We start from the raw sequence: 63,196 nt of genomic DNA, 5'->3' as shown, positions 1-63,196 counted from the left end.
TCTGGGAGGCTGAGGCAGGATGATCCCTTGAGCTCAGGAGTTTGAGACCAGTCTGAACAAGAGTGAGATCCCATCTCTGCTAAAAATAGAAAAATTAGCCAGGCATTATGGAGAGTAGCTACTTGGAGGCTGAGACAAGAGGATCACTTGAACCCAGGACTCTGAGGTTGCTGTTAGGCTGACACTGTGGCACTCTAGCCTGTGGCAGCAGAGTGAGACTTTGTCTCAAAAAGAAAAACAAAAAAAATAGAAAGAACTTTCCATACCTGTTTGGATTCTTGGGGGATGAGAATAATGGGGCATAAGGAGGGGAGAGCCCCTAAGGGGGTGCCCAAGAGACAGGTACCCCTGGTCACCTTCTTGTTCCAAAGCCCTTTCTGAACATTCCTGAGAAATAAGATCAGCCTTCGTGTGGCGCTTCCTGGAGTGTACAATGTCCTGTCTCTGAATCTAGCTGTGTTTCCCCTTCTTTTCCCCTCCCTGGGACACAGCGACAGGTGCTGTTACTCTTATCTGCTGGCAATTAATATTTAACATCTCTCCAATGTCACTGGGTTCGACCCAGTATCCCACAACAGAGGGGTGGGGCACCCTCCCAACAGTGCCAAGTCAGCCTGACAGTGGCTCCCCGCTCCCCCCACACTGCAAACAGATCTATTTCCTGTCACTTGGAGGCATGCTTGGCCAAAGGTTAACTGTCTTCGCCTTGTTTATTAGTGAAAAACAACAGCTGAACTGTTCTCACCAGGTAAGTAGGAACAAGGAGCTATAGAAGGTTTTATTAAGCACCATTAAACATCATTTCCAACTCAAGGACCATGAAGCTCTCTATGCTCCTTGGGGTGGCAAACATTCCAAAAATGATTCTTGAGGGGTAGGATCTGAGCGTCTAAGGAGAAAGGTGGCTCAGAGTCTGTGACACCCCTCAGGCTGGGCCTGTCCCTTTTGTGACCCTGTCCTCTGAGGTCACCTGCCACCTTGGCAGTCCTGGCCTGCAGATAGAGCCGGAACCAGCAAGAGGGCAGGGTATCCCGGCCCCCTAGGAGCTGACAGGGACCCTGGCATTCCCAAGAGGCCCCATTATCAGGAATCTCCAATACCCCTCTGAGCCAGAGAAAGGTGAGTCTCCAAGGTGTCACCTGTCTACCAGGCACAGCAGAGCCACCACCAGGAATGAACGGAGAGGGACAGCAGCCTCAGAGCCACAATAGTAAGAAAGATTCGACTATGGATTCGACTGTGTCGCTCAGCAGTTACTTGATCACTCACCCTCCCTTCCCTCACAGATCATATTATGGAAATTTTGCAAAAGAGGAAAATATGGCTCTGAGAGGTTCTTGCCCTAGTCAGTGTCCTGGGGAGATTCCTAAAATGCAGCTTCCCCACGCCATCCCAGACCTCCTAAATCCACAGTTCCTGGGGGCATCTGGATCTTTATTAAACTCCTTTGGTGATTCCTTTCAGGCAAGTTGAGGGAACACTACCTGTCCCGAACCCTTATCGCCCTGTCCCTGTCGCCACAGGACGGAAAAAGGTGTGACACGGATAGAAGTACAAGCTTGCAGGAGGCAGGCTAACCGTAAGTGCAGGGTCGCCCTGAGCAACCTCCGCAGTAGCTTTTATTGAGAGGATAAATGTCAGGTGAGGGGAGTATTAGACAATGACTGCGTGCCTAAGGATTGCCACAGGCTCTGGCTCTCTCCCAGCGACTTCAAAGGATGTTTGAAGTCATAAGCTTTAACATCTGCAGGTGAGTTACCCGAGGGTCCACCCCCAAGCTGCAAAACATCTTGTCCAGAAGCCATCCTGCTCTCAGCATCTCCTACAACTACCCTTACACCAATTTTCCCTACCCACAGCCTCAAATAAGCTCCCTAGAGTTATGCAATGGGGATGCCCCTTGGATGCCCCTTGGAAGCTGTGATGCCTCTTGGATGCTGTGATGCCTGCAAACCTCTGACCTGTCAAGCCCCTAACTCTAGGAACAAGGGTTTGCCTAAGTTTCTGCCCAGAGAATAGAGGGGCTTCTCAAAGGGGCAGATTCTCAGTGTCCCCCAAAAGTCTGAGTGTCATCCCGCACAAGGAGACTATATGGCCTTACACCGCTATCAAAGCTTGTGACCAGTACATATGAGAAGATAAGTAGCTGGAATTAACTGGAGGGCAAGAGTGTTGGGGGAAGGGCATGGCACCTGCAGAACAGCACTGTCTCTGCCACCAGGGAGAAGGGGTGGGTAACAGGAAAGACCACTGAGCCAGACAGTTCTCCATGTGAGCCACCAGGTGGCACCACCAGCCAAGGGTAGTTTGGTTGCTGTCTGAAAAAAAATGGTGCAGATATTCGGAATAGTCAGTAGGTGACACACGGTTCAAAGTCATGTCAGTTTGTCCTTATTAATAGTAATAAGACCAAGGAAGAAAATGAAAGAGAAAAGAAGGAATGAGGAGACAGAAGGAAATATGAGCCAGGCGTTATGCTAGGCATTTTACATATTTAACCTCATTTGAGTCTCACAACCATTCTACAAGATAGGTGTTTGCTAGGGTCTGAATGGTGATGTTTCAAAGTTGAAACTTAATGCAATCATATTTAGAGGTAGGGCCTTCAGGAGGTGATTAGGTTATGAGGGCTGTACCCTCAAGAATGGAATTAATGTCCTTATAAAAGAGATTGGAGGCTGGAGGTGCCTGTAGCTCAGTCAGCAGGGTGCCAGCCACATACATCTAGGGCGGCGGGTTTGAACCTGGCCTGGGCCTGCTAAGCAACAATGACAACTGCAACCAAAAAATAGCTGGGCACTATTTTGGGTACCTGTAGTCCCAGCTACTTGGGAGCCTGAGGCAAGAGAATCACTTAAGCCCAGGAGTTTGAAGTTGCTGTGAGCTGTGATGCCACAGCACTCACCAAGGGTGACAACTTGAGACTTTGCCTCAAAAAAAAAAAGAGAGAGAGAGATTGGAGCCTCAGTGCCTGTAGCTCAAGGAGTAGGTCACCGGCCACATACACTGAGACTAGCACGTTCGAGCCCAGCCTGGGCCTGCTAAAGAACAACGGCAACTGCAACCAAAAAAATAGCCAGGCATTGTGGTGGGTGCCTGTAGTCCCAGCTAACATAGTGAGACTCTGTCTCGAAAAATAAAAGAGAGATTGGAGAGCACTCTAACCCCTTCCAACCCTTCTGCAGTGTGAGGACTCAGCAAGAGGCATCATCTGTGAGGCAAGGAGTGAGGCTTCGCCACACACTGAGTCTGCTAGGGCCTTGATCTTGGACTTCTCAGCCTCTAGAACTATGAGAAATAAATTTCTATTATTTATAAATTACCTTAGCCCAAATGGAGTAATACCGTATTCATTCATTATTCATATTTAAACAAACACAAATTGAGACCCCAGTTGTATGCCAGGCACTGTTCTTGGGGCTAGGGATACAGTGAACTAGATAAGCAGGTAATTTCCCTTCTGTCTTGAAATGTAGCCCTAATTTACAGATAAAGAAACTAAGGCCCAGAAAGGAGGCCAAGTTTCCCCCTGTTAGTGAGTAGAGGTACCAGAGGTTTGGATTAAACCAAGATTTGTTTAAATTAGATGATTTGTCTCTAAATCATCTAATCTCTGCTCGGCTTCAGGACCTAAGGGTATTTACAAAGGTCCAAGTGCTGTTGGAGACCATCAGTCAGCAAAGGAATATGTGGGAATCTCACCACCAGAAAGCTGGGGTAAGAGAAAGCCGTCAGCATTCCTAGAGTTGTGGAGTTATTAGTAGAGCTTCCATTTAGCAAATGCTGAGCTGGCTACCAGGCACTGAGCTGGAGGCTTCAGATTTCTTAACTAAGTCTTTTCAATCAGACTGTAAGGCAGGAATTATTGTCTTTCGCTGCACAAATAATAAAACTAGAATGATTATGTGACTTGCCTGAGGTCATGCAGCTCACAGTAGTGGGGCCAGATTGGAAGGCTTGGTCAGTCTGACCCCAGGATGCACCCTGCCTGCCCAGTGCTCCTTTGTTCATCCTGACAGACCGCCTTTCAGGAGGGGGCTGGTAGATCTGTTTAAATGGCTGTGTTCTGCTGAATTGGAGGTTCAAGTCCTTCTTTGCTATAAGTACTGATTCACAGTCACCCCTTGAAGCAATATGGATATGTGTCTTGAAAAGCCCTTCTTGGGCTGGGTCAATGAAAGATGGAAGAGAAAAGCCAAATGCCCTCCCCCCCCAAAGATGCTGTCAACACTGTGGGCAGAGAGGAAGAGAAGCAGAAGGGCTTAGGACGGGGTTTCAAACAGGGCAGGAGATGAAGACTTTGGCTGAAGAGCTCACTAGCATGTGAGTGCAATCTCTCTCTCTCTCTTTCTCTCCAGTGAGTAGCCCCCAAGGTTCTAGGAAGAGTGATAGGCACATGTAGGTGGTCACCTGTGGTCCCAAGAAGAGGCCAGGGAAGGAAGCTATGCTCTCTGGACCGTGCTTCCTATCACCACCTTCTCCAAGCTATTCCATCCTGAGACCTGGCCTGGCACCTTCCTGGTCTCTCCAGTCATGACTGCCCATTGTCCCCTCTAGATTAAGGAGTCCTCCTTCTGCATCCCCAGTGTGCACCAGGCCTGGCACAGGTGGATGTGAGTGAATGTGACCGAGATGGAATTGAGACTGAGGGAGGTGGGCTCAGGAGGAAGCCCACACGTAACAGATGACAGGGTAGGGGCCATGTGAGTAACTGGTGGTAGACGCCAAAAGCCACACATTTCCATCTTACCCAGCGATAATTTAGTAGCACTAAAGACTTATTTCTAGGTCACATTTTATCTTCATGACATCCGGATGTTCAGTCTTGAGGTCTCCATTTTTTAGAAGGGGAATCAGATTGGAGAAGCTGAATGTTTTTCCCAGGGCACCCAGCCCAGCCAGGAGGAGAATTCAGATCTGAAGTCCCAACAGCTGGGAACTATGCTGGATCCACCTCCCACCTCACAGGCCTGAGCCGTCCTTTCCACTGTGACAGGGGCAAGAGTCAGGCTGAGGCATCCCTGAGAGGAGGAGGAGCGGGCATGGGGGCGGGGTGGGGGCCAGCTCCACCTGTTGCTGCCACCCAGCAGTGCTGGCAGGACAGAGCTGTCCCTCCCCACTCGGCCCCACACCATAGTTCTCTTCCATTGTCATCGTACTGTCACAGTGCTGCTATATTTAAGACGGTGCAGGCTCCAGGATCACATTTTTCTCCCAGTCGCCGCTGAGCCAAGGGCAAGAAGAGACCCAGGACCCTCTCACCCCCTGGAATCTTCTCCCCAGAGACTCCTAAGTGGGCAAGCTGCTTCTGTGAGTCACCTGCAGGGATCGGGGTGGGCAGATACACCTCCAGAAAATAAGAACTTCAGCTTTCCACTGGGTGGAAAGCAGTGATTCGTGTGTGTGTGTTGGGGAAAGAGAGATTTGTGTGTGTGTTGGGAAAAGGCCCCCTCAAAGTTAAAATGATGGATAGAATCTCAGAAATCCCTGCCCCATCCCATTGCTCCGAGTGGCGCTGGGTCTCCCAAGAGCTGAGTTTTCTGTCCTATTGAAAGCTGCACACATGTGTACACGCCTGTGTATACACACACACACACAAGGCCATGCTGGGAACTGAATTCTTTCCTGTGATGAAGCAGCAACTGGCAGGGACCAGGGTGAGCTGGCAAGACCCCCAAACTTACAGCAGTGCTGGCCGAGTTCTGGTTGGCCTACCCCACAGGCAGGGAAGGGAGCTAGCCCTCAGATCCCAAGTCTTAGATCCGGAAAGGATCTCGCCCAGTGCCCCGGCTGATCAGAGGCCAGCTCGGAACTGGAGCCTCTGAGAAGCTGGTAGAGCCACCCACTAAAATCATGTTCCAGCTGGTACAGACGCTGTCTCTGCTTCCTCCTACCCAATGCAGCCTCTGCCATCATTCCCCAGAGGGATCTTGAAAAACCTCCATGCATTTCTCTTCCCCTCTTGGGGAAGGGGAGAGGCCTCCTAGGGATGCCTGTTGGAGGGCTGTGAAGCAGATTAAGGATTGGGTGGAAAGAAGAGTCGTTGGACAACCTGGTCCTGTGGGGAAAGGGCAGGGAGGCTGCAAACCTGTCCCTGCTTAATCCTGAGCATCAGTCAGTGCTTTAAAAAGAATCCATGCCTCACCCGCTAAAGCCAGAAGTCTGATTGCCTGAGGCCCTGAGGTCAGGGATGTGCGCCAGCCCTGGTCACCCTGCTAATCAGGAACAGAGCACCCAGGGGAAGGGAGCCAGAAGCTGACGCCAGGGAATGTTAACTCTAAGCTGCTGGGGCCAGGGCCACATTGTCCCAGGAAAACTGGGGGTATGAGGGGACCTTGCTCTGCCTAGGGTAGCACCTAGCAGCTCTCCTCCTGGACTACGAGGGGAAAGGGCAGAATGAGCAGGGCTGGCCACTTCTCTGGGCACGGAGAGACCTTCTTCCATCGGGAGGGCCTATATGTGAAGCCGAAGAGGGTGGCTGTCCCATTATGTTCAGCTGAGGCTGAGGGCAGGCGCCAAGGGAGCTTTAGGGGCAGCCCTTGGTCCCAGCTAACACTGTGGTAATCCACCCTCTTTCCTGGTTCCCACAGCTGTGGACGCCCAAAGGCAGCAAACTTTTAGGAACTGGAAAGAGTAGATGCCCACTAAGGCTGGCCCTCAGCAGCCCAAGCCCCGCAACACTCCCCAGAAGGCCCCTTCCAAGTCAAGTGATCTTTGATGGGCCAGTGGGCTCAGATTCCACATCACAGACTTAGATAAATGGTCACCCAGGTGCTGTTTTCACACCCCAAGTTCAGAGGACAGTCTACACACACACACACACACCCCGACACCTGGCCCCTCCAGAAAGGTAGGGGCCAGACAGAGCTGACAGGAGAGGCGGGCAGTGGTGTCTCCTCTTCTCTTTCCCTCCCAAGCCTGGGCAGGGATCCTCCTAGGTCAGAGCTGACCAGGATTCCCACCTGGACGAGATATGAAAGCCACCCCAGGGGCCCCAGATTCATAGCAGACACCAAAGCCCAGATCTGAGGAAGAGCTGAGTGCCAAAACCCAAAACCACCTCCCTTGTCTCTCCGTACCCACGAGCCTCCTCCAGATCAATTTGATCCGGCCCTACTGAGCACCATCTGGGGCCTACACCTGAGCCTCAGGAACGCAAAGGAGGATCTACATGTTGTGATCCACTTAGGAGAAGGGTCTGTGGTCCACTGTGTTCTCAGCCCCAGCCAAGGCCTGGGCTTGAGCAGACATCAGATGCAGAGGTCAGGAGGCCCAGGGGCCTGGCAGTCACGGCCCCAACACCAACTAGCCAGTGACCATAGGCAAGTGCTTCCCCCCCTCAGTAGTAAAATGAGATAACAGGGCTGTTGTCCTTTGAGTTATTGCAGGGATTGTGGATTATGCATGTGAAAACTCCCAGGGTGGGGCCTAGCACACAGGAGGTGCTCACTATTGTTACTTTTAATTCACATACAACATTGTGGAAGAGTAAAGATGCACAGATGCAAAATAATTAAACTGGATGAGGAGGCATTTTCTGAATCAGAGCTAAACTGTGCAGTACATATTAAAAGTACAAAAAGGACTAGAGTAGGGAGAGTTCTAGATGGCCTATAGTTTTTTAGCAGGGCTTCTTTAAAAAATACCAACTTCTGACCCTTACATAGTACTTAGTAAGTGTTAGGCACTCATCTAACCTTTACAACTACTCTGGTAGTTGTTGGTTGGACCATTTTACAGATGAGAAAACCAAGTCATAGAATTCTGCAAAAGGTCACGTGTTTGTAAGTTGGAGTGAGGAGCTGGGATCACACCTGCTGGGCTGGGCCCGGGCCTCTGTGATTAACCACTGTGCCTACTGGAGCATTCTCAGCTTGGCCTTTGAAGCATCGCTGGAGTTAAGCTCTCCCAGGGGAGGGGAAGGGTGCTCCAGGAGTGGAACCAGCATGGCAGGACTGAATGAGGACTGTGCAGGAACAGGGAGGACACTTGTCCATTTTGAGCCACAGACACAGCCAAAGCTCGCCCCAGATCCTGCAGTAAGCCAAGGGCAGGTCTGCAGCTAGAAGCATCTGGAAGCCAGGGTCTGCTCCCTTATGTGGGGCTCATTTAGCTGGGAGGAGGTCCATGCTGTCGGGGAGAAGCCAGGCTCAGAGCCCGAAGCCTGTCTCCGTCACCTTGGGCAGGTCCCTCTCCTTCTCAGGCTTCAGCCCCCCTGTCTGCCCACCCCAAGGCCCACCAGCCTCCCAGAGATGTTGGGAAGACAGCACAGGAAAGGATGGGCAGGTACCTGCTAGAATGACCATGGACCTTGGCCTTGACAGGTGGTTGCTCTTGTAGCTATGACTCTGCCCCACAACCCCGGAAGTGTGGGGGACCCTCAGCCCCGCCAGGCCATGGAGGTCCACAGGCTGGAACACCGGCAGGAGGAGGAGCAGAAGGAGCAGCGGGAGCATAGCCTGCACATGGGCTCCTCTGTGCGGAGGCGGACCTTCCGCAGCAGGTGGGAGCACAAGGCCCCAGGCGGAGGAGGCAGACACAGCCCTGCCCTCCGGAGGCCCCTGATCAGAGGGGAGGAATAGCCTTTCCCTCTGGAAACCCTGTCTAAGGGCGGATGGCCCGGCCTCACCTGCGTGCACCCTGAGGTTGAGGTGGGTGGATGCAGCCCTCGCCTCCGGGAGCCCCCAGCTCATCCTGCAGGAGCCATTAACTCCCCCCTCCTGGACGCAGTGAGGAAGAGTACCAGTTCACGGCCGCCGACTATGCCCTCGCTGCAGCCCTGGCTCTGACAGCCTCCTCCGAATTGTCTTGGTAAGTTAGGTGACCTTCCCAGGGGACCCTGCCTGAGGGGGAGCCATCCTGTCAGGTCCTCTTACTTCCTGCTGGGCCCCCACCCTGAGCTGAGAGAACCCGCCCAAAATTACACATCTAGAATGGGGCTATCAACAGGAGTGTAAGCCCTGGGCTGTCTGCCTGGGCCCACATGTGGCCCTCTAGAAGGTCCACATAGCAGTGAGGGACTGTCCCCAAGGGAGAGGATGGGGGCCCTACTTCACCCATGAGCTTCATGTGGGAAGGGCTGGGAGTGGCAGGGAAGGAGCGAGTGAACCAGCCCCAGTTTCACACAGGAGCCCAGAGCCTGGAAGGCCCCTGAGCATGACAGCCTCGAGCATCGGGGTCTGGCTTGGGCAGGGCCCTGGCCTGGAAGGCCTGGGTCATGGTCCTGACTGGTTGGAAATAACTCAGTGAGGCTCAGTACCTGCCTGGCAGGATAGACTAATGCCTGCCCACTTGGCCTTAGTGAAAAAAAGTCACAGTTTTTATTTGTTTGTTTTGGGGTTTTGTTTTTGTTCTTTTCTTTTCTTTTCTTTTTTTTGAGACAGAGTCTCGCTCTGTCGCCATGCTATCAGCCCAGCTCACAGCAACCTCAAACACCTGGGCTCAAGCCATCCTCCTGCCTCAGCCTTCCAAGTAGCTGGGACTACAGGTGCCTGCTACAACACCTGGCTAATATTTTCTATTTTTAATAGAGATGGAGTTCTGACTCTTGTTCAGGCTGGTCTTGAACTCATAAGTTCAAGTGATCTTCTCGCCTCAGCCTCCCAGAGTGATAGGATTATAGGCATGAGCCACTGCACCTAGCTGCCCAAAGGTTTTTGAAAGAGCATCACAAACTGTAATGATAGGCAAGTGTTTATTACACACTGACTGTAAGCTGGGCCCTCTCAGGGAGTTTTGGAGACAAAAGAGAGTATAAAGTTGCACTTGTTCCCCAAAAGCTTCTGGTGCATCTGGCCCTGCTGGGTGTGAGGAGGGAACTTGCCAGGCTGCCCCATGCCCTTCTGGCCCTGCCTAAGCTCCTGTGGCCTCTGTCCCTGCAGGGAAGCCCAGCTGAGACGCCAGACCTCCACCGTGGAGCTGGAGGAGCGCGGGCAGAAGTGGGTGGGCTTCGGCAATGACTGGGAAAAGACCGAGATTGCTTTCCTGCGGACACACCGGATGCTGCGCCAGAGGTGTGACCGGAAGGCGCTGAGACGGCGGGTGAGGGGCCCTGGGGAGCCTCCGGGCCGGGACAGAGGCTGAGCCCTGGGTTTGAACCTGTGCCCCCACCTGCCAGCTATGTGACCAGGGGCTATCGAGTCACTATTCCTGAGCCTCAGTGCTCTCATCTGTCTTGTTCCCAGTCCTGAGGCGGGATTTATGTGAGATTGGGTTTGTAAGGTGACTGCCAGTGCTGAGAACACAGAAGAGGTCTGAGATCTAAGCCACTCTTGGCACCCTCCCCAGATCACACTTGTGTGGGCTTTCTCAGTGCCCATGTTGACTACGACCCACAGTGGGTGGAGAGATGTTATTATCATCCCATGTCACAGATAGGAATATTGAGGACCTGTCTGTGGTCCCACAGCTGGAGAGCAGAAAGGTCAGGCCTTGATCCCAGCCCCGCGCCCTCCCCACTGGCCCACACTGCCTCAGCTGGTGCTGAGGAGGGTGCCGCCTCTGGAGTCTGGGTGTCTGGGGGAAGGCGATGGCTAAGAGGTGGTCCCTGGAGCATCAGAGTCACACACTCTCCTGCCTTCAGATGGAGGAGAAGGTCCAGGAGACCAAGGAGCTAAGGGAGCTGTGCTCAGGCCGGGGGCCATGGTTCTGGATACCTCTGCGCTCCCACGCTGTCTGGGAGCACGCCAATGTCCTGCTGACCTGCACCATCTATGGCTCACCACCACCCCAGATCACCTGGTAAGCCACCCTGGGGTGCGAGGGTGGTCCTCACCCTGACTCCATGCTTGGGGTCCCTGGGGTCATGTGAGTGCATGTTCCTTATAGCCTGAGTTCTTGTGGCCTTAGCAAACCCACAGACCCATGGACCCTGAGCTTTGCTCACCCCTCAAATAGGGCAGCAACTGCCAGAGACTAGGGCCTGGATTATTCTTAGCTGTTCCCAGCCAGCCTGGGCCTGGAATTCTGGGCCCCTGGGGCTGGAATTCTGGGCCAGCCCTCATAAAATAAGACTCTGGTGGCATGAGAAGACAGCTGCTCTGAGCTGGGTGTCTCCAGGGCTGGGGGATGATGGTGGGAGGCAGGGCAGGGGCCAGGAGCAGGGGAGAAGGTGGGGAGGGCAGGGCCTGCAGCCAGAAGGAGCTCAGGCCTGGGGTGGGGAGTGCTGTGCTCCAGGCCTGGTTCTCCCTCTCCTAACTCAATGTGCAGCCTCAGCCAGCATTCTTAACCTGTCTTGTCCTGCCTCAGTTTCCTATTCTGTAAAATGGGTTGAAGACCTCCTGTCCAGCCTACATGCAGTGAGGATTTAATGCCGTGACAGCATGGAAGCCCTCAGAACTTGAAAAGTATTGGGAAATCAGGAGATGCCATTCCTGGGAGCGCAGCCATAGCAGAACCCCAGAGGCAGGGGTAGGGGGCAGGCTTTGCTGGGGGAGGGGAGGGGAAGGACACGGGGCCCCTGCACAGGCAGAGTCACGTCCTAGTTCTCAGTTTTACCACAGGAGGAGGCAGGCGTGCCATTTCCACAGCTGAGCCACTGTTTACTGATTTCCTCTGGGTCCAAGACCATTACCAGGCACCTTGTAATGCCTGGGCGAGGAAGGGGTTTTAGCAAATATTTCCCGAGAGGATCATCTGTCCCACAACCTGACTCAGACACGGGGCTGCAGAAATGAACCAGACACAAACTTACCCTCAGGGAACTCTCAGTCCGGAAGAGAAACAGCAGCCTTATAGGAGATATGGGAGATCAAAAAAGTGGGGGTGACAGGAGGAAGTGGCTGCCTTGGCCAGAAGGATCCAGCAAGGCGTCTCAGAGGAGATGGTATAGGGCCAGATCGTGAGGGTGAACAGACTGTGGTCTGATAGGGAAGAAGACACGCTCATGAGCAGCTGAGAACACGAGGAAAGCAGTGGCATCTTACACCAAAGTCCACATCGTGCTGACCCAGCACCTCACTATGGCTGAGTATCAAGGCCACTCATGAGGAAGGGACGATTTATTATCCCCATTTCAGAGGTGAGAGAGGTAGTGTGACTCTCCTAAGGTCACACAGCCAGTGTGAGCCAGGATTCAAACTCAGGTCTCCTGCCTCTAGCCCATCAAGGCTCAGAGAGGTAGTGTGACTCACCTAAGGTCACACAGCCAGTGTGAGCCAGGATTCAAACTCAGGTCTCCTGCCTCTAGCCCATCAAGGCTCAGAGAGGTAATGTGACTCACCTAAGGTCACACAGCCAGTGTGAGCCAGGATTCAAACTCAGGTCTCCTGCCTCTAGCCCATCAAGGCTCAGAGAGGTAATGTGACTCACCTAAGGTCACACAGCCAGTGTGAGCCAGGATTCAAACTCAGGTCTCCTGCCTCTAGCCCATCAAGGCTCAGAGAGGTAATGTGACTCACCTAAGGTCACACAGCCAGTGTGAGTCAGGATTCAAACTCAGGTCTCCTGCCTCTAGCCCATGAAGTCCCTGAACCAGCTTAGAGAATAGGAAAGGGATCATTACAGCTGTCATTTTTCTTCAAGCACCATAATGCTTCCAAAGTCAGAGAAATAGAAGGCACTTTTGCCAGGAGCTGTCGAGAAAGGCTTTGTGAGGGAGCTGGCACTGGGGCTGGTCATGGCCAGCTGGCATTTATTCAAAAAGGACGCCAAGCACCTTGCTGGGTGCTGGGATTCAGTGGGGACCGAGGTGGTTCCTGGGTGCAAATTGTTGGTCCAAGTAGGAGGATGCTGGCAGCACCTGTCTAGGCTAAGTGGAAGTCAGCACCTCAGCTGTCCTGGCCCTGAAGCCATGTCCTGCCCGGTCCTGGCCCAGAGGCCCATGGCTAAGGCATTCTTGGAAGCCTCTCGGGAGGGGGACTTGTTTCCACCCCTGCCAACAAGGTTGCCACAACAGGGAGGTGAGCATTCCTGACACACAGTGGGAGCCGAGGGCAGGCCCACCTCCAGTCAGAGTGGCTGGGGTGGCACCGGTGCTCCTGGTTGTCTCAGGATGGGATCTGCCCTGTCCAGGCACTGGTGGAGACCCAGCCCTGGATCAGGGTCCTTTCCCTTCCCTTCGCTTCCTTTCTTTTCTCTTCCCTTCCCTGGCTCACCCGGCTTGTCAGGGGAGTCTGTTCACTCAGCAATTATTGAACACCTCCTAAATGCTGAGGCACTGAGAAGACTCAAACACACAGCCTTGAGAGAAGCACACGGCAACGCATTCAGTGGCCCCCATTTATCCAATGGGACTAACTTGAATCAGCATCCTTGAGAAAGAACGAAACTTGTCATGAAAGGCCAGAGAGGGGTTTGCTTTCATGGCGGGAAGTCAGGGAGGAGCATCTCCTGGCGCTGTGTGAAGGAAAGCAGGGACTCCTCAAGCCAGAAAGCTCTAAGCCCTGAGAGGCACCAGGGGCCTGGCCAGGGGTACAAGGAGGGAAAGACCAGAGCAGAGGACGGGGAGTGCTGGAAGGTGGCTGGGCCAGAGCTGGGCATCACGAAAGCTAAGCCAGGAAATCCTGGAGACACCGGAGAGGCGAGGAGGGCGCCGCCCCCCACAGTCCTCACCTCCAGGGTCTGAGACGAAGAGAAGCTTCCACCACATTCCGAGGGAGGACTGGTGTTAAGCAAGGCCCACTCTGGCCACATTCACCACAGAAATGGGTCTTGACGTTAGAATCAATCTCTCAGTCCACGTCCTACTAAAAAAAGTAAACTTTAACACCAAAATATGTGAGGAAATAAGTTAGATAAATAATAAAAATCTCACGCTGTGGGCGGCACCTGTGGCTCACTCGGTAAGGCGCCGGCCCCATATACCGAGGGTGACAGGTTCAAACCCAGCCCTGGCCAAACTGCAACCAAAAAATAGCCGGGCGTTGTGGCGGGCGCCTGTAGTCCCAGCTACTCGGGAGGCTGAGGCAAGAGAATCGCTTAAGCCCAGGAGTTGGAGGTTGCCGTGAGCTGTGTGAGGCCACGGCACTCTACCAAGGGCCATAAAGTGAGACTCTGTCTCTACAAAAAAAAAAAACTCACGCTGTGATGAGGTCCTCCCTGAGCCAGGCCCTGGACTGGACTCCTGCGTCAGTTACCTCTGTTAATGTTGTTTGGTCACTGGCAGCCACATAGGCCCATCCACACCATTCCTCCTTCAAGGGCCTGACTGTAGGTGGGAGACTGAGGCCCAGAGATAGGGTGGGAGAAGCGTTGGTTGAGGTCTCTGGCTCTTCAGGCTGGGCCAGAGCAGCAGCTGATGCTTTTCCCAGGAGACACATTGTTAGCCAGGCTGAGGTTTCTGAAATGTTCGTGACAGGTGTCTGATGGGGGTCCTGACCCTGGCTCCCAGCTGCTGGGACAGCTGGAAAAATAGGTACCACCCTCCCCATGGGAGACCTAGCTGGGCTCCTTTTGGAAGAGGGCCAAGGCTTAAGGTTGTGTGCTGGAATGTGGGTGTGGTGCTGTTTGGTTGCCATGGAGACAAACAGAGTGTGCAGGGCCAGGTCCGGGGAAGGCAGCACACTGACACTCCAGATCACTGGGCACCTCTTTCAGCAAAGCCTCCTCTTCAACCTCAACCATCACCACTGGGCATCCTCCACATGAGACCATCCATTCAGCAGCCTTGAGGACTTAGAAGCCCAGAGAGGGAGACTGAGTGGTCCAAGGTCATACAGCAAGCTGCATCAAGAACCTAGGCCTCCTACCTGTGACTGACACTCCCCTGCCTGGACTCCTTAGGCCTCCAGACACCCAGGCCAAACCCTGTCTAGTTCACACATCAGAACAAGAACCCCAAGTTCACAAAAAACACCCTGCCACATCCAGGGCGTGGTTGTGTGCTTGACCACCCTCGAGAATGATCAGGGGATTTTAAAAATACTGATGCCTGAGTTCCCCCCACCCCAGAATTCTGATTTCATTGATCTGGGATGCAGGCTGGGCGAGAAATTGTGTGGGGTTTTTTAACAGATTAATCGAGACAGAAGCTTATTTTTCTTCCACCTAAATGTCAACATAGAGCTGCTGTGGCTATTCTGCTCCCCAGGGTCAGTAGGGACTCAGATTCCTCCAGCTCACTGGGCTGCAGGTGCGAGACAGCAGCCATCACAGCCCTGTTTCTGCTGCAGGACAGAGGAAGGATGATGAGAAAGCGGGCAAAGGGTGCTGTCACAGGAGCAGCCACTTGACACTTGTCCTCACTTGCTATCACCAGTCCTAGCTCATATATATGACCACACTTGGCAGAAAGAGAGGTGAAGAAACATGTCATATATGGGGTGGCCCAGGGGAAAATTTTATCAAGAATGGCTATTGGAGGACAATTAGCAGTTTCTTATGCAAATTCCCAAAGGCTTATGTTCAAAAACTCAACATAGAAATTTTCAACAGCTCCTCAGGTGATTGTAACAACAGCCAAAATAAAGAGCAGCCATTCTGAAGGGTTGGCAAGGCAGGTAGGGGTTGGGGGTACCTTCCCTGGCAAGCCCCGTCAGAGAGGAGGAAAAAGCTGGGGTGGCCCTGCTAGGGTGAGGGGCTACTGCTCCCTCTTCTCTGCCCCCCAAAGGGGAACAAATCCTTGAGCATCTGTAGTGTATAGAGCCTCCTGTGAGGCTGGAGCTATTATACTCCCATTTCACAGAGGAGGACAACTGAGATTCAGTTTAGTTCAATGGAAGTGCTGCCCTGGGTCACATAGGCAAGTAACACAAAACTGAGGTTGGAATCCAAGCCTGAGAGGCTCCCGCCCCCTTAGATACCACACTGAACCACTTAGAACCACACCGCCTGTCACTGACCACAGAATCTCCACAGGTACAAAAATGACATGCGAATCGATCCTCGCCTCTTTCCTGCTGGGAAGTACCGGATCACCAACAACTACGGGCTGTTGACCCTGGAGATTAGAAGGTGAGTCTGTGAATCCGGAGGGATCCACAGCCCCCAGACTTTACCATTACCAAAGCCAGAGCAGGGTCCCAAGCTTCCTCAGAGCTGTGTCCTCAGCGTGTCTCGCCTTTAGAAACAACTGGGGGGCTCGTCAAAATACTGATTCCAGGGCTGGGCCCTCTAGAGGTTCAGATTAACTTGGTTTGGAGTGGGGCCCAGGAATCAGTATGTAATAGGCACTCACCCTGTGTGGTTCTGATGCCTTGGAATACACTCGGAGACACGTGGACTCTGAGATTTAATAGCGAATGCTGAGCTGAGAAAGCAAGGTGCTAGCTGACAGAAAACATACATATGTGCAAACACATACAAACATACACACGCGTGCAGAAGGAAGCAGTTAGAGAGGCGAGGGTTGGGCCTTTCAGCAGATGGTGAGTCTTTTTTTTTTTTTTTATTGTTGGGGATTCATTGAGGGTACAATAAGCCAGGTTACACTGATTGCAATTGTTAGGTAAAGTCCCTCTTGCAATCATGTCTTGCCCCCATAAAGTGTGACACACACCAAGGCCCCACCCCCCTCCCTCCTTCCCTCTTTCTGTTCCCCCCCCATAACCGTAATTGTCATTAATTGTCCTCATATCAAAATTGAGTACATAGGATTCATGCTTCTCCATTCTTGTGATGCTTTACTAAGAATAATGTCTTCCACGTCCATCCAGGTTAATACGAAGGATGTAAAGTCTCCATTTTTTTTAATGGCTGAATAGTATTCCATGGTATACATATACCACAGCTTGTTAATCCATTCCCGGGTTGGTGGACATTTAGGCTGTTTCCACATTTTGGCGATTGTAAATTGAGCTGCAATAAACAGTCTAGTACAAGTGTCCTTATGATAAAAGGATTTCTTTCCTTCTGGGTAGATGCCCAGTAATGGGATTGCAGGATCAAATGGGAGGTCTAGCTTGAGTGCTTTGAGGTTTCTCCATACTTCCTTCCAGAAAGGTTGTACTAGTTTGCAGTCTCACCAGCAGTGTAAAAGTGTTCCCTTCTCTCCACATCCATGCCAGCATCTGCAGTTTTGAGATTTTGTGATGTGGGCCATTCTCACTGGGGTTAGATGATATCTCAGGGTTGTTTTGATTTGCATTTCTCTAATATATAGAGATGAGGAACATTTTTTCATGTGTTTGTTAGCCATTTGTCTGTCGTTTTTAGAGAAAATTCTATTCATGTCTCTTGCCCATTGATATATGGGATTGTTGGCTTTTTTCATGTGGATTAATTTGAGTTCTCTATAGATCCTAGTTATCAAGCTTTTGTCTGATTGAAAATATGCAAATATCCTTTCCCATTGTGTAGGTTGTCTCTTTGCTTTGGTTATTGTCTCCTTAGCTGTACAGAAGCTTTTCAGTTTAATGAAGTCCCATTTGTTTATTTTTGTTGTTGTTGCAATTGCCATGGCAGTCTTCTTCATGAAGTCTTTCCCCAGGCCAATATCTTCCAGTGTTTTTCCTATGCTTTCTTGGAGGATTTTTATTGTTTCATGCCTTAAATTTAAGTCCTTTATCCATCTTGAATCAATTTTTGTGAGTGGGGAAAGGTGTGGGTCCAGTTTCAGTCTTTTACATGTAGACATCCAGTTCTCCCAATACCATTTATTGAATAGGGAATCTTTCCCCCAAGGTATGTTCTTGTTTGGTTTATCAAAGATTAGGCGGTTGTAAAATGTTAGTTTCATTTCTTGGTTTTCAATTCAATTCCAAGTGTCTATGTCTCTGTTTTTGTGCCAGTACCATGCTGTCTTGAGCACTATGGCTTTGTAGTACAGACTAAAATCTGGTATGCTGATGCCCCCAGCTTTATTTTTGTTACAGAGAACTGCCTTAGCTATATGGGTTTTTTTCCGGTTCCATACAAAATGCAGAATCATTTTTTCCAAATCTTGAAAGTACGATGTTGGTATTTTGATAGGAATGGCATTGAATAGGTAGATTGCTGTGGGAAGTATAGACATTTTTACAATGTTGATTCTTCCCATCCATGAGCATGGTATGTTCTTCCATTTGTTAATATCCTCTGCTATTTCCTTTCTGAGGATTTCATAGTTTTCTTTATAGAGGTCCTTCACCTCCTTCGTTAGGTATATTCCTAGGTATTTCATTTTCTTTGAAACTATGGTGAAGGGAGTTGTGTCCTTAATTAGCTTCTCATCTTGACTGTTATTGGTGTACACAAAGGCTACTGACTTGTGGACATTGATTTTATATCCTGAAACATTACTGTATTTTTTGATGACTTCTAGGAGTCTTGTGGTTGAGTCTTTGGGGTTCTCTAAGTATAAGATCATGTCGTCAGCAAAGAGGGAGAGTTTGACCTCCTCTGCTCCCATTTGGATTCCCTTTATTTCCTTGTCTTGCCTAATTGTATTGGCTAGAACTTCCAGCACTACGTTGAATAGTAAAGGTGACAGAGGACAACCTTGTCTGGTTCCAGTTCTAAGAGGAAAAGCTTTCAGTTTTACTCCATTCAGTAAAATATTGGCTGTGGGTTTGTCATAGATAGCTTCAATCAGTTTTAGAAACGTGCCACCTATACCTATACTCTTCAGTGTTCTAATTAGAAAAGGATGCTGGATTTTATCAAATGCTTTTTCTGCATCTATTGAGAGGATCATGTGATCTTTATTTTTGCCTCTGTTAATATGGTGGATAACGTTTATAGACTTGCGTATGTTAAACCAGCCTTGCATCCCTGCAGATGGTGAGTCTTAAGCTTGATTTTGGAGGAAGAGGCAGGCTGCGTGGAGGGCATATAAAAGTACAATCCTCCAAATGTACGTGTCATTCATGTGAGCTACCGCATGTCAAGGTCCTCCTGGTGCCAAGCCCTGTACTAGGTGCTTTGTGCATATGATCAGTAATCCTTACTGGCCCGCCCACAGGGAGGCATGGTCATCCCACGTCTCAGGGAAGAGACAGGCTCCGAAAGCAAAGAGTCTTGCACAGCTAGCCCCAGGCAGGGCCTGGGTTTGAGCAAGTTCTCTTCATCTGGATTGTTTTCAAAATACCAAGCCCTCCATCTCAACCAACTCTGACTTCAAAGACACAAAGACAAATAGGACATTTGCTTCTCAGAAGCAAAGTGGGGCTACATGGTTAAAAATACCTGAGCATGCAAAGTGAGAACAGGGAGGTGCCCCACGGGCTGCACAGTCGGGGAAGGTGTGCAGACCAGGGAGCCTCGAGGGGCAAATGAGGCTGGCCCTTGAAGCAGGGGGGATTCCTGCCCTGAGTGACCAGGGTAAAAAGGAGGCACTGTGGGGCCTCTGTGCTTGCTGATGGGGCCAGATGTGCCACATGCTACCACCTACTCTCTGTCACCAAGGTGCCCCTGGGCTGCAGCTGACCTAAGCTTTCACTGGGAACACAACATGTGGGCTTCTGGGCCAGTTCTGTGCCGATCCGCAGTGTGCTTCAGCTAAGTCTGTCTGGTTCTCTGTTCATCATCTGAAAGGATGATGCTCCTGCTCCAGAATTCTGGTTTGCAGCTGAGTTGGATTCCAGTCACTGTGTGACTCTGGATAAGTCACTTAACCTCTCTGATCCTCCAGAGTCAGCAGTAGCAATGCAACGTGGCACATCGTATTTTTGAAGCACTTTTCCCTGAGGTGGTTTAGGTGGTGTTATATCCCTAGTTTTTCAGAAGACATGGAAACATGGAGAGCTACAGTCACCAGCCCAAAGACACACAGCCTTTCACAGACAGCGCCCAAGTCTTCCCCTTGCACCATGAGGCTTTCCTTTAACCCTTTCCCACGGAGGACTTGTGGGGACTTGTGCTTCCCACAGAGCCCAGCAGTCTCAGAGGGCAACTTCTCCCTCTCTTCTTTTCAGATGTACCCTTGAGGACTCAGCCACCTACACCGTGAGGGTGAAGAATGCCTTCGGCCAAGCCTCCTCCTTCGCCAAAGTCCTCGTCCGCAGTGAGTCCTCCCATCCCCAACAGGCCAGCCTGGACCACAACAAACCCACGTGGAGCAGATGAGGACATGGGTCTGTTTCCGACCCTAGGAAGGACTCCTAACCCAAGGGTGTTTAGCCTGACATTGGGTGGCCAGGGTAGCGGTGGAGACTCCCACTGCCCTGGGGCCCTTTGGAGCCAGTGAGACTCTTCTGTTTCAGCCTCGCAGGGGCAGCACTGCCAGCTTTGGGGGTGATGTTGTGAGGCATGGGTGAGGCAGGATCATCTTGCCCCTGTAGACTGGTGCCAAGAGCAATTACGACGACAGGGGAAGGGAACTAACCTTTTTGAGCTCTCGTTACATACCAAGCACACTTAATAGTACCTGATTCTGTCCTGAGTTAGCTGGTGACAGGACTGGGACTGAATTCAGCTCTGTCTGCATGGATGGCATTTCTGTGTGAACTGGGTGGATGAATTAGAAAAAGGGGGCCCCTTTCTCCAGGCAAAAGTAGCCAGAACACACTGCTTGGCAAGTGGAAAACAGACTGGATTTCAGACACCGCGCCCTCTCTCAAAGGACACCTTTGTGCATTGTACAACCTATACAACTGTTCAAGGCAACCCTCCCTGCCGCCATGCTTATCCCACCAGGCTAGACTTAGGTCTGGATCCAGCTCAGGGCCTCTGGGAGGGTAGTGTCCTCAGGAACAAAGGCCAAGCCCCACAACCTCCCCACCTGACCTCAACTGCCCCAGTTGGGTTCTGGTGCATACTTCCCAGTTGGGAAGGGCTCAAGCCCTTCCTGGAGATTACCTTGTGGGCATTTAAAATCATAGCAGGGGAGCAGGGGATACATGAGTCAGCCAGACCCAAGTTCACGTCCTGGCTCTGACACTTACAGACTATGCAAACCTAGGAAACCACTTCACCTCTCTCAGCCTTTATTTCCTCATCCGTGAAAGGGGGAATCCTATCACCTCCCTCAGAAGCTCATGTTGCTTTAATGAGATGATACAGATAAGCTTGGCATGTGATAGGCTCCTGGGAAATAATAACTTACCCAACTACAACCAGGGCAGAGCACTGCCCAGGTGGCCACACTTCTGGACTCTTGAGAATGCTGTGCTTTGCACTTGGGGCCCCTGGGAGAGAGAAGCTCCCCCATCCCTCTCACCCACCCCACCCCCCACATACACACTCCTAAGGCAGCTGTCCTGGGCTGCAGACAGGTGGAGTCCAGCCCCCCTCCCTGCCTCTCATCAGACCTTGTTAAACTGTCCTGCACAGCCCTCTCCACCCTCTGTCCTGTTCCCCAAATAGCTCTCAGGAGGCAGCTGTCCTCACTGCCAGGCCAAGCTCTCTATGTGGAAATCTGAGCTGTCCCCATAGGCTGTGCCCAGAGTCAAGCCCAAGGTCAGACATTAGAGCCCCACCTCTCTCTGTCCGTCCTTCCTATCACTTCACCCAGATCCCTGTCCCTGCCTCCTCCAGGCCAGCACCTCTACGATCCCTGGGCTTATTCTTGGCTCCCAGACTCCCGTAACTTCCTGCTGAGAGCATCTGCTCACCGCCACCACCATCTCTGCTCCTACCTCCATAGCGACTTTGGTGGTCTTGGTGAAAGGCTCTAGGCTGGGAGGCAGGAGCCCTGGGTTCTAATCCTAAGTCTTCCACTTATTTTCTGTGGGAGCTTGGGCAACCTCCTGCCTCTCTCTGGACGTCACCCAGGAAGGTCCTTCCCAGGGACCAGTGTCATATCATCATTCCAGACTCCTGGGACATTAGCTGGGGGACTCTGCCTCAGTTTCCCCATTGGTATGAGAGGGTAGTAAGGGTACCTACAAATAGGCGACTGCTGGCATGTGACAAGCACTTTGTGAGTGACAGCTATTATTATTCTCAGGTGATCTGTATCAGTATGACGTTGGATTTCACCCTTCAGCCCCCAGGCAGCTCTCTCATTGCTCCCCTTGTCTCCCTCCCTGACCCACGAACAATCCACAGTCTCTAACCAGGCTGAACCTCTGTGAAGACAGGGCATGATCCTGGTGGCCAGTTTGGATAGAAGAAGGAAACCAGCATTTATTGAGCACCTACTGTCTGTCAGGCTTTGGCTGAGAGCTTTACTCATGTGAACTAATTAACTCATAACCACATCATCAGGTAGGAATTATTGTCCCCATTTTACTAATGAAGAAATTGAGGCAGGGAACAGGTAAAAGAACTTTTCCAAAGCCACAGGGGAAAAACCACTGACAGACCAGCCCTCAAACCCATGCCCAAAGCCCATGTCCCCAAAATATAGTAGGAATGCGCAGTCTGAGCCTTCTCCAACTCTGCTTGCCTTGGGTTTTCAGCTTACCTGGGGAAGGATGCTGGCTTCGATTCAGAGATCTTTAAACGTAAGTAGGCTGGTGTGGGAGGATGGGGGGTACTAGGGACTCTTTGTTCAGGTTTTGACCTCCCCACAGCTTTTTTTTTTTTTATAATACACCCATCCCTTGCCCACAAAAGGATGTCCACTTGGGATCTGTCTGTGAGCTGGTAATACCTGCAGACTAGCTTGGCGGAGTCCCAAGGTAGCCCCAAGGCTGCCCCCTACTGCTCAGCTGCCCCCTGACCAAAACTGGGTTAAAAAGGCAAAGCCCAAATGCACTTAGCTTTCAGATATTTGCTGTTCTGTTTTTTCTGGTTCTCACCTAGATAAGTCTCTTCTCCTCTACCCCCCAAAGCTAGGCCTCTCCCAATCAAAACTAAGAGGAGAGGGGTGGCCCCAGAAAGATCCTGGCCCCCATCTAAGCCCCCAGCCACCCTGGCTATCTCAATTGTTGCCCCCAATTTTTATTCCCACCACAGGATCGATGTTTGGCCCTAAAGTGGAATTCACATCAATGCTGAAGCCAATCTTTGCCCGTGAGAAGGAGCCCTTCTGTCTGTCCTGCTTTTTTTCTGAAGATGTGTTAGACGCTGAGCAGAACATCCAGTGGTTCCAAGATGGTGAGGACCCCAGTCCTGAACCACAGCCTCCAGAGGCAGCCCCCTCTGCAGCTCAGCTCAGATCCAGAGAGGCAGAAAGCTAGAGTGGGACTAGAGGCCTGGCTCCATCCCCGATTCAGGACCCCCCCCCTCCCCCCACAGTGGACAGGGATTAAGCTATGCCTTCCTCCACAGGGTGCTAAGGAGCCAGAAGAAAGTGGGTACATAGCCAGGTGGGGTCAGCCACGTTGCCCCACAAATGTCTACCACACATCTGTGGGGTGTTAGTCCCTGTACTGGGGCTGGGGTGAGGGATGGGTACAGAGGCATGTGAGCTCAGGGAGGAGGGAGGAAGCCATCAGTACTAGCTAGGCTCGTGGCCCACATCACTGGGAACAGAGGCCAAGGCTGGGAGACAGCGGGGGACAGGTAGTGACAGTCACATGTGGCTTTTCAGAAGCAAGATGGGGGTGCAGAGTAAATAACTCCTGGCTTATAGGCTGGAATGCCTCTGGGGTATCACTGGGAAGGCTGGTCAGCCAAGGCAGGAAGAGGGTGAGAAGGATGTCCAGACCTGCTGCCCCGACTTGATCAGGTTGTAGCCAAAGGACAGGAACACAGACCCCTCCTGCTGCCCTACCTCCTGAGCCCAGGAAAGACTGCCTGAGGGGCCGGGGACTTGAGGAGCCCTGAGAAACAGCTGCAGAGTTTCCTAAAGCCTGAGATGTTTCCCCAGGCCTGCAGATCTTCCAGAACAGAGGAGGGAGGAGACTTTGTGTGTCACAAATAGAAGAGATGGCCCCCATGGCATGGCCTCAGGGCAGGGCCCATTCCCTGAGTCCCAGAGTCCCTTCCTGGGTTCCTCCTCCTCACTAAGCTCACCCCACCAGCCCCCACCTACCTCAATGAGACCTCCTTTCTCTCAATGAGACCCCAGCCCCTTCCCTGAGCCCCCCTTCTTTGAGTCCCTTAACGCCATTGAGGCCCCATCTCTTCTGCTCCCACTCCCTCACAGAACCTCTGCCCCCACTCTGGGCCCTATTCCCCACCCCCAAGCCTTCTGCAGAGGAGAGTTCAGCTGCCACCCTAGCAAAGCCCTGGAGGCTGACACCCCACCCCGAGCCTCAGGCTGCAGCCACCCAGCCCTGCCCTCTGCCTGGCCTGGGCCTGTGAACCTCCAGAGCTTCTATGGGCTCCCAGCTGAGGCCAGGGTCCCCCATAAATTCACACTAAACCTCCTTCCCCTCTACAGGGAAGCTGCTGAGGTCCTTAGGTCGACGACAGGTTCTCTATGAAAACTGCCAGGCGTCCCTGAAGGTGTTCTGCACCTACAAGGAGGATGAGGGGCTCTACACAATCCGGGTATCCTCACCCCGTGGACCCCAGGAGCAGAGCACCTATGTGCTTGTGAGAGGTGAGGGGGTGGGGGCCGGTGGCAGCTGAGCCCCTTAACAGGCCTCTGCACTTGGCTTGCTGTGGGACCTCAGTTTTTCTCCCATAAAATCAGGACATTGGGTTAGAGTCTAAGAACCTCTGTGGCACTGTGTGACCCTCTAAGACAGTGGTTCTCAACCTGTGGGTCGCGACCCACAGGAACTGTATTAAAGGGCTGTGGCAGGGCGGCACCTGTGGCTCAGTGAGTAGAGTGCCGGCCCCATATGCCGAGGGTGGCGGGTTCAAACCCAGCCCCAGCCAAACCACAACAAAAAAATAGCTGGGCTTTGTGGCGGGCACCTGTAGTCCCAGCTGCTTGGGAGGCTGAGGCAAGAGAATCGAGTAAGTCCAAGAGTTACAGGTTGCTGTGAGCCGTGTGAGGTCATGGCACTCTACCCGAGGGTGGTACAGTAAGACTGTCTTTACAAAAAAAAAAAAGGGCCACGGCATTAGGAAGGCTGAGAACCACTGCTCTAAGAAAACATGGCCTGAGAGACAGACTGGCTGGCAGCTAGGGAAGGAGGGCAGAGCATGGGGCTGGGGTGATTCTAGCCACTAACTGAGCTCTGCTTACTGGTTTCTTCACTGGATCTGGGTTCGAATCCTGATTTTGTCACTTTACTCGCTGGGTGAATTTGGACAGCTAAATCACTCACCTCTGCAAGACTCAGTTTCTCCATTTACAAAGTAGAGGGCTGCTCTGGGCTCAGAAATTAATTATGCCAATTATTCAGATGCTTGGTGGAAAATGGGCCTTAATAATTGGTACTCCCCCCTCCCAGATGCTGCTGTCTGGGGGGCTAAGGAGGCTGGTATTCAGGCCCTAGTTCTCAACATCAGAACTGTGCCCCTGGGGGGATAATGAAAGGGAGGTGTTTGGGCAGAAGTGGAAAGGGACTCATTGCCAAATGGCCACTGACTGGCAATGCCCCCTCCTCTTACCCCTGGGTTCCAGATGCTGCACCTGAAAATCCAGGGGCCCCAGGGGCCCCACTGAATGTTCAGTGCCTGGATGTGGACAGGGACTGCCTCATTCTGACCTGGGCCCCACCCAGTGACACCCGGGGCAGCCCCATCACTGCCTACTCCATCGAGAGGTGAGTCAGTCTCTTGAGTGGCAGAGTCCCTAGGGGCAGAATTCTGTCTGGGTGTGGGCTCACAGCAAAGAGGGGGCCCCAGGCCTGGCCTCTGAGACAGCCATCCCAACACTGCTCCTCCGAACAGGGCAGGAAAGAGACATGCTGTATCATTTAGGAACAACAGGAGGGCATTCATGCCCTCAAATCCCACTGATGCCTGGAATCCCACCACTGGGGACCAGCCATTGCCCTCTGCACCCTCTACACGAGCCAACCTGGAGGGGCAAGGCGGTCAAGTGCTGGAGGCCTGAGCACACGTGAATTTGTTGGACGTTTTTCTCCCTGAATGGCAGAGATAGAATAGCACTGACCCCAAGGGAGAGGAACACCCCAGGAAGGGGAAAGGAGTCAGAGGACCCAGAACCTCCCACTGCCTTCCCATGCTGCCGGCTCTGGGGCCCCAGCGGGAGAGGACAGCCATCCCACCAGCTCCCCTGTGGAGTACCGGGCTGCGTTAAGGGCATGTCTCATCTCTTTCTATCCTTACAACCACCCCATATAAGGGGGAGGTGACTTCACCCACGGTCACATTTGCTATGAGTGGTGGGGACAGGAGTTGGATGCACACTGACCACTGCGTCAGTAATGTCAAGCTGCCTGAGAGGGTGCAGAGAGCCCAGGCTCCGAGGGTCAACCTGGAACGCACTCTGACATAGGGAGTGGACAGCTCTCAGGCAAAATCCCAGTTCTATGATCTTAGGGGTGACCTCTCTCTCTCTCTGAACCATGGACCCCGACATGTAGCGTGAAGGAGCCTACACCTGGCTCTGAGGGCTATGGGGACGTGAAGTGGGACCTGAGTGTGGGGCTTTGCCCTGGGGTTTACAGGAAAGCTCATGAGGGGCACTGGCTGTGTTGGTCAGTGTCAGGGTTGAGGACCGTGAAAAGGCCTCCCGGGGGGGCTGTGGTTGGAGCCAGGCTCTTCAGTTGCAGGGGAGGACTTTAACTGGCAGAGATGGGCAGGGCAGGCAGCTGGGGTCAGAGTGTGGTCCTAGCAGAGGCTCAAACTGGGAAGGTGTGCATCTTGAACAAGGGCTAAAAGCTGGGGCTTGTCTTCCACAGGTGCCAGGGTGACTCCAAGGAATGGGTGCCCTGCCATGAGGCCCCTGGAGGGACCTGTCGGTGCCCAATCCAAGGCCTTGTCGAAGGCCAGAGCTATCGGTTCCGGGTGAGAGCCATCAATAGGGCAGGCAGGAGCCTCCCCTCCAAGGCCTCGGAAGCTGTTGTCATGGGTGACCGTGATGCAGCCCAGAGGAAGACAGGTGGGTACAGAGGTCCTAAGGGACAGAGCATCAGTCAGAGAGCCTCCAGGACTGCCTCACACAGGTGGTAGCTCGGCCCACAGGACCCCCAGCCTAATGGAGGAGACAATCTAGTCCTCAGGAACCCTCAGTCTGATGGAGGAGACACAGTCCTGCCCTCAGGACCCCCCAGTCTGATGGAGGAGACACAGTCCTGCCCTCAGGACCCCCTACCCCGAGGGGGAAGATAAAGCTAAACTGACGGAGGGCAACAGCACCTTCTTCAGGATGAGGGCAACAGCACCTTCTTCAGGATGTCCTTAATCTCAAGGAGAAAAATAGCCTTGCCCTCAGGAGCCCCAGCCCGGGGGCAGCACGTGCCGGAGTCACGTAGTGAGGGCCGGGGGCTGCAAGGCTAGGACCAGGTCAGGTCAGGATTCAGAACTGGGAGCAGGGCCTGACTCTTCCTGCCCCCCACCCTCAACGCTCCATTCTCACCCTAGAGATCCCCTTTGATCTGGGAAACAAGATCACAGTCAGCATGGACGACTTTGAAGGTATGCGGGACCCTCATCTCCTGCATAGTTCTGGAAACTCTGGGATACACACTGGCAAAGAGGCAGAAATTGTCCACATGCAGGGTAGGGGGATGCAAAGGTGAGTGGGGTCTAGTTGGAGGAGGCCAGGGTGTCATGGAGGAGGTGGCATATTGGGAAAAGGCCTGAACAGGACATCAGGAGACCTGGGTTCTGACCCTGGCTCTGCCTCACGTTGCCAGCTGACCTAGAGCAAATTCCTGCCTCTGTGGAATGAGGGGCTGAGGTGAGGGGTCTCTGAGGACCCTCCATCTCTGCCCCAATGACTCTGATTCCAGATGCTGTGACCATCCCCTCACCCCCAACCAATGTCCACGCCAGCGAGATTCGAGAGGCCTACGCGGTTCTGGCTTGGGAGGAGCCGAAACCCCGGGGCAAAGCCCCACTGACCTATTCCCTGGAGAAGGTACAAGACCCCCAGGACCCAGCCCCAGGCTGGCCTAAGAAAGGATTATACTGTGGGACAGAGTGTGGAAAGTGTAGAGACTGCTGAGACCCCAGGCAGTGTTCCCTGAGGAGGCTTCAGAGAACAGAAGAGGATTCCCTGCCTGGAAGGGCTTGAGCAGGGCCCTACAGAGAGGCAGGACAGGTGGAGTGACCCTCTGAGGTTACTTCCAGCCCTGAGAGGCCAGTCACTGCTGACGGCTCTCAAGGTTGTTAACGGAAATACACAAAATTAAGAGGCACACAAAACAATAACAACAGTAACATCCACCATATCCTGGGTACCTCCCCATCCTAGAGCTGGCATCAGGGTCATATTACACATTGGGACCAACCACCCCTTCTTGGTAAGGCTGTGTCGGGAGGCACACTAGGCTGGTACCTCCAGCCAAGGGCATGAACAAGCAGCCCCTGCAGAGCCAAGGGAGGGTTCAGCACTAGCAGGTGGTTCTAATTGGGGACAATGTCGGAGGCAGGGGAGACCACACCGGAGGCAAGGCAGCTCCTGTGGAGTGGACATCACAGTGGAGGGGAGGCCAGACAGTGGAGGGGAGGCCATCCAGCAGAGCAGAAGAAACAGCAGGTTGTTAAGATTGATTCAAATCCTGACTTCTGCTGTGTGATCCTGAGTCCGATTCCTAACTTCTCTGAGCCTCAGTTTCCTCCAGCATAGAGTAGAGAACCTGCCCTCTGAGGATGAAAGAAAACACAGCCCACGGCCAGGACCAGCAGCCCAAGGACGGGTCCGTGGCTGCCATCTCCCTGAAGTCAGAGACCAAGTTTACCTTCTCCTTACTTGCTGTGCCCATGCAGTGCCTGGCACATACTAGGTACACAGTAAAGGTTGGGTGAATAAACAAGTTAAAACCTTCCAGGGAGGAATCTCAGCTCTGGCTGAGGGACCATCTCTGGTTAAAACCTTCCAGGGAGGAATCTCTGGCTCTCTTTATACACTTGCGTAGGTCCTGTTTCTCTGACACAGGAAAGCTATAGATAATCAAGGATTTGTTTAGTGTAGACCAAAATGATGAAGACCTTGAAGTCAGACAGCTTGGATTCAAATCTGCCTCTGCTACTAGCGTTGTGACTTTGAGCAAGTTATTCGGTCTCTCTGTGCCTCAGTTTCTTCTTCTGTAAAAGGGCAATAATATTTTTATGCAACTTATAAGGCTAATAGGAGCATCTAATTAATTCAAACACATAAACTTAAGAATAGAGCTTGGTGCACACTAAGTGTTCAGCAATGTTCATTGTTTCTTGTGGCAATTTCTCGGCCTAGCTGGGTTTGGCCACTGACAGCCAGGTAGACCTTAGGAGGGGAAAAACCACAGAGGGCAGGAAAAACCGTCAGTGGGTCCCCCTGGTGACTTTGGGTCTCAGCTCTCATGCCCAGATTCAGCAGAAGTGGTCTCTCACTCGCCAGCGTCACCCTGGGCTGCTTACCCTCCATCTGTCCAGAGCCTCGGGATTTATGGCTGGCTTTTGAGTCCCCGGTGCTATGGATAGTGACCAGATTTGGAGCCACCCACACCTACATTTAAGTATCATATTCTCCAATTATTAGATGAATGAGTTTTGGCCAAGTTATCAAACATCTCTGAAGCTGAGTCTCCTCACCAGCGGGGAAATGAACACCGTCCTTGCAGGGTAGAATCACAGATGGAGCACCTCCCACGTGTCAATACTGTCCTTGGCCCTGAGGACACAGCAGAGGGTGGGGGTGGGCGGTACCAATGATCAACAAGATAAATCAGTGAACTATTAAGCACAGTAGGTAGTGGTAGGCACTAAGGGAAAAAATACTGACAGGGAAGGAAATTGGAAGCAGAAGAGAGGCTGCTGGCATTTTAGGCGGCATGGCCAGGGAGGGTGGGGGTGGGGGCTACCCAGAAAAAGACCTACAGGAAGTGAGGAGCCACCCAAGAGATTTCTGGGGAAAAGAACATTCCAGGCTGAGGGATCAGCAAGGGCAAAGGCCCAGAGGTGGCACTGGGGCCACCAGGGCAGCAGAGAGGCACAGAGACACAGCGGGAGTGGAAAGTGGCCAGACAGGACTGGGCTCAGGTGGCAGGGAAGCTCGTGCTCCGAGGGGCTTGAGTATAGGGGACCTGACCTGCCCTGTGCCATAAGAGGATCCCTCCAACGGCCATTTGAGAAAAGACTAAAGGGGATACGGGCAAAAACAGCGAGGCCAGTCAAAGGCTGTTGAGATAATTCAGGCAAGAGATGCTGGCAGGGGAGCATGAGGTGGGGCATGTTATGGCTGGGTTCTGGGTACACTTTGAAGGGACAGCCAACTGGGTGTGTTGATGGAGCACATTTGGGGGTTGTGAGAGAGAGTGAAGAAGCCAGGATAGCTCCGGGGGAAGTTGGGAGCCACCAATGCAACGGGGGCAGCACAGGTGCGGCACATGGTGGAGCGAGTCGGAGACACACGGAGTGTGAGGTCCCAGCAGGCATCAGGTCCTCAAGGGCAGCTGGGCTGGGGACAGAAGCTCATGAGGGCACCTAGGTGTCCAACCCTAGTTCTTCTTTCTCTTCAGTCAGTCATAGGAAGTGGCATCTGGGAGGCCATCCACTCAGAAAGCCCTGTGAAATCTCCGAGATTCGCCCTTATGGATCTGGAGAAAGGGAAGTCGTATGTCTTCAGAGTGCGGGCAATGAACCAGTATGGTCTGAGCGATCCCTCGGAGCCCAGCGAGCCTATCGCCCTGAAGGGCAAGCCAGGTGCCCATGGGGTGCAGGGGATGGGTGGCAGGCACGCCTGGATGCCAGCCTCAGGGCCTTGGGACCCAAGGCTGCAGGGATGGAACCCTGCCCATTCCTCATCCCTGACTCCTTTGACCTTTCACAATACTGAAATGTAACAAGATCTCAGGCCTGGAAAATTTTAAGACATCAGAAATCACATTTCTCTGGACAAGATGCTCAAGGAGAGATGGATGTTTTTTCCAGATCAATAATTCACAGGTTATGGGCGGCGCCTGTGGCTCAAGAAGTAGGGCGCCAGTCCCATATGCCGGAGGTGGTGAGTTCAAACCTAGCCCCGGCCAAAAAAAAATAAAAATAAAAATAAAATAATTCACAGGTTATGGAGTCCAGCAGGGTCCAGCACAGGAACCAAGTGTGAGCAGGTGGCCCCTCAGTTCTAAAGGTCCCTGGCCTGCCGCTGGGGTCCTGCCTATGCAGTTCTGAGCCGACCCCCACTTGCTCCCTGCAGCACAATGGGGCCCACCTGCAGCACAATGAGGGCCTGGGCAAATCACTTCCAAGATGCAAACCTTGCTGTCCTCACCTGCCAGCCCATTGTTCTGACAGCACTGGTCACTGCTTACCTCTCACAAGAGAGGACTTTTAGGACACAAGAGTCCAGGGCATACTCTGGGCCTGGGAAAGAGCTGCCCACAGCCCGGGCATATCCTGAATTCATGCACCCTGATGACTGCCAGGGCTCCTCCCCTCAGCCTGTCAGAGCCATGTAACTCAGCATCCTCACTTCACACACGATTCTGTTTTTCAGCTACCCTCCCCCCTCCAGCTCAAGTTCAAGCTCTCCGAGACACACAGACCTCTGTCTCCCTGATCTGGGATCCTGTGAAAGGCGGCCCAGAGCTCCTGGGTTATTATATCTACTCCCGGGAGGCAGGATCATCTGAGTGGCAAACAGTTAACAACAAACCCATCCAGGACAACAAGTGAGTCTGCCCACCCCTTCCTGTACCGGGGCAGCCTTGAAGGAGGTGCCCTGATAGGAATGAAGCCAAACATGTCACAGGACGTGCCCTGGGGTCTCAACGTCTTTCATGTGTCAAGTCATCTGGTTCTAACTGAAATTCTATCCATTTAGGACTATGCTTTTCATTACCATTTTACAGATGAAGAGACCAAAGCCCAGAGAGGTTAAGTAACTTGCCAGAGCTCTCCTAGTCAGTAAGTGGAAAAACTGGGACTTGAACCCAGATGGTCTCTTCCAACACACCTTTTCTGAGGACGCACTACCTGCAGGACAGAGTAGACTTATCTCTCTAGCTGGGGGCTTTGAACTGTTAGGACTTGGGTTAAGTCCCCACACCCTCCACTCATTGTTCTGGCACCCTACACAGGAGACCCACCCTCTCCAAGCCTTGGTCCCTCTTCTGTAATATGGGGGCTGAGGGTGGTGGACCCACACTCTTGGCCTCCTGACATTCCCACTCCCAGTCCACTCTGAAGCTCACTCCCATCCACGACCCTCAAAGAGCCATGTCTTGGCAGGTACAGTGAGTCTCAGGGCTTCTAAGTTCATGACCTCTCCCTTTCTATCAGATAACTGACCATACCCTGAGCACACCTGGCTGGGCTCCCCTTACCCTGGGCCATGACCTCCATGGTCAACTTACCCCCAGAAAAATAGAGAGGCCCTATGTCCACTGGTCTTGAGTGCCTCAGGGTCAGCTACAAGGGGTCACTCATAATTTGTTACTAATAACAGATGAAGTTCTCAGGATAACCAGGTTCTTGATAAATTAGGTCAGAGTCAAGGCTATGCCCAGAGTAAGACCTCTCCCCCTACTTGCATTTGAGTGTGCTTCCCTTAGGGGGAGGGCAGTGTTGAGGGACAGCTGGCATGGACAGAGTCACACAGCCAAGGAACATGTCATATGTGTACATGTCACCTGTTACATGTGCTGCCCAGGGGTCAGAGCCTGGGGTGACAGTTGAAGGAAATTCAGTTCAGCTGGGCTGTGGAGGTCACTGAAGTGCCAGGCCCAACAGAGTCTGGTGAATAGGAAAGGCTAAAAAAATGTTGAATGAATGAATGTGGGGGCAGGTGCTGCACTGGAGCTCAGGAGACCTGGCTCTGGCTTAGGCTGTGCCCTGCTCAGCGGTGGGCTCTTGAAAACAGGTCTGGCCTCCTATGGGAGCCCTTCCCCTCCCATATTCCAGCACTCAGGGCTCATCTCCAGAGGAGAGATAAGTAACAGTACCTTCCCTAGAGGGCGCTGTGACAAATACCCGGTTGATAACGTGCACAGTGAGTTTTAGAGTGTGTTGCTATGGTCATGGTTCAAGGTTGTCAGGAGCTCCCAAGGATGTAAATCATGCCAAGATTTTGCTACAGGAAAATGCTAATCAGTGAAAAGGGAGAAAGAGGTCTACAATTTGGGTTTTAGCAGAACAGGCAGGATGAGAGGGACATTTTTCTCTAAGCCAGAGTGTCCTTGTACATGGTATTCCTCTGGATGACAATGTTCGTTGGGGTCTTTTAAAGGACTTTGTGGGTTTTTGTTTTTTGTTTTTTTTGAGACAGGGTCTCACTCTGTCGCCCTCACAGTAGAGTGCTGATGCTTCATCATAGCTCACAGCAACCTCAAACTCCTGGGCTCAAGAGATCCTTCTGCCTCAGCCTCCTCCCAAGTAGCGGGATCTACAGGTACCCGCCACAACACCAGGCTATTTTTAGAGATGGGATGTTGTGTTTGCTCTGGCTGATCTCGAACTCCTGAGCTCAAGCAAGCCACCTGCCTTGGCCTCTCAGAGTGCAGTGATTACAGGCATGAGCCACTGCACCTGGCCTGACTTTGTGTTTTTGAATCACAGCCACTTGTTTTCTTTCTTTTTTTTTTTTTTTGTAGAGACAGAGTCTCACTTTATGGCCCTCAGTAGAGTGCCGTGGCCTCACATAGCTCACAGCAACCTCCAACTCCTGGGCTTAAGCGATTCTCTTGCCTCAGCCTCCCGAGTAGCTGGGACTACAGGCGCCCGCCACAACGCCCGGCTATTTTTTGGTTGCAGTTTGGCCGGGGCCAGGTTTGAACCCGCCACCCTCGGTATATGGGGCCGGCGCCTTACCGACTGAGCCACAGGCGCCGCTAGCCACTTGTTTTCAAAGCATGAAATGAAGTTTATTGAGAAAGAGAAGTTTACAGAGTATGAGCAAGATCCAAGCTTACAGAGTGAGAAGGTTTACAAAGCAAGATACTCTTTCCATACATAGTGATGGGCCCCTATTGTCACAAGAAAGGCCACCTCTTGTTCTTTTTTAAGGACAAGCCCCAAAGTCCTGAAGATGTACCATGTCCACTGTGGGGTTAACTTGGTGCCTTTCCCAGCATATTTGCATTTTTACAGTGGGCCCAGAAGAGCAAACATCCCTTAAGACTGTAAGGACTACATCCCTGTTGGTGCCATTTCAGGCATCACTGTGGGACCAGGGGCAATATTTTTAGGTACGAACTGGCCAAGAACCCTCAAATCCTACCATGCTGGTGGCCACTTATCCCACAAGGTTGTCCTAGAAGGTTCAGGAACGTCTCTGGGCTGTTCGGCCATCCCTGAAGGCTGCACATTTCTTTCCCAGGTTCACGGTTCCTGGGCTGAAGACGGGGAAAGAGTATGAGTTTTGTGTCAGGTCGGTCAGCGAGGCCGGGGTAGGTGAGAGCTCAGCCGCCACAGAACCCATCAGGGTGAAACAGGCCCTGGGTAAGTGAGTAAGAGTCCTGGGTAAGAGAGCAGGGAGCAGGGAACTCATGACCATGTCCTACAGCGTCTAATCCCAGGGTCTAATTGGGACAAAAGCCCTGGGAAGGGAACCGGAGCTGGTGCTAAGCACCCTTTCCTTTCGGAAGAAGAAACAGTAGCTTAAGGCCATGGGATGAGGCCTGATCAGCTCTGAAGGGTGGGAAGGCCCCTGGGCCCAGAAACCTGAGGCCCAGGTGCCCAACAGGGGGACAGATGCTGCTGGCCCAGGGAGCAACCCCTGGAGCAGGATGGGTACCCACTAAGGAAGGCTGCTTGGCTTTCTCAGTCCCCACTGCCCAATTCAGCCACGCCAGAGGGCAGCCGTCCTCACCTCCCTGTCTCCCCACAGCTACCCCATCCGCCCCATATGACTTTGCTCTCCTGAACTGCGGGAAGAATGAAATGGTCATCGGGTGGAAACCCCCCAGGCGTCGTGGAGGTGGCAAAATCTTGGGCTACTTCCTGGACCAGCACGACTCTGAGGAGCTGGACTGGCACGCGGTCAACCAGCAGCCGGTCCCCACCCGGGTCTGCAAGGCAAGGCTGGGCCTGGAGACGTACAGCACTGAGGCTGAGCCGGAAGGAGCCTGGGGTTCCCTGCCTCGGTCACCCCACTCTCCCTCCAGGGAGGTCCCACTGTGGACAGCCCTGTCAAAGGCCCCTTGGACCTCCTGCTGGGTTTGCTCCCCACCACTACCCCACCTTTCTGCCCCCCCAGCTCCACCTCATGGTTCATGTTTCTGCTTTTCAAGGTCAGTGACCTTCGAGAAGGCCACTTCTATGAGTTCCGTGCCCGAGCAGTAAACTGGGCAGGGGTTGGCGAGCTGTCAGCACCCAGCAGCCTGTTTGAGTGCAAGGAGTGGACGATGCCCCAACCAGGTGAGAGGCCTGAGCCAGGAGTCCAGTGCCAGCCCATCCTCCCTCCCTAGACCTAACCAATGTCTAGGGTTATATATATACTGCTGCGCCATTGGTGCATGGAGGCCTGCTCTGACGTCCCAGGCCCCAGGGCCTTCCACAAACAAACCCTGCAATTCCTGACACAGACTGAGTCCTAACCCTGCCTTAGACCCCTGACTTGGGCCATCATACAAACTGTTCCCCGACTCGACACAATCTCTGATCTCTGCTTCTGGGTACAGACTGACAGATTGGTGCTGTTTTGCCTGGGCTGTTCCCCATTTCCTTAGGAGCCCCTTAGTCCTGGCCAAATAGGAAAGACTGACCGCCCTCCACGCTCCTGCCAGAACCCTGTAAGCTGCTCACCAATAAGCCTGTCCCCTCCTGCCTAGGAAGGAACAGCCACAACCTCCCATCACTCTGTCCAGCTCAGTTGTGTTTTCTACACAGAACCTTTACCTGAGTATGATTGATAATGACAATGCATGAAGCTTCAGATAACGATTCTAATCAGCTAATATTTAGGTACTTAATATACACCAGACACTTTTGACACATTATCTAACTGATGTTCCCAGCAGTACTATAAGATCTGCCATTATCCCCATTTTACAGATGAGGAGACAGGAACACTGAGGTTGAGTAACTTGTCCAGAGTGCTGATAGCTAGAAAGGGTGGAGCTACAACAGTCTGGCAGTCTGACTGTGGAGGTCACGCCCTACACACCGCCACTAAACACTGAAATGGTGAAGACTTTAGAAGGATTAATGCTGTCCGGGATAGGGCCAGGGAAAGTTGGGGAAGCTCCTGGGAAGAGGGGATGCTGAGCACATTTTGAAGCATTAACCCTAATCAGGCCCAGAGCCAAGCTTTTTCACGTACCTGCTACACCCAGAGCAGGCACTTCCAGGCTTGACCAACATGCTTGCTGACGGACCACTTGCCTCACTGTCCCTCTGTCTGAATGGCCAGCTGGCTGGCTGGCTGGTTGCCTGGGTGCCAACTCCTGCATCGCTGCCTCTCTCTCATCTCCCACAGGTCCCCCATATGACGTGCGGGCAACCGAGGTGCGGGCCACCTCCCTGATGCTACAGTGGGAGCCCCCGCTCTACACGGGGGCTGGGCCGGTCACAGGTTACCATATCAGCTTCCATGAGGAAGGCTCTAAGCAGTGGAAGCCAGTCACTTCAGACCCCATCTCTGGCACCCACCTAAGGGTAAGTTCCTGCCCCTTTGTCCTCTGGCTGGCCCTGAGCTTTCCCTGCCACAGAACATAACAGAACTATAGACTGTCAGAATTGGAACGACCCTCAGAGATTGCTATCCTCACTAAATGGAGACAGAGGACCAGAGAGGGAGAGTGACTTACCTAAGGTCACACAGCGAGTTGGTAGTAGGTCAGGCTGGCTAGTGGCCTTATCCTGCTCCACACTAGGCAGACGCCTCCCTAAAAACTCACTTGGTAATCATCCAGGTATATGAGCATTTACATGTGCATTCCTGTAAACCAGGAATTGTCCTTCTAGAATTGAATTATAGAGAAATAATCAGGAAAATGTGGAAAGATCGCAGGGCAGTGACACTCACTGTAGCATCGGTTATATCGGCAAAAGTCGAAAACAACTTAAGTGTCCATCAGTAGGGCGGTTGCTTAAAGTAATCACTGTGTATCCTTAAAGCAGACTTCCATGGCACCTAGTATTATCTAAAGAATAAGAGCAGTAGCTTACTCCTGTAATCCCAGAACTTTGAGAGTCCAAGGCAGGAGGCTCACAGGAGGCCAAGAGTTCAAGACCTACCTGAGCAACATAGTGAGGCCCTGACTCTGCAAAACATGGAAAAATGATCCGAGAATGGAGTAGTCACAGCTACTTCAGCCTGGGTGACAGGGCAAGACCCTATTTCTATAAATAAATAAATATGAGGTGGAACTACATGTATATAGTAGCATAAAAATGTATGCATCACACGTGGCTAAGAAAAACAAAGCAGGATACCATAATTACATCTGTCACATTACATTAAGACATCTAGCAGAACCACTGGTTTTATCCTCCCGTAGTGATGGTGCAGAGAAAAGAACACGGGTAACATAACAAAGACCACTCAAGTATTTTGCCAGTCCTAAAACAAAGATGTCTCTTGAGGCATTGTTAGGGGACACAAATTACTAACTTAGACAATCAGGACTACAGCCTTCCAGGTCACTGAAGACCACGGCCTCAGGCTACCCATAGCTCCACACGCAGAGCTGTCCCACGGGCCTCTTTGATTGAAGGGACATCTGTAAGGATTAAGGATGGTCCTGAGATGTGGATTAGGTTTCATTTTCTGCACCTGTACAGAGAGAAGGATGATTTCCTCCAGCCTGTTTTCCTGAGGTGTCTTTCCCCAGCAGGCAGAGGCGGTGTACAGTTTTGGAGATCACTCATTTGAATTCCCTTAGTGAGTACCAGGAGGGAAGAACGCAGGCTCAAAATTATATGGATAGAATGAGATACTGGCCGGATAGAATGAGATACTCTGTGAGCCCAAGGCAGGTGGATTGTTTGAGCTCACAGGTTCAAGACCAGCCTGAGCAAGAGAGAGAAGCGAGACCTCGACTCTAGTAAAACTAGAAAAACGGAGACAAAAGGATCATTGGAGCCCGAGTTGGAGGTTGCTGTGAGCTATGACGCCATAGCGCTCTCTACCTGGGGTGACAGCTTGAGACTCTGTGTCACCAAAAGAAAAAAAAAAATGAGATACTAAAAAATAGAATATGGCTCGGTGCCTGTGGCTCAAGCGGCTAAGGCACCAGCCACATACACCTGAGCTGGCGAGTTTGAATCCAGCCCAGGCCCGCCAAACAACAATGACGGCTGCAACTAAAGAATAGCCAGGTGTTGCGATGGACACCTGTAGTCCCAGCTACTTGGGAGGCGGAGGCAGGAGAATAGCTTAAGCCCAGGAGTTGGAGGTTGCTGTGAGCTATGATGCTACGGCACTCTACCTAAGGCGACAGCTTGAGGCTCTGTCTCAAAATAAATAAATAAATAAAAATAAAAAATAGAATATGACACATACCACATTTCTGTGCATTTAAAAGTCTAAAAGGATTTTTCCAAATTGTTCATTTTGGTCATCTCTGGGCATAGGACTGGCGAAGGAGTTTAATTCTTCATTTTACATCTTCTCTATTGCTTTATATTTTTTCCAACAAGCCTGTGTTACTTTTATAATCAGAAAAAAAATACTTTAATTTTGTAAAAGTGAAATCAAGGACATTTAAGGCAGAATGAAGGAGGATGTGTCTGGACCCCTGGAATCCTCTGAGATTCTGCAAAGCTCTCACTTGCGTAGATGGTCTATCTCTGCACATAAGTTGACACCCAGCCAGGGCAGGACAGACTCGGTGACTTGTAGCCAGCTGTTACATAAGGATGCCTGGCCACCATTCACTCACTCAAGCATTCGCTAAACACTTCTTTTTTTTGAGACAGAGTCTCACTTTGTCGCCCTCTATTGAGTGCTGTATTGTCATAGCTCACAGCAACCTCAAATTCCTGGGTTCAAGTGATCCTCTTGCCTCAGACTACAAGACTACAACACCCACCACAACACCTGGCTATTTTTAGAGACAGGGTCTCACTCTTGCTCTGGCTGGTCTCTAACTCGTGAGCTTAGGCAATCCACCTGCCTCGGCCTCCCAGAATGCTGGGATTACAGGTACATGCCACTGCACCCAGCCTCACTAAACACTTCTTGACATCTACTCATGCCAGGTCTGGACTAGGTCCTAGATATGAAAAGCTAAATAAGTCCCAGTTGTTGGGTACCAGGTAATTACAATATCGTGTGATAAATGCTACAATTGAGGGGGCAGGGTTTTAGGAATTCTGGGAGCTCAAAAAGAAAGGTCAGAGATAGTCCCTGGAACCTTGCACCTGCCTGAGCTGAGCAGCAAAGGGCACGTTGAAGTCAGCTAGACCAGGAGGGGAGGTCTAAGGTCAAAGGCAGGGACAAATAATGTGAGGAGCATGGGGACCCTGAGGGGCTGATGCCAGAGTGAGAGGAGGACAGCAGGCTCAGGCCAGGTCAGGGGAGCATTGGGTACTAAACTTGGAAACTTGATCCCACAGAAGCACCCAGGGCAGAGATGCCATTTAGGAAGCAGCCAGACTGGTTCAGGAGAGGAGACAGAAATGTCAGTCATGGGTGGCGCCTGTAGCTCAAAGAGGTAGGGTGTCGGCCCTATATGCCGGAGGTAGCAGGTTCAAACCCAGCCCTGGCCAAAAACTGCAAAAAAAAAAGGAAATGTCAGTCAGTCAAGGCCATGGCTGGGCCCTGGAAGGGAGTGGCCACATTCAAGAAATGCTAAGAAAATGAAATGGGGGCATGGCGCTGTAGCTCATGCCTGTAATTCTAGCACTGTGGGAAGCCAAGGTGGGTGGATTGCCTGAGCTCAAGAGTTCAAGACTGGCCTGAGCAAGAGTGAGACCCTTGTCTCTAAAAACTGCCGAGGTGTTGTGGTGGGTGCCTGTAGTCCCAGCTACTCGAGAGGCTGACGCAAGAAAATCACTTGAGCCCAGGAGTTTGAGGTTGCTGTGAGCTATGACACCACAACACTCTACTGAGGGTGACAAAGGGAGACTATCTCAATAAAAGAGAGAGAGAGAGAACTGCTGGTTGAGGAGGAGGCCTCAATAAAAGGATGTCCCAGATGCCCCTGGACCTCTCCGGGGTATTAGATGGGTAGCTGTGTCACATGGAAAGACACGGATACAGGAAGGGAGCGGGTGTTCTTGTTGGGAGGCGGATGAAGTGTTCAGATTCAGGGGCGGAGTTCCAGGTGCCACATGCCTGGGAGGTTACCCAGGTGGAGAGGCTGGTGAAAACCTTGGAACTGGGACCTGGAACTCAAGAGAGGGATGTGCTCATTCCCTGCCCCTCCCCCCAGTCAGCCTATGCCCTCATCAGGGGTCCACAAATGAGTGGATCCCTGCACCCCAAGGCCAGGCTTCAGGGAAGAGTAAGTCCCTCTGTCCTCATCGCTGCCTCCCCTCCATGCCCCCAGGTTTCTGACTTGCAGCCAGGAAAGAGTTACGTGTTCCAGGTGCAGGCCATGAACTCAGCAGGTCTGGGGCAGCCGTCTCTGCCCACCGATCCTGTGCTCCTGCAGGACAAGCCAGGTGAGTGTGGCCAGGGGTGTGGGCGCTGCTGCTGAGCTGTGCCATGGAGCACGGGTGGAGCTCAAGGGGAGGTGAGAGAAGTGTGATGCCACGCCAGGTCCTCACACCTCCCTGGTCCTAAGGAAATGGTCATTGTGCCCCCTTTAGAACTTATTTTTTTGGAGTTTTTTTTTTTGAGACAGTCCCAAGCTGTCACCCTGGGTAGAGTGCTGTGGCATCATAGCTGATAGCAACCTCCAACTCTTGAGCTTAAGTGATTCTCTTGCCTCAGCCTCCCAAGTAGCTGGGACTACAAGCACCCACCACAATGTCCAGCCATTTTTTTTGTTGCAGTTGTCATTGTTTTAGCTGGCCCGGGCGGGGATTGAACCTGCCAGCCTCAGTGTATGTGGCCGGTGCCCTCCTTACTGAGCTACGGGTGCCACCCTAGAACTGATTTTATTATAGCCCATGCTCAGGTCACACAACTAGTATATGATAGCATCGCTCAGCTCTCTTAACTATAAAGTTCATTCTCTTTCCATTCTTTTTTTTTTTGGCCGGGGCTGGGTTTGAACCACCACCTCCGGTATATGGGGCCGGCGCCCTACTCCTTTGAACCACAGGCGCCACCCATTCTTTCCATTCTTTTAATTATACATTTATTCAACTAATATTTTAAACCCACATTGCACTGGGGATACAGGAGTGAATGAGAAGGCAAGGTCATCTCTCTGGTTTGTGGAGTGAGGTGGGGAGCAGAGGGACAAGAAACGAATCAGGAAGGTGAGTTAAGACAGTGACACAGGTTATAAAGGAAATACAACATGGTGTGGGGCAGGGCAGAGTTAGTTGGTTCAGGCAGTCAGGCGGGGCCTCTCAGAGGAGGTGACATTTGACCTGAAAAGGAGCCAGAGCATGTAGGGCCTTGGCAGCCATGGCAAGAAGTCAAGTTTATTATCTTATTCAAGTGTGATGGTCAGGTGCCGGAAGCTTTAAGCTGGGGAGGGCATGGCCTGGTTTACTATGTATAAATGTCCCGTGTCCTGTGTTGGATCTTGCCCTCAGAAGCCCGGGAGATTGAGGTCGGTGTGGACGAAGAGGGCTTTATCTACTTGGCTTTCGAAGCCCCGGAAGCTCCTGACTCCTCAGAGTTTCAGTGGTCCAAAGACTACAAGGGTCCACCAGACCCCCAGAGGGTCAAGATTGAGGATAAAGATAACAAGTAAGTGAGGGGAGAGGAGTAGAAACAGGTACCACATACTGTCAGAGAAGTTGGCAGAACCCATGAGTGAGAGCAGAGAGGGGACTCAGGTGACTGATGAAAGGCACTGCCTGGTCTTCCACGGAGGATGCTGACTGCCCTCTCACCGACAAGGGTGGAGAGTGTGAATTAAGGGTCTAAACGGTGCCATTCTTCGTGGGATTCTTCTGCTGCTGCAGCACCTCTGAAGAGACACTCAGGACCTGGTTTCTAACCTGGATGCCAGAGTCTTGCTCTTGCAAGTTCTCAGGACTCGGCTTCCTCTGCTCTTGACTTTGGAGCCTTCATTGTGGGAAGCTGGGCTTTAGGAGGGGGTACAGGGCCACTGAAGGTGGCGAGATCCTCCAGTCCTCAGGCCTCCAACACACAAGGCCAAGGAGCTCCTCACAGAGCCTCTATTCTCCTTTCTCTGCCAGGTCCAAGGTCATCCTGAAGGAACCTGGCCTTGAGGACTTGGGCACCTACTCAGTGGTGGTGACTGATGCTGATGAAGACATCTCAGCAAGCCACACGCTGACTGAGGAAGGTAATGCCCATGCCCCCAGGCCCTGCCACCTCCCTAGAGGAACAGTCCCAGACAAAGAGTCCCAAATGCAACACCCAAAGAGGCCAGCAAGGGCAACAAAAATGAGAAAAGTGACAAGTTAGTCAATCAATAAATATCTATCGAGCACCTACCACATGCCGGGTACTCTCCTATGCCCTGAGATTACATCAGTGAACTTGACAGGCAAAAATCCTGCCTGGTGGAATTCACAGCCTTCTCGTCTTTCTTTCACTTTCCTACTTTTGGTAATGGCAAAGAGGCAAGAATTATTTTGCTTCCTTCTATAGCCTAGGAATGGCAATAGTGCATGCAGATGTGATGACAAATTACAAGCAGCAGCTGGTCTGAGAAACGAAGCTGACACTAGGGAGCAGTGGGGACTGTGGCTAAGCAGAGAGTTACACCACATCCAAAGGACCATCTGTGTTGATAAATTAAACTAAACCAAAACCCATGCTCGTGACTAATGAGACACACTCTCTGCTATCTCCATAGCAACTGGCCTATGTCTTCTGAGTCCTTTACACAGGAGACCCTTTGGTCGTGTTAAGCAGAAGCCCAGGCTCAGCACCTGTGGCTAAAGCAGCTAAGGCGCCAGACACATATTCCAGAGCTGGCGGGTTCGAATCCAGCCTGGGCCCGCCAAACAACAATGACGGCCGCAACCAAAAAATAGCTGGGCATTGTAGCGGGTGCCTGTAGTCCCAGCTACTTGGGAGGCAGAGGCAGGAGAATTGCTTGAGCCCAGGAGTTGGAGGTTGCTGTGAGTTGTGATGCCACAGCACTCTACCCAGGGCGACAGCCTGAGGCTCTGTCTCAAAAAAAAAAAAGAAGCAGAAGCCCAAGGTTCCAATTCCAGTTGCATAATTTGCTGGCTGTTTGAGCCTAGACAAACAGACCTCAGTGTCCTCACCTATAAAGGGGGATTATAATCTCTGGCTGCCCCAATTTAAAGAATGTTGTAATGCAAAGTGATGGAGTCATTTTTATTTTTGACCACAAGCTTACCATGAGTCTGTACTCACCATGCTAAGGACTCTGGGACTTCCAAAGGAAAATGAGTCATGGGCTCTGCTCCTGCCAATTCACCTACACAATATATATTTATTCAGCACCTACTGTGTGTCAGACGCTCATGTAGGTTCAGAGCTCACCTTAGTGGGAGAGAGAAACCTAACACAAAGAAGTAGTCAGCACTGGCCACATACATCAAAGGTGGCAGGTTCGAACCTGGCCCCGGGCCTGCTAAACAACAATGACAACTGCAACCAAAAAAAGAAAAAAATAGGCTTGGCGCCTGTGGCTCAAGGGGCAAAGGCACCAGCCACATACACCTGAGTTGGCAAGTTTAAATCCAGCCCGGCCCGCCAAACAACAATGACGGCTGCAAACAAAAAATAGCCGGGTGTTGTGGCGGGCGCCTGTAGTCCCAGCTACTTGGGAGGTGGAAGCAGGAGAATAGCTTGAGCCCAGAAGTTCGAGGTTGTTGTGAGCTGTGATGCCACAGCACTCTACCAAGGCAACAGCTTAAGGCTCTGTCTCAAAAAAAAAAAAAAAAAATAGCTGAGTGTTGTGGCGGGTGCCTGTAGTCAAAGCCACTTGGGAGGCTGAGGCAAGAGACTCACTTAAGCCCAAGAGTTTGAGGTTGCTGTGAACTGTGATGCCACGGCACTCTACCCAGGGTGACAGCTTGAGACTCTGTCTCAAACAACAACAAAAAAATGTAGTCAGCAAATGAGACAGCATTCTGTAAAACAGCCCAGAAACTTCTGGACTGAAGTGCTCAGAGTGTGGTACAGACCCTCAGACGCTACAACTGCATATCTCAGTGGGTGAGCAGTGGGGCTCTGGCATCAGTGGGCTTGGAGTGTCCTGGAAGTGGACAGTGACGCTCTGCTCACGGCATCCTACGAGTACTTAGGAGATAATACTGGGTGTGATGCGTAGTAGGTACTTCTATGGGGTGAGACTTAACCCAGGCCTTGAAGGACAGGGAGAAGACACAATCTTAGGGTAGCCAGCAGCAGCCCCAGCACCTCCCTTGGCACCCCAAGGCAAAGGCCCCCAGTGCACATCATCGACCCTTATGGAGCTAAGTGACCCCGAGTTGGGGGGGTCTCTCTTGGGACTTTCACTCTGCATGGGACCCTAGGATGGCTCCTGTGGAAACCCCTGGTCTGGACAATTCACTCTCTCTGGTTTCCTCCTTGCTTCTCCCTGTTGCAGAGCTAGAGAAGCTGAAGAAGTTGAGTCAGGAGATCAGAAACCCAGGTAAGCAGTCCCAGCCGCCAGCTTTGTGCAGCTCCCATGGGGGCCACCAGAGTGGTCTAAGCAGAACCAGGTTAGGCCGAGAGCCAGAAGATAACCCAGGAGGCAGAGGATGGGGGAGTCATGGGGCTTGCAGGCCCGATAAGCAGCCGGACAGCAGAGGAGCTGCCTGGGAGGGAGGTGTGGATGGTTTCTTCTTTTTAGAATAATTCCTACTGGCTCCCTGGCCATTGGATTTTGGATCATATAAACCTCACTGCCTGGAGCAGAGAGTCACAAACTTGGATACGTATTAGAATTACCCTGAGAGCTTTCAAAATCCCGATGCCCAGGCCATGCCCCAGAATCCCCTCCAGTGTATTTGAAAGCCCTCGGGGATCCGTGCCCAGCCAGGCTGCGCACCACAGCCTCAGAGCTCTTAGAAGAGGAGACGCTTCCCTGAGACTAATGAAATTTAGAATGAGCATGCAGACAGCCCTCCTCAGACCCACACACCAGACACAATTCTGCAGGCTCTCCAAGCGTCTTGTGTGTCAAATGTCGAGAGCCTGCTCAAGGAGGGGCTGGTGAGGAGAGGGGAATGGACAGGGGGCACCCACCCCCTTCCCATCTTGTGCTTCCCAGTGATCAAACTCATCTCCGGCTGGAACGTTGACATCCTTGAGCGAGGAGAGGTGCGGCTTTGGCTGGAAGTCGAAAAGTTATCTCCAGCAGCTGAGCTGCATCTAATCTTCAACCAGAAGGAGATCTTCAGCTCCCCGGTAATTGGGCGCTCACAAACCCTAAGCCAGTGGTTCTCAACCTTCCTAATACCACAGCCATTTAATACAGTTCCTGTGGGTCGTGACCCACAGGTTGAGAACCACTGCCCTAAGCGATGCTCCCCTGCCTGGGGCGCAGCCTCACCAGGCAGTGATGCTCTACAGGCACCTCCCCCAGGGGGCATGTCAGAAAAGGCTGTGCTCTCTGGCTGTCCAGTGATGGGGGTGTGGGGCACCTGGCTTTGGAACATAGTTGGGGAGGTGGCAGGGACACTAGATGCTGGCCCATGCAAGGTTCACTCCCACGAACAAAGACTTCCCCACATCCCCACAACTTCTGATTACACCACCAGACATTCTTTTTTTTTTTTTTTTCTTTTCTTTTGTTGCAATTTGGCTGGGGCCAGGTTCGAACCTGCCACCCTTGGTATACGGGGCCAGTGTCCTATTCACTGAGCCACAGGCGCTGCCCCCCACCAGAAATTCTTAAGATAAAAAAACCCCCTACATTCCTGCTTATAATTACCCAAGCCTAGACCCTGACCCTGTGTGGGGGTTTAAATACAAATATTTTTTGGCAATCTTAATGTTCAGGGAATGGAGAATTTTTATTCTGTCAGCCACTTTACCTATGCTCATTTATTCATTCTCCTGTTCGTGTACAGAAAAGCTTCTGAACTTTTTGCTTCTTCTCTTAAATTCAAACCATTTCATTATTAATTAGAGCAGTATCATCAGTGCAACATAATACATGGTATTTTATTATAATGACTTTTATTTCTTCTTTATATTACAATTACAGTATTATATTTTTTAATCATATATGTAGGCAGGTTGTATTAAATTGAACCATGTGATTTACTGATATTCAGTGGTTCTTTTCTTTCTTTCTTTCTACGCAGAGTCTCACTTTGTCACCCTGCTGTAAGCATCATAGCTCACAGCAACCTCAAACTCTTGGGCACAAATGATCCTCTTGCCTCAGCCTCCCAAGTAGCTGGGAATATAGGCACCCACCACAATGCCTGGCTATTTTTTTAGAGACAGTGTCTTGCTCTTGCTCAGGCTGGTCTTGAACCTGTGATCTCAGGCAATTCACCCTCCTCAATCTCCCAGAGTGCGAGGATTACAGATTCAATGGTTCTTTTACCTGCAAACGTGGCAATTTCAGTCTCAAGGGAGACTCATGATTCAAGCTCACATCATCTGTGAACTTCCTCACCAGATGGCAAAGCAACCATCAGAATATATGTGTTATATACATCAAGGGTCCTATGACACAAAAGAATGAAAGAAAATATGTGAGGCAGCCTAAATAGCCCAGTTGGAGTAAATAACCAGGTGTTATAGAGAAAGGGTGCTGCCTCTGATGAGAGACTCCTGTCCACCCCCTGTGGGTTTTATGGCCTTGAGCTGCTCCCTTCACCTGTCTGTGAACTCTACACACACCACCCACAAGTTCAACTACACTCCAATATGCACCTCAAACCAAAATTCCCAGAATAGGGAAAGTGCAAAAATGACTCTGCGGTGTTGTTCTCAGAACCGCAAAATCAATTTTGACCGAGAGAAAGGCCTGGTGGAAGTGATCATGGAGAACTTTTCAGAGGCAGACAAAGGATCATATACAGCTCAGCTCCAAGATGGAAAAGCTAAAAACCAGATCACCTTGACTCTGGTGGATGACGGTCAGCCCTTGTGCCCCCCCGCCCACCCAGTGCTCCCTCGCCCGCGCCTCCCCTTGCACTTGACTCGGCCTCTGTCCCTTGCAATGTTCCCTCTCTGGACATTCACTTCTCCCTGCTCATGCCAGTTTCTCCCTCTGTGTTCACAGATTTTGACCAACTTCTGAGGAAGGCAGATGCTAAGAGAAGAGACTGGAAGAGAAAACAGGGTAAGAGGTGGGGCGCCTCCTGTGGCTCAAGGATCAGGGCTCTAGCCCCATATACCGGGGGTGGTGGGCTCAAGCCTGGCCCCAGCCAAAAACTGCAAAAAAAAAAGAAAGAAACAGGGTAAGAGGTGAAGCTCAACCAAATGCCTTGGCCATTGGCCACTACTGGAGAACTGCTGGACTGGGGGTGTTAATGGGACCCCCTTCTCTCCTGGGACCACAGGGAGGTCCGCTGCAGTTTGGTTCAGTTCTGTCCCCAGGCCAGAACAAAACAGCATTTGCCCAACCCTGAGAGCAACAGTCTCCTTAAATTTTTCCACCCAAAGGCCCTCCCTTGCCTCACCTAGTCCCCATCTGGCAGGGGCATTTTCTGAGGGGACAGGGTCCATTAGTTGTCTGCTGCCTGGCTAGCTTCCCTTGTTTGGCCTCCAGGGGGCGCCCTGGCCATGCCCAGCATCCTCACGGTGTGTTGTTTGCTTTGCATGTATCTGCAGGTCCCTATTTCCAGGAGCCTTTGCAGTGGAAGGTCACTGAGGACTGCCAAGTGCAGCTGACCTGCAAGGCAAGTCCCCATCTTGCCTCCTCCCCTGCCCCAGGCCCAGTGGGGTGGGGCCTGTGGCTTATCCTCAAGCCCAGAGTCTGTCCCTACCCACCCAAGGAGGCTGTGTTTAACTTGAAAAACAAGCCCACCCTCACAGGGCCAGGGAGCAGGACCAGTGTCAGTTGGATCAGCCTCAAGCTAGATCCCTGGGGCTCCAAAAGGGTCTTGGAGAGACTGAGGTGTCTGGGACCCTGTGGGGGTCTATACGTTGAGGGGGTGTCTCTGTGTTTGTTATTAGCCTTGACAGATACTGTGTGTTATTTTATTTCTTCTGCGCCACACTCCTAGGTGAGATAGGCATTACGATCCCCACTTTGGGGGTGAGCAAATAAGTGGGAGAAATAGCTCAAGACCACACAGTAGGAAGGACAGCCCCAGTTTTTGAGGGGTTTTGTTTTGTTTTGTTTTTCTGAGATAGAGTTTCTGTCGCCCTGTGTAGAGTTCAGTGATATCATCATAGCTCGCAGCAACCTCAATCTCTTTGGCTCAAGTTTTCCTCTTGCCTCAGCCTCCCGAGTAGCTGGGACAACCGATGCCTGCCACAACACCCGGCTAATTTTTCTATTTTTAGTAAAGATGAGGTCTCACTTTTGCTCAGGCTCCAAGTACCTCGGCCTCCCATAAGGGTAAGACTACAGGTGTGAGCTACTGTGCCCAGCTGACCACCCAGGTTTTAACCACCCCTGTCTGACTCCAAAGCCGGAGGTCCTGCTCAGGCCCTGCAGCCTCTTTAGATAACTGGAGAAGGACAAAGTGGGATAGTTGCTCCCCCAGAAGCACATTCCTTAGGTCACAAAAAGCAGCTACTATTCACCAGACACTCCTTGAGGCATCAGGTATACAGACACAAGACAGGATCATTGGAAAACAGCCTGCCTCATGTTCGATCCAGATACATGCAAGAAATTGATTCACCATGCTGGGGGAGCACGCTGGGGTGCTTGGAGGAAGGCTTCCTGGAGGTGATGACATTTAACTGAGTCATTTAAGAAGCAGGGGGGCATTTACAAGGAGAATTGAATAGGGCAGGGATCAAGAGGCAGTGGAAATACTATTAGCAAAAATTCAGGGTCCGGAAGCCAGCAGAGGAGACACATGGTGTAAGGAAGGAGTTGGCCAAGAGGACTGGAAGTGGGGATTTGTGTATGTTTGTCCTTAAAAAAAAAGAAAGCCTAATAGAGTCTCTTCATTGCCCACCTTCCTCAGGTGACCAATACCAAGAAGGAGACTCGCTTTCAGTGGTTCTTCCAGAGGATGGAGGTGCCAGAGGGTCAGTATGACCCGCAGAGTGGAGAAGGACTTCTCTGCTTCGAAGAGGTAAGTGCGGCTCTAGCTTCAGGGCTCACCCTCTCGGCCAGCTGCAAGCTGGGAGTTGGGAGCAGGGCCTGGACTAGAGCAGGGTATGTTAGACATTCACGCCAGGTACAAAATGTAAGAGGCACCTAAAAACTCAGTAATCAAGATGAGTAATATTTATGCAACTTTAAAAAAAATAACAAAATCAATGCCAAAAAAAGGCCATAAAAAATACCAAACCTTTCGATAGAAACAGAATTGGTATTATTGATTTTTCCTTTTGCTTGGTCTCCAGTACTGGCCCTGCCAGTGACGGGGCAGGCCCGGGCTAGGCACTGTCCCTCTCCCACCTCGGCTTTCATCTGTAGTATGAGTGGGTGGGAAGGGACGCTGTCCGCACATTGCCTTCCTCCCCAACAGTCTAGGGTTAGTACAAGAAGGATGTCTCGTGTCAATCGGGGCTGGAGCTCATTGTCCTACCCAAGTCCTCCCCATGACCTTTGGAGGAATGGTTAAGAAAGATACACAAGGTTTGCTCTTCAACCGTCAATATTATTCTACCCGGCTGCTGGTTTCTGTGGCTTCACTGGGTGTCAGGGAAAACTGCAGCAAACATACATTTGTTTGCTGGATGAGGAAGGAAATGACGATCTCAGGATTTCCTCCCAAATCCTGGCCAGGATGATGCCAAGTTGGCCTTTGTCACCACCATGCAAGCTCCACCAATAGGGCGTGTTGATAAGTAGATGCTCAATAGCTATGAAGTTTTATTATAATAATCCACACCACGGTGCCAATTTTCTGGCTTCCAAAGGGTCACCTCCCTTGATCCCCACAGCAGCTGTTGCATGGAGGCAGGGCCAGGGTTGTGCCACTATTTTACAGATAAGTATATGGAGGCTTGGAGGGTTTCACTGTGAAGACACAAGCCTGGCAAGTGGGGTCAAAAGCTGCTGTGATCACCTGCCCCAGTTTCCAATCCCCAAGTTAAGAGCTGCCTCTGCCTTGGATCCTGCCCCAAACCCACTATATGGAGATCGTCCAAGGGGGAAGGACCTCCGAGGGGCCTGGTCATGAGTGGTCACTTCTGATCTCTGGACCGTGCCTTAAAAGCACAGCCCAAGTTCTCGCTTTGTCGAGTGTTACTTCAGGTTTAATTTGGGACTGACAAATGTGTGTCAGAAAAGAAGGACCCTCCTGTTCTGAGCAAAAGAAAACATACTTCCTTCTGGGGAAGTGCAGCAGGCGGGGGTATCCCCCCATCCAGGGCCTCCTGGCGAGTGAAGGGTGTGCCAGGTTCAGACAAGCTCCGTGGGAGGGCTGGCCGTGTTGTGCTCAGAGCAGCTGTCAGTGAATCCAAGTGGGGGGAGCGTGCTTGTTTCTGCCCTCAGCTCCTCTACCCTGCCCCCTCCCCAGGCCCAGACAAGCCCTGGACTAGGAATCTAAGGGTGCTGGAAAGAGCAGTAAACCAAGGCCCAGGGAGAGGAAGGGCCCCACCTGAGAGTTGGGGGCAAGCCTGGAGCCCAGGCCACCTAACTGGCTGTCCACCACTCCTCCTAGAACCCACTCTGACACTGCCGTCTCTCATCCTGCTTTCCAGTTTTCCAAAAAAGACAAAGGAATTTACAGAGCGGTGGTTTCTGACGAGCGAGGGGAAGACGACACCATACTGGACCTCACAGGGGAAGGTAGGAGCTGTGGGGTGAGAGGTCGGCTAGGAGGGCTGTGGGGACAGAGATGTGACATAAGCTGCAGGGTGAGATTTACGGGATCCCCATGTCACTTGGGGAAACAGAAGCACAGAGAAGTCAAGTGACTTGCCCAAGGTTTCACAGTTAGCTAGTGCAGGGGCTTGCTCTATGTGGCCCTTGATGCCTGTGCCCACTGCAATATGCCACAGTGAGCCCAGGCTTGGAGACCCAAGGCCTGAGTTCACCTTCCTGAATACCCTAGACTCAGGCTGGTTGGTTCAGCCTAGGAGAGAACTGTCAGGTAGCCCTATCTGTCCTCTACCCCCGGCACTCCCCCAGACTCTACTATTGCTGAGTGCCTGAGCCATGGCAGCCATTCTAAAGGGCCCCCACCCCCTGTGCTCCCGGAGTAGCTCATGAGCTCCACTAGCCTTTCCTGAGAGTGTCCACATGCTAGATGTCCCTCAGGCAGCCCTGTGCTCGCTGACCATCCTCTCTGTCTCTCTCCAGCGCTGGACACAGTCTTCACCGAGCTGGGCAGGATTGGGGGTAAGCAAGCCTCCCCTGTGCCCAGCCCAGCCCTGATGCCGACAAGCCTCCAAAGGGTCTCCCACCAGCCTGGGCTACCAGGATGGGTTTAGTTTCCAACCTCAAAGACTGGAGAGGGTCCCCGGCTTCTTTGCAACCCAGCTTTGCCCCCACAGCACTTCCAAAACATACTGCCTCAGGGAAACCTCATCCTTTTCCTCTGTCTCCCCAGCCCTCTCTGCCACCCCACTGAAAATCCAGGGTACTGAGGAAGGGATCCGGATCTTCAGCAAGGTCAAGTACTACAACGTGGAGTACATGAAAAGCACATGGTTCCACAAGTAGGTCACCTTGCCCAGAGCCCACCCAGGCTGGAGGGCATCCAGCACCTGCCCCCAGGGGCCCCCCTCCTGTCCCCAGAGTGGTCCTCCCAGCAGAGCCCAGTCCTGGGGACTGGCAGAGACAAGAGTCTCCATGGGAGCTGGGAGAAGGATCAGCCATCAGAGGAGTTAGGTGAGATTTCCTAGGAAAGGTGGGAAAGTTGGTGGGAGGACCATTTTTCCAGAATCTCTATGGCCACAACAGAATCATAGTCTCAGAACAGCACTGCAGGAGTGAAGAAGCAGCAGACAGGCTTGGCACCCGTAGCACAGTAGTTACAGTGCCAGCCACATACACCAAGGGTATTGGGTTCGAACCTGACCTGGACCAGCTAGACAACAATGACAGCTGCAACAAAAAATAGTTCAGCGTTGTGGTGGGCACCTATAGTCCCAGCTGCTTGGGAGGCTGAGGCAAGAGAATCACTTCAACCCAAGAGTTTGAGGTTGCTTGTCAGCTGTGATGCCACGGCACTCTACCAAGGGCGACATAGTGAGTCTCTGTCTCAAAAAAAAAAAAAAAAAAAATGGGGTGGCACCTGTGGTTCAGTGAGTAGGGAGCCAGTCCCATATACCGAGGGTGGCAGGTTTGAACCTGGCCCCCGCCAAACTGCAACAAAAAATAGCTGGGCATTGTGGCGGGCGCCTGTAGTCCCAGCTACTCAGAAGGCTGAGGCAAGAGAACCACCTAAGCCCAAGTGCTGGAGGTTGCTGTGAGCTGTGACGCTACAGCACTCTACTGAGGGCAACGAAGTGAGAGTCTGTCTCTAAAAAAAAAAAAAAAAAAAAGGAAGAAGCAGCAGCAGACAGTCCAGTGGCCATGTGCTGTGGGCCTCTGCAGACTTAGCAAACCCAGGCAGGTGGAGGGACCTGGAGAGCTGACGACTAAGGACCAGGGTAGTTAATTTGTCCACAGAGACCCAGCCAGGAGCTAAGTGACACCAGATGGTATGAGAGCTGCACTTTGTGGAACACACATTGCTACACTCACTCTACAGAGAAGGTTGACTTGATCAAGCTGGTCAAATAAGTGAGAGGCAAGGCCAGGGGGAATTTCAGGTCAATGGGCTCCTTCCTCAGCAGTTTCTGAGCCCTGTGACTAAGCATGGAGATGTCTCCTCTACAACACAACACTGGGGACAAGCTAGGGTCTCCAGGAATGAAATTTTTTTTTTTTTTTTTTGAGACAGAGCCTCCCTATGTCACCCTAGTAGAGTGCTGTAGCATCACAGCTCACAGCAACCTCAAACTCTGGAGCTTAAGCAAGTCTCTTGCTTCAGCTTCCCAAGTAGCTGGGACTACAGGCGCCTGCCACAACGCTCGGCTATTTTGTTGTTGTTGTTGCAGTTGTCATTGTTGTTTAGCTGGCCCAGGCCGGTTCGAACCTGCCAGCCTCGGTGAATGTGGCTGGCGCTGTAACCACTGTGCTCCAGGCATCTGCTAACACCCCTGCCCAGGAATGAAATTTTTAAAAGGAAGGGAAAGAGGGTGGTGCCTGGGATTCAGTGAGTAGGGCGCCGGCCCCATATATCGAGGGTGGCGGGTTCAAACCTGGCCCCAGCCAAACTGCAACAAAAAATAGCTGGGCATTGTGGCAGGCGCCTGTGGTTTCAGCTACTTGGGAGGCTGAGGCAAGAGAATAGCCTAAGCCCAAGAGCTGGAGGTTGCTGTGAGCTGTGACATCACAGCACTCTACTGAGGGTGACAAAGTGAGACTCTGTCTCAAAAAAAAAAAAAAAAGAAGGGAAAGAGTTTTAAATTTGTGTGGTTTCTAAAGGTTAGGGGAGAGTTTGTGGGAAGAAACTCTAGGAGAGTTTAGGATGAGAGTTTAGGTAGAGACGTGGTGGCTCACACCTGTAATCCTAGCACTCTGGGCGGCCAAGACAGGAGGATCCCTTGAGCTCAGGAGTTCGAGACCAGCCTGAGAAAGAGTGAGACCCCACCCCTTCTCCCCTGTCTCTCTAAAAATAGAAAAATTAGCCGGGCACAATGGTGCATGCCTATAGTCCCAGCTACTAGAAAGCCTGAGGCAGGAGGATCACTTAAACCCAGGAGTTTGAGGTTGTGAGCTAAGCTGAGGCCATAGCACTCTAGCCTGGGCAACAGTGAGACACTGTCTCCAAAAAAAAAAGAAGAATGAAGTGGTGAGGAAGTGGTTCCTGAGGGTGGAGGACGTGGACCCTGGAGCACCATTTCCTCAGGGTCCCAGCCCACAAAACATGTCACAATGCAGTCTCAGCACCCGCACACAGTTGTTGTGCCACAAGATTTGATGACCAAATGAATGAATGAAGGGCCGGATCATGAATGGAAGTGAAAGGGTATCACTCCATCCTGGAGGGTCTCCTGGATGGCCATAAGATCTAGAGTCAAAACTCCAAGAGAGCAGTATGGGGCCGGGGTGTCTGCTGACAGCACCAGCCGGCCTTAACCACTCCCCTGCCCTCGCGTTCAGAGACAAACGCCTCGAGAGTGGTGATCGGATAAGGGCAGGCACCACCCTGGATGACATCTGGCTCCACATCCTGGACCCCAAAGACTCAGACAAGGGCAAATACACTTTGGAAATAGCTGCCGGGAAGGACGTCCGTCAGCTCTCGACAGATCTCTCGGGGCAAGGTGAGCCGTCTGCCCATCTGTCTATTTAGAAGGTCCCAAGGTCTTTTGGGGGGACTCTTGTCTCCGCTTCCAATCCTGGCACTGCCCCAGGAGAACCTCGGATTGGGGAGGACAGTGGAAGACAGGCCCTGTTCCTGGGGTCATGAAGCAGAGACCCTGACGTTCCCTCCCTCCTTGTCCTTACAGCTTTCGATGACGCCCTCGCTGAACATCAGAGACTGAAGTAAGTTTCCTCTGTGGTTCTCATCACGGGCTCCTCTGGCCTGTGGCATGAATTGTGCCCCTTGGTGGGAGCCCCCACCCATCAGGACTGTCCTTTAACAAATGGGATATCATACCTCGTTCCCATTTCTGTTTTTCAGAGCCCTGGCAATCATTGAGAAGAGTGAGTCTGCTGATACTTCTGCTGGGTTTGTTTCTGAGTTTGGGGTGGACTTCCCAGGAGCTCAAGCCTCCGGGCAAGCCATGGAAGCCCTGGTTCCCTGGGAAAGAGGGGGTGTCTATGGGTCTCTGGGTCCTCGAGAGCTGCTGGAGAGACCTGGGTAGGACAGATGGGAAGTGTGAGGATACCTGGGGTCATTGGTGTGGGGCAACGTTGGTGGGCCCTGGAAGGCAGAGTATGGAGAGTAATGAGGTAGAGGCTGCCCAAGGGAGCTACTGGGGTAGCAAGGTGACTAAAGCTGAGGCTGAGGCTGTCAGGGTCTTGGGGCCTCATCAGATTCAGGATGAAGTCCAAACCCAAAGCGCATGGCACGGCCACTGGCTGCTGGGGGAGCCATGAACAGTCCACCAGCCCAGGTTTGTCCCATTGGCCAGGCCCTTTCCCAGATCTAAAGGGTCCCAGAGTAGGAGTCTGGCCTTCTGGCCTTTGTGGCCCAGAGGATGAGAAGTGGGTATTTCAGTGGGGTAAAGACCCAGGCAGCAGAGCACAGCAGCCCCTGCCAGCCTGGCCACAGAGGAGACTGGACAACTCTGAGATCTGTAAGAGAGATTAACACACTGCTGGCTTGAGGCTATTTGTGGGAGGGTGTAATTTGCCCTACATGGCATCATTGTCACTGAAGGTCCCTCACTCACACACTTGACAGGAACTGTATTCTGGAAGGGGTGATGAGAGGTCTCAGCAGCTGTGCAGCAAGAAGGGACAGGTGCGACGAGGGGGCGGGGTTGTCCACCTTGGTGGGGAGAGCACAGCCTGAGACCAGCCTCGGTCTGCTCAGGCTGGGAAGAGGTTCTCATGCCACCAAACTAATCATTTTCCTAATGAGAACATCCCCCCTATCCCAGTGGGCTGGTGAAAATTCTCGCCCACAACAGCATCCATCTCTGGGGCCTTCCCTGCCCAATTCAGGGTCCTGCTTCCCTTTCATGCACTGGACAGATGTCACCACGTTGGGCTTTGTTCCCTTCTCTGATGCAAGGTCTGGGCCTCCCCTTCCACTCCCACAGCCTTATTAGAGCACCAGGGACACACGGGCTTTCTGCTCAGAGATTTATAAGCACACTTTCTTTCTGCCCACACGCAGCAGCTACCAGGCCCCTTGCCTGACTGGAGTCAAAGGGTCCTGAAAACTTCGATCTCACTTTTCCTAACCTCCTCTCGGTCACACCTGTTGTGTGGGCTTTGCCTGTTTAAGGCTCAGAGCCATCCATTTGCCTGCTTTCCCAGTTCTTGAGGGGAGGGACCCCTCAGTCACCTCCAGGTCCCACCAATCTCTCTCTCTCTTTTTTTTTTTTTTCTGAGACAGAGTCTCACTTTATTGCCCTTCTTGGTCTCAAGGGATCCTCTTGCCTCAGCCTCCTGAGTAGTTGGGACTACAGGCACCCAGCACAATGCCCGGCTTTTTTTTTTTGAGAGATAGGGTCTCGCTCTTGCTCAGGCTGGTCTGGAGCTCCTGAGTTCAAGCAAACCACCCGCCTCAGCCTGCCAGAGTGCTAGGATTACAGGCGTGAGCCACCATGCCTGGCCCTCCAATCTTAATAATAGCCTCAAATCAGTGGCAGAAACACATTAGTCCTATATCTTCTACTGATGACGACAAGGTAATGTGCAATATCGTTTTAAAGATTTCCGTCCAAAATGATGAAAATAGAAAAAAAAAAAAAAAGGCTTGCTCAAAACTCGATCTCATCTCTGCGGAAACCTGTTTCTGGGAAGCAGCTAGAAGGAAAACATTCATGGTTGGCATTTCTTATTTCCCTTCCAGATCGTGCCAAAGTGGTGAGGGGCCTGCCGGACGTGGCCACAATCATGGAGGATAAGGTACTGACCCTCCTGGCTCTTGGCCAGCACCTGCATGCTGTGCATTCATCATTGATCACTGTGGATTTGACAGCCAGAGATTGGCTGGTTGGCCAAAGGGACTAGACACGCCAAGTGATGCACCTCACTGATTACATGTAAAGGAAAGCCGCTAGGCCCCGCGTCAGAGCTGGCTGGCTGTTCAGCAGTTCAGCTCTCCCCCCATCTGGTAGACAGCCCTGGGTGTTCCATCTAACTTCAGTTTCCACAGGAGTTCTACCAGATAACCCCTAGAAGCCCTTCCACAGCTGAAGTTATGAAATCGACTGTTCTCCAAAAGGACAGTTAGCGATTTTGGGGTGCCTCCTTTGTGCCAGGTCCTGTCCCCTGTACATTACCTAGTTTAGTTTAGTTAACCAGCAAGGCACCCATATGAAATCAGGTATTAGTTATTACTTGTCACACTTTATAGCTGAGGAAACTGAGATCCAGCGTGGTGAAGGGACTCACCTAAGGTCACCCCACTTGAAGGGGAAGAGCTGAGATTCGCAGCCAGGCAGCATGATGCCAGTGCCTGTGTGTTTAATCATGACACTACAATGCTTCGTGTTAAAGCTGATCCAAGAATTCTCTTTTCTTCTTCTTCTTTTTTTTTTTTTTGTAGAGACAGAGTCTCACTTTATCACCCTTGATAAAGTGCTGTGGTGTCACAGCTCACAGCAATCTCCAGCTCTTGGGCTTAGGTGATTCTCTTGCCTCAGCCTCCTGAGTAGCTGGGACTACAGGCGCCTGCTACAACACCCGGCTATTTTTTTGTTGCAGTTTGGCCGGGGCCAGGTTTGAACCTGCCACCCTCGGTATATGAGGCTGGCGCCCTACTCACTGAGCCACAGACGCCGCCCAAGGTCCAATTTACTAACTCAATTCATAAATGTATTAAAGCAACATAACCTTACTTACATGGTAAAATCATAATGATACATATGACAAAAGACAAGAAAGCAAATAATTACTAGAGTAATAATGATCTGAAAGTCTAAATAATCAGTATTCCTACCAAAAGTCTAAGGATAAAGAATGTGGGGTTAAGATAAAATGGGTCATAACAACACACACATAATAAATTTATCATAAGGAGCAACCTGTACTAGGAGCTCTCTGGGGGGCGTGAAGGTGAATGCCAAGTTCAGATCACAAGGAGGTAAGACCAAGCATTCTCTTCCTGCCCATTGAAACAGACCCTGTGCCTGACCTGTGTCATCTCTGGAGACCCTACCCCTGAAATCTCTTGGCTGAAGAATGACCAGCCCGTCACCTTCCATGACCGCTACCAAATGGAAGTGAGGGGAACAGAGGTCACCATCACCATTCAGAGGGTCAACAGCGAGGACAGCGGGCGCTATGGTGTCTTTGTCAAGAACAAGTATGGTTCTGAGACGGGCCAGGTCACCATCAGTGTGTTCAAGCACGGAGAAGAGCCCAAGGAGCTGGAGAAGATGTGACAGTGTCCAGGCACAGCCTGAGGCTGGACTCCATAGACCAGTGGGGCCAATTGGGGGGTCACAGCCTGGCATGGGCCATGGGGGCAGGGCAAAAAGGAAGGGTACGGGGGGAACCCAGGATATGAGGATGGGATACAGTGGCCACACCTAAGTGGAGAAGAAAGATCTTGCTGGGGTCCTGAGAGGCCCCCAGGAGAGCAGGGTGAGCACTGGACTTGGAATAGGCGACCTAGATGTATTTCTGTGTCTACTGGCACTTAGCAGGTCGGGGCAATGTACATTGCTAAACGCTGGGACTTCCTTCCATGCAGAATTAATGAGCAGATTCCAGATGTCAGCAGTGCTGATGAGCCCTGCCATAAACTTATATATGACACCCCTCTTTTAGGATACTAAAGTTTCAATTTGTGTAAGTTCAGCAGACATTCATTTGAAGTCTAGCATGGGCTGGGCTGAGGATGGCACTGGGAATACAAAGGTAATTAATATGCAGGCCCTGCCCACAAGGAGGTCTCAGTCCAATAGGAGAGACAGCCTGGGTGCAAAAGACTCCAGGACAAGGCAGGATATGATAAAGATTATGAAACAGGTCCAAGTAAGGTGCCACCGGCGGTCAGAGGAGGAAGACAGAGGGTCCTCCCAAAAGGAGGAGGAGGGCTTTAAAACACCTTCACACAATTGGCAGAATGAGTGTCGGGCTCTGAAAGTCAGTCTGATTTGGCAGCGTAATGGGAGAAGGGCATTTCAGGAGCAGGGTATGGTGGTGGCGAAGGCAAAGAGAAGGGTGAGGTGGCGTTGTGTGCCAGGCTTGGAGCCGATAACCCTCAGGGCTGCTTCTAGGATGGGGCCTCTGGCCCAAGTGACAGCCACTGATTGGCCTTGTTTGATGGATCTCAGTACTTCTCTGCCCTCCAGTTACCTTCTTTTTAAAAATAGAATGGGAAGGGATTATAAAATTTTGATGCTTGTTGTAAAATTTTGGAAAACACTAGAAATGATAGAGAAAATAAAACTAATTTATACTCCCAACACCGGGAAGTAATACCTGCCCCTGATTTCTAAAGGGACTTCTAAACTGAAGGATAAAATGAATCACTCCTGCCCCCACCACCTCTGCACACATCAGGGCATACTGGGTGACTAATATCCCCCCAGCGTCTCGTGTCCCAGGCTATGTGGTGTGGTCAGGCCAGGTGTTCAGTAAAACTGGCTAGACTTTGGGGAAACGTGCAGGTCTTGGAGGCAAACTTCTCTGGCCTGAAACACCCCTTTGCCACACACTGTCTGTGTGATCTTACATAATACTTTTCCTTTCTCTGGGCCTCAGTTTCCCACGTGTAAAATCAGAAGGCTGAAAGATCATTTTGAGTGCCCTTCCAGCTGATACTATGATTTTTTAATACTACCCAGAACTCTGTTCTCCTTTACTTTTCTCTTCCCAGGGATATATATGTAGGAAATAAAAAGAATCCATTCTATCCCACCCTCTCATTTTCACACTTACAGTTTCAGAAGAAAGTCTTGGCTTCTTCTGTGTGTCAATGAAAAATGTCACAAATTTCAATGAAATTGGAAAAACCTGTTGGCTCTGATGAAAATTGGTGTGAGCGCCCCCTGTTGGTGAAGATTTCATTTACGCTCTAAGAAGAAGCTCCATCATGGGGCTGGGGTTGCTATGAGTTTCATGATTGGTGACAAGCTAGTTTGGGGGCAGGAGCTGGTCCCTGTTCTGCTACATTAGCGTTCTTAACATTTTCTTTCTTTCTTTTTTTTTTTTTTGTAGACTCTGTTTCACTTTATAGCTCTCAGTAGAGTGCCATGGCATCACACAGCTCACAACAACCTCCAACTCCTGGGCTTAAGCAATTCTCTTGCCTCAGCCTCCCGAGTAGCTGGGACTACAGGCGCCCGCCACAACACCCGGCTATTTTTTTGTTGCAGTTCGGCCGGGGCCGGGTTTGAACCCGCCACCCTCGGCATATGGGGCTGGTGCCTTACCAACTGAGCCCCAGGTGCCGCCCGCGTTCTTAACATTGTAATCATAGACTTTTTTTTTTTTTTTTTTGAGACAGAGTTTTATTCTGTTGCCCTCAGCAGAGCACTGTGCTGTCACAGCTCACAGCAACCTCAAACTCTTGGGCTCAAGTGATTCTCTTGCCTCAGCCTCCCAAGCAGCTGGGACTACAGAGACCTGCCACAATACCCAGCTATTTTTAGAGACGGGGTCTTGCTCTTGCTCAGTCCGCTCTCAAACTCCTGAGCTCAGGCAATTTACTCACTTCAGCCTCCCAGAGTCTTAGGATTACAGGCATGAGCCACCATGCCAGGCCCAATCATAGGCTTTTTTTAAATTCCTGCTCTGACAGTTCCAATATCCTGGAATATCTGATTCTGGATATGATGCTTGCTCTATGTCTTCAAACTGTGTTTTTGCCTTTTAGTGTGCCTTGTAATTTATTGTTAAAAGGTGACCATGGCATCCAGGCAAAGGGAACTGCAGCCAATAGGCCTTTAGGGATGGGACGGTGAGGTGCTGAGAGAAGGGAAGTTCTACAGTCTATAATTAGGTCTCAGTCTTTCATGAGCTTGTACCTCAGACTTCACAAGTGCTTCTCAGGTTTTTTCTTTTTTCCCCCCTTTGGTGGGACAGGTTGACTAGAAGCCTGGAGTTGGGTAATTTCCCTTTTCACATTTGTGGCAAGACTTTGGTAAAACCTCATCTGATTAGGCTCTGATAAAATAGTTTCTCCTGAGGTCAGGCTTTGTTAAGAAGAATAGAATGTTCAGGTGTATTTTAAGATGATTCTTTGTATCCTCTTCTGCTAGAAGCCAGAGAGGATTTTTCTCTGATCTTCATTATAAGAATTCGGTCCAGCTCCTAGAAGTAAAACTCACAAAAGTGGGTGGTTGGGGGGCCTGTTGACTGGGTCCCCTGGAGTTTTCATCTGTCAGACTTGACCACAAGGGTGTTAAAATCTCCAACTAATATGGAACTGGAGGAAATCAAGTTGCTCATGTCTGTTAGAGTTTCTCTTATAAATTGAGGTGCATTTTGGTTGTGTGCCCTCATGAATGGATTAATGTCATTACGCACGATTTACAAACACATGAAAAAAAGCTCATCATCCTTAATCATCAGAGAAATGCAAATCGAAACTACTTTGAGATATCACCTAATCCCAGTAAGAGTAGCCCACATAACAAAATCCCAAAACCAGAGATGTTGGCATGGATGTGAAGAAAAGGGCACACTTCTACACTGCTGGTGGGAATGCACACTAATATGTTCCTTCTGGGAGGATGTTTGGAGAATACTTAGAGATCTAAAAATAGACCTGCCATTTGATCCTATAATTCCTCTACTAGGTGTATACCCAGAAGACCAAAAATCACAATATAACAAAAACATCTGTACCAGAATGTTTGTTGCAGCCCAATTCATAATTGCTAAGTCATGGAAGAAGCCCAAGTGCCCATTGACCCACGAATGGACTAGCAAATTGTGGTACACGTATACCATGGAATATTATGCAGCCTTAAAGAAAGATGGAGACTTTACCTCTTTCATGTTTACATGGATGGAGCTGGAACATATTCTTCTTAGCAAAGTATCTCAGGAATGGAAGAAAAAGTATCCAACGTACTCAGCCCTACTATGAAGCTAATTTACAGCTTTCACATGAAGGCTATAACCCAACTATAGCACAAGACTATGGGGAAAGGGCCAAGGGAGGGTAAGGGAGGGGTGAGGTTAGGATGGAGGGAAGGTAATAGGTGGGGCCACACATGCATCTTAGAATGGGTACAGGCGAAACTTACTAAAGGCAGAATACAAATGTCTACATATAATAACTAAGAAAATGCCATGAAGGCTACGTTGAACACTTTGATCAGACTATTTCAGATTGTATATGAAACCAGCACATTGTACCCCTTGATTGCACTAATGTACACAGCTATGGTTTAACAATAAAAAACCTCTGGCTTGGGTGGCGCCTGTGGCTCAAGGAGTAGGGCGCCGGTCCCATATGCTGGAGGTGGCGGGTTCAAACCCAGCCCCAGCCAAAAATCACACACACACACAAAAAAAACCCTCTGGCTCAGTGAGTAGGACACCGGGTTCGAACCCAGCCCCGGCGGAACTGCAACCAAAAAATAGCTGGGCGTTGTGGCGGGTGCCTGTAGTCCCAGCTGCTCAGGAGGCTGAGGCAGGAGAATTGAGGAAGCCCAAGAGCTAGAGGTTGCTGTGAGTCCTGTGATGTCATGGCACTCTACTGAAGGCGGTAAAGTGAGACTCTGTCTCTACAAAAAATAAATAAATAAATAAATAAACAAATAAATAAATAAATAAAAACACCAAAAAAAATAATAAATAAATAAAAAATAAAAAGTTTGAGGTTGCTATGAGCTATGACGCCACAGCACTCTACCCAGGGCAACAGAATCTCTCAAAACAAGGATGAGTTAGGCACCCTTTCCCTCCAACTCTCACATATGTTCTGTGAGAGACGACTCTGCCATGTTATAATGCAGCAAGAAGGCTCCCACCAGATGTGGGCCCCTTGACCTTGGACTTCCCAGTTTCCAGTTTCTCCTCTTTACAAATTACCCATTCTGGGATTTTCTGTTACAGCAGCACAACACAGACTAAGACGCACAGAATCCTCCAGGAACATGCCACAGATCTCCCAGCATGGCCACTCCTCCCCCACACCTGTTGTACCACCTGACACGTCCCAACTGGCAGGCAGTCCAGGACATTGAAAGCACAGGGAGCAAGAACTCTGATGGGAAATGCCTGCCGTGGGCAACAATTAACGCTCCCCACTCAGCCTCAGCCACGGCGCCAGGCAGATGTTTTCAATACTTTAAAAATGCCAAATAGCTTTAAGCAACTTGAAAGATATTGTCATGCCACAAGTAGTTTTCAGAAGCAATACTCCCCAGATGTCTGTAACTAATCAAACCAGAGATTTGATTTTCAGCATTTGAGAAAAGTAAAACTGCTGAGGAATTTCAGTGGAGGAGTGTCCCGAGTTAAGAGCAAAACAAATTGTACAGCCTGTGAGGAATGTGCCCCTCCTCCCCTGGGCCACCCAGAAATCCACGCAGGCTGATTTTTGTGCCATCACTTCCTGTACTAGCAGAACTAAAGAAAGAAAACACAAGGCCATGGGATAGCTATTTTATTCCAATTATAGAAATGTTCACGGCCTGAGCAAGAGCGAGACTCTGTCTCTAAAAAAATTTTAAAAATAAAAATGGTCATGTGGCAAGTGTCAACAGCCCCAGCTACTCAGGAGGTGGAGGCAAAAGGATCACTTAAGCCCCAGAGATTGAGGTTGCTGTAAGCTATGATGCCACGGCACTCTACCCAGGGTGCCA

At 51.3% G+C, this 63,196-nt stretch overlaps 1 protein-coding gene across 1 annotated transcript; it reads left to right on the top strand.

Moving 5' to 3' along the window:
• Nucleotides 1-5,155: 5,155 nt before the first annotated feature.
• Nucleotides 5,156-60,866, top strand: MYOM3 (myomesin 3). The gene is made up of 37 exons (XM_053575143.1): nt 5,156-5,310; nt 8,325-8,503; nt 8,731-8,811; nt 9,882-10,041; nt 10,583-10,740; nt 15,796-15,891; nt 19,770-19,858; nt 22,197-22,241; nt 22,696-22,836; nt 24,068-24,229; nt 25,205-25,346; nt 26,451-26,650; nt 27,133-27,186; nt 27,504-27,631; nt 30,213-30,396; nt 31,190-31,364; nt 34,010-34,131; nt 34,520-34,707; nt 34,923-35,049; nt 36,110-36,288; nt 40,128-40,242; nt 41,290-41,446; nt 41,902-42,011; nt 44,259-44,303; nt 44,925-45,061; nt 46,605-46,749; nt 46,896-46,955; nt 47,447-47,514; nt 48,760-48,870; nt 50,450-50,537; nt 51,051-51,089; nt 51,301-51,409; nt 53,904-54,067; nt 54,254-54,290; nt 54,430-54,452; nt 56,275-56,330; nt 57,548-60,866. The coding sequence occupies exons 2-37, from the start codon at nt 8,343-8,345 to the stop codon at nt 57,809-57,811; spliced, it is 4,320 nt and encodes a 1,439-aa protein (XP_053431118.1). The 5' UTR covers nt 5,156-5,310; nt 8,325-8,342; the 3' UTR covers nt 57,812-60,866.
• Nucleotides 60,867-63,196: the final 2,330 nt, after the last annotated feature.

This window comes from Nycticebus coucang, chromosome 22, assembly GCF_027406575.1.
Source record: "Nycticebus coucang isolate mNycCou1 chromosome 22, mNycCou1.pri, whole genome shotgun sequence".
Taxonomy (NCBI): domain Eukaryota; kingdom Metazoa; phylum Chordata; class Mammalia; order Primates; family Lorisidae; genus Nycticebus; species Nycticebus coucang.
The sequence above is the reverse complement of the archived record's forward strand: the minus strand, read 5'-3'. Positions and strand labels throughout refer to the sequence as shown.

What these genes read in the sequence shown, in the direction of transcription:
- MYOM3 (XM_053575143.1), top strand. Translation starts at nt 8,343, where the DNA reads ATGACTCTGCCCCACAACCCCGGAAGTGTGGGGGACCCTCAGCCCCGC. An exon ending in AGGCGGACCTTCCGCAGCAG is followed by an intron (nt 8,504 to 8,730) that starts GTGGGAGCACAA and finishes TCCTGGACGCAG; the next exon opens with TGAGGAAGAGTACCAGTTCA. An exon ending in CCACAATCATGGAGGATAAG is followed by an intron (nt 56,331 to 57,547) that starts GTACTGACCCTC and finishes CCATTGAAACAG; the next exon opens with ACCCTGTGCCTGACCTGTGT.